The sequence below is a fragment of the Podarcis gaigeae genome, assembly GCF_964106915.1.
Source record: "Podarcis gaigeae genome assembly, chromosome: 1".
Lineage (NCBI taxonomy): Eukaryota > Metazoa > Chordata > Lepidosauria > Squamata > Lacertidae > Podarcis > Podarcis gaigeae.
This window is the reverse complement of record NC_139678.1, coordinates 116512482-116580372: the sequence shown is the minus strand read 5'-3', so window position 1 is coordinate 116580372 and position 67891 is coordinate 116512482. Positions and strand designations below refer to the sequence as shown.

At 44.1% G+C, this 67891-nt stretch overlaps 1 protein-coding gene and 1 long non-coding RNA gene across 3 annotated transcripts; one reads left to right on the top strand and one right to left on the bottom strand.

The window, feature by feature from the left end:
- Nucleotides 1-30599: 30599 nt before the first annotated feature.
- On the bottom strand, nucleotides 30600-56044 carry SP3 (Sp3 transcription factor; the record flags this gene model as incomplete). 2 transcript variants are annotated; one of them, XM_083707507.1, is made up of 7 exons in its annotated part: nucleotides 30600-32330; nucleotides 33186-33382; nucleotides 33711-33903; nucleotides 43028-44381; nucleotides 54600-54704; nucleotides 54930-55096; nucleotides 55602-56044. In XM_083707507.1, the coding sequence occupies 7 exons, from the start codon at nucleotides 55606-55608 to the stop codon at nucleotides 32014-32016; spliced, it is 2340 nt and encodes a 779-aa protein (XP_083563633.1). In that variant the 3' UTR covers nucleotides 30600-32013. The 2 variants fall into 2 exon arrangements, with proteins under 2 accessions (XP_083563633.1, XP_083563632.1); XM_083707506.1 differs by lacking the exon at nucleotides 55602-56044 and having other exon boundaries at nucleotides 54930-55106.
- On the top strand, nucleotides 55120-62338 carry LOC310833238. The gene is made up of 2 exons (XR_014558601.1): nucleotides 55120-55593; nucleotides 61145-62338. It is a non-coding gene; the product is annotated as an uncharacterized lncRNA (long non-coding RNA).
- Nucleotides 62339-67891: the final 5553 nt, after the last annotated feature.

Genomic DNA, 67891 nt, shown 5'->3' with positions numbered 1-67891 from the left:
AAATGAAAATTATTTTTAAAGCTGTATTTTGAAATCTTCATCTAACATGAGATTTCAGCCAATTGCAGTATTATACTGCTGGGACAATTCTCCAGCCTCCTTTTAACCCCAAGACACAAGGGCAGATTCTGGTGGACCAGAATTATTTATCATTCTATTTCAGTAATGATTATGGCGATGCTTTTTTGTGACTAAAAGTCACCAAAGGAAATGTGCAAGGATGCAATTAAATGCTCCCCCTCCCAAATTAGTCACTTCACTTGTTTCATTTTCTTCACTGTTCACTTGTTTTCTCTGCCGTCATTGTCATAAATAATTTGGAAGTAACCCGTTCATTTTCATTATTCACATCCATTTTCATTTTCTGTTTATTTCAATGGGAGATGCAGAGTCTTCTGCTGCCTGTAATCTTGGTGTTTTCCATCCAAATGGCATGATATCTGCAGATATTATACTACTTCTCCAAAACATCAGACCTGCCAAATTTCACCTTGATAGGGTAAAGGTTTCCCATTTACAAGGTTACACTTTTTAATGAGCTTCCTGTTGCTTTCAGTGGGAAATCCAGCTGCTCTTCCGCTTCTGTATTTCATATCCTATTTGTATGAGAATCTTAGGCATTCTGCTACCTTCTAGACCAGTCATGGGAAACATGTTGCTAGACTACAACTCCTGGTGGCCCAGCTGCCCCAATGTCAGGACAGGGATAGTCTAACTTATGTGGTCTATGTTCTGCAGACCTCTAGGTTACATTGCTACACCACCTTATACATGGGGCTGCCTCTCAAGATGGTTCAGAAACTTCAGCTGGTGAAGAATTTGGTGGCCTGGTTGCTCACCGTGGCAAGACAGTTTAAACATATAACCCCAATCCTAGTCTGACTGTACTGGCTGCCTATAGTTTCTGGGCCCAATTCAAAGTGCTGGTTTCGACCTGTAAAGTCTTAAACTGCTCAGGACCACAATAGCTCAAGGACAGCCTCTCCCCCCAAAAAACCGCCCCAAACTCTGCAATCATCACCTGAGAAGCTTCTTCATGTGCCTCCTCCACGAAAGGTTTGGAGGCAGGCAAGCCAAGTGCAGGCCTTTTCTGTGGTGGCTCCCCACTTGTGGAATGCTCCCCCCAAGGAAACTCGCCTGACACCTTCATTGCGTATCTTTAGGCACCAAGGAAAAACATTCCTCTTCTTCCAAGCCTTTGGTTAATTAAACAGTCTATGGCCTTTCAAACTGCGGGGAGGGGGGACTTATTGGCTTTTGTTTGTTTTATGGTATGTATTTTTGCATTTTTATATTGTAAGCCACTCTGTGGTCTTTGGATGAAGGGCAGTATAGAATTTTAATGACTAATAATAACAATAGCTGTCAATTTTATAATTTTATAATATTTTAATGATTTTATTACCTACTGCCATGACTTTTCTTGTGAGTTGTTGTTTACAGATAGTTTCATAAGTAAAAAGTAAGCTAAATCACACTGCGTTCCTCCCTCCCAGTAACCTTTTGGTGAACTGTACAGCCTTTTCCAGGATATTTTCAGGGTGTGTGTGTGGTTTTTTTTAAATTATGATTCCATTGGAAAAGTATGTGAAAATAACAAAACAAGTAAGAAACAAATTAATTTTTCATTTGAATTCCTGTTCATTTTCACTGCTAAAACAAACAAATGGGGTCATTTGTTTCATTTTTCAATTATTTAAGAAGTGAGTGTGTATGTCTAATTATTGTGCAATAATCAACTAGTCTGGCCAGAATTTCATTATCCCAGTTGATTGCCTTGTATTTGCATATGATAGGACCTCTTTTGACTAGAGCTGTCAGCTGATTAAATAAATCTTAGTTGACTCATTGTATGAGTTTCAGTCAATCAATCAATCAATCAATCAAATTTGCATGAGTAAAAACAATAGTTCTGAAGCAAAGAGAGTCAATTGGCTTGGATCCAAAGGAGGATGAGCAGAATTCCATTTGCACAGTCCTCCCCTCTCTCCCACCCATGCAGCTTCTCATTTATTTAAATGACTGAACCTGTACTGCGAGTGAAAAACAGGACATGCAACCCTGGGGCCTATCCCTTGTATGCTACTCCAAGCGATGGAGGTCCCACAGCTGGGACCAGTTCACAATGAATCATAGCAGGACCCACACAAGCAAGTTACTTGGGAGCACACAGGGCTATTGATAGGCTTGCAACCTCCAGAGGCACACTCAAGACAGAGCCAAAATTCATCCGGAGAGATGCTGCCAATGATGACAAGTTAAGAGTCGGTATATTTGTGGTTTCTTCCATTTACATGATCCTGGGGGCTCCAGTTTATACAAATTACGGTGACGCCAAGTAAAGGCACTAATTGAAACGAATGGGGATTTTTGCAGGAGTACAGGAATGTGAACCAGACCCCGGTCTCTTTGATCTAGTGGTGTGCTATAGGAAGAGTGGCTCCAGTGCATGCTCTGAGCTCCGCTGCCTTTAAAGCAGTTTCCAGTCATTTCAATACAGAATCTGCTAATTCAGCGCTCCCATTCATTGGAGCAGGAGCTCCATCTGGGTGTTGGCACATTGATGTCAGATGATGGCCTTCAAAGATGAATGCAAGATTTCTAGCCATTTCTATTTTTGCAGTAGAATAGAAATTTTTGTCTCCAGTCTTCCCAATAGCTGTTGTTGTCGGCATCCATCTTTCTTAAGTGACAATGGAGTGCGCCTCCAGGGGTGAGCTGTGTAAGCAGCACCAAAGGAACTTCTCCGGGACACAAGCTTGGACAGTGTGTATGGAGGTCCTGGGAAGCCCAGATTGTCATGCCCCTCTGGGGGAGGAAACTTATCCAATACATTCAGGATTGGCACAGTCAATAAAAATCCAGTTGCAGCACTTACAATAAAACTTACAATGACTTATAATAAAACTAAACCTTAACGCTATAGCATAGAGAAAAGTAAGTTCAGGCTCCTTCTGGCCTTACTATTATAATCAGCATGATCTTGACAGAAAGATAACAGAACCAGTTTAAACCAGCTGTACTCAGCTTCTCAGGAGAAATAACCCAAACAAGAACCTTCTGCCTGTTTCTTTCACATAGAAAGAAAACTTTCCAGAACACTCTTGAATTCAGCAATAGGAAAGATCAGATCATTACTTTCTGTATACACATCAGATCAATACTTTCTGTACTAAGAAATGCAAAGTGACACGGACAACTCCCCCATCTCAGCCTTGCTCATATGGTCCAAAGGACAGCAGACCAATATGTTTGGCATCAGCTTGGCTGCAGGAGTTGCCAGAAGGAGGAGTACAAGGCAGCGAAGGTTTAGAGTTGGAGTTTTCCCTTCTCCTTAGATGGGTTACCATCCCAGGTTGATGAGCCCCATCTGCCCCTCACTCCCCGCTGCAGCATATGCAGAAACTGCCTTCTTGACCACAGGACCCACTGTTGGTCTTGTCCACTCAACCCACCTGCCTTGGCATGCAGCTCGCTATGGGTTTGAGACCCATCAGCTACCCTCACCTGGTTTATTCAGCCAGCTGAAGCAGTTTCCAGGGATGCGGTGGCTGTTGCATGCTGACAGCTTCCAGGAGCCACAGGTGAGAGCTAAGAGCAGGGTGAGCACCAAAGGTGGACAGACTACCCCAGAAGGAGCACACTGTGTCCCCCAAGAGAGGCACTACCCCTCCCCTAACACCCCATAGCAGTTAACTCTATACAGCAGAAGTGAGTGGCACCAGGCCCCACCCTCCCTCCAGATACTGCTGGCCGCTAGTTCCCATCATCCCGGGCCATTGCCCATAGTGGCTGAGGATGATGGGAATTGGAGTCCAATGACTGCTTGAGGGCAAGTTAAAAGTAAAAGGTAAAGGACCCCTGGACAGTTAAGTCCAGTCAAAGGCAACTATGGGGGTTGTGGCGCTCATCTCGCCTTTCAGGCCAAGGGAGCCAGCGTTTGTCCACAGACAGCTTTCCGGGTCATGTGGCCAGCATGACTAAACCACTTCTGGCACAACGGAACACCGTGACGGAAACCAGAGCACACAGAAACGCCGTTTACCTTCCCACCGCCACAGTACCTATTTATCTACTTGCACTGGCATGCTTTCAAACTGCTAGGTTGGCGGGAGTTGGCAACGGGAGCTCTGTCGGAATCAGGGGACGAAAAGCCAGCTGGCTCGGCCCCAGTTGAAGCGTCTCCCTCTCAGCCTTGCCGCTGCGGAGATCCATCAACCTCTGCTCCTCCGACATGCATCTGTGACTCAAGCTGAGCAGGCTTGAGCACACATTACTCAGCAGTGTAAATTGCGCAACAGATGAGGCTTGAGGTGTAGACACATACTAAACTACGCATTTATTATACATAAATTAGGACAAAGAAAACACAGCATCTCACCTTGCTGTCTTCTCGGAGAGAGACTAAAAACAAAAACAATACAGAGCAGAAGTTCTGCTCACCGACTCCAGCAATCTGTGCTGGAATGTAAACAGACATGTGACATGCAATAATCCCACACATCTGCAGCTCGGTAGGAGTGTAATCCCAACAAGCTTACCCTATTGCAGAGATTCAAACCACCTGACCTTCTGATCGGCAAGCCCAAGAGGTTCAGTGGTTTAGACCACAGCGCCACCCATGTCCCTTTTATTGAGGGCAAAAGGGCACAGAGCTAATATTGCCTTAGCTACATTCGGACGTCCACCCATGACACCATTCATCAGTTTGTTTCAAACCAATTGCTATGCCTGTCATCTTCTTAGCATAGATGTTCACACACATACATTCACTTCATAACAAAAATTGTCTCTGAAACAGAATGGCTGCAAAATGTTAGCAGTTTCCTCCGGGAATACCCTTGCTTAAAGTTTTATTATTGTACAGGATGTTCACGACACACCCTCTTTATTTACTTATTTCTCCTCTGTCAAGAACTTTCATGGCATTGATCTGCTACCAAGAATAGCAAAGGAGCTAAATTGTTTCCCTAAAAAGAGGGGAGAAACACAGCAATCAGCAACAATTCTAATGCTGAATGCCATTTGATGCAAGTCTCAGCTGCTTGGCATCAACAACACTATGCAGGCAGTCGAGGGTTAAATTTGAATGGCTCTTCTCTGGTTCTGCAATGCCAAGATACAGCAGGGATTCTGAACACTGGATAATTTTGCATTCCATATGTGCTGCATTTCCTGTGCACGCAGGGACTTAAGAGCAGTTTCAGACTCGCAGCTAGCTTGGCTTCCCTGCTTTCTGTCAGTTTAAGCCTGCCCTCTCCTGTTGTTCATTAGTTTTAAGAAGTTTGCAGTTTCGTATGCAATCACACAGAAGACAAAGCCAACCCAAAAGGCAATGGAGGGAAGAAATGAGGATAGTTTTACAAGTTCCCTTCCCCACTCCCTATTTTATTTTCCCCTCTGCATGGTGCCTCCAATTGCAAAGAGAGGTTCCTAAGAGACCGTATCTATTTTTTAAAAAATAACACCTGGCTTTTACCTGGCTTTTATAGAAGCGCTCTCTGTTGCTCATTTTTATTGCATGTGTATATATGTGTATTTGTGTGTGTATGTATAGAATTCAAAGTATTGGTGCTAACTTCTAAAGCCCTAAATGGCCTTGGCCCTGTATACCCGAAGGACCCTCATTGTTCAGCCCGGACACTGAGGTCCACCTCTGAGCCTTCTGGCGGTTCCCTCAATGCGAGAAGTGAAGCTAAAGGGAACTACATAGAGAGCCTTCTCAGTAGTGGCACCCACCATGTGGAATGTCCTCCCATTGGATCTCAAGGAGATGAGTTAACTATTTAACCATTAGAAGACATCTGAAGGCATTCCTGTACAGTCATACCTCGGGTTGAAGTTGCCTCAGGTTGAGCATTTTCGGGTTGCGCTCCACGGCGACCCAGAAGTAACGGAACACATTACTTCCGGGTTTCACCGCTCACACAGACGCTCAAAATGACGTCACATCCATGCACAGAAGCGGCAAATCGCGACCCACACACGCGCAGACGCGGGTTGCATTCACTTCATGATGCGAACGGGGCTCCGGAACGGCTCCTGTTCATATCCAGAGGCACCACTGTATAGGGAAGCCTTTCAAAGTGTATTTTTTTATTATTACGTTTTCATATGCATTGGAAACCACCCAGAGTGGCTGGGGCAACCCAGTCAGATGGGTGGGGTAAAAATAATAAAATAATAAAATTATTTTTATTATTTTAATTAATTAATTAATTACCACCACAAACTGCTTGTATTTGTATTTTAATATTTTGTTGGAAGGTGCCCAGAGTTGCTGGGGAAACCCAGCCAGATGGGCGGGGTATAAATTTATTATTATTATTATTATTATTATTACTACTACTACTACTACTTTGAATGGTTGCCTATGCCTTACAAATGGTATATAAATGTAATATTACATATCAGGTTGATGGGGAAATGGGTTGCTTGCCATTGATTGGAAGGCAAACTTCTACCGTTGCTGTTGGCTTTTTCGCACCTGCTCACCTCACTTGTGGGTCTTGAACACCTCTGATATAATATCATAACAATGTTAACTATATGAAATTCTGATCCAAAGATATCTTTGCAATTGAAGAGTCCAGTGTTGCTCTGTGCATTTATTAAGTGATGGTGCACATGAAACGGATGGTTCAGAACAGCCTGGAAACAAGTGTGTGTGTGTGTGTGTGTGTGTGTGTGTGTGTGTGTTTTTAAGAAAGAGAAAGATGGGAGCACACATGGAGGCATACACATAAACTTCTCCATTTTTTAAAAAAAGGATCGGTATTGGACTCCACATAAAACATAATGAATTTATAAATGACCCTCCAAATCATATACCGTTTATCACTGCTTTATTTGTGGATCTCATAATAATGTGTGTCCCCACCCCCACCCCAATGTTATGTAGTTTGCATTTACATTATTTACTGTGGATCACATAATGAACTCAATGAAGGCACTAGGCATAAATCAATATATTGGATAACCATCTCTTTAAAACTCTCTGGTTATTGTGGTTCCGTATACTTGAATCTGTGCATTTCTTACAAGAGCTTGATGCAGCCAGGTACATGGCAAGATATGCTCATATTATCCGCAACTGTACAATTATTTATGGGACACGGGTGGCGCTGTGGGTTAAACCACAGAGCCTACGACTTGCCAATCAGAAGGTCATCAGTTCAAATCCCCGCAACGGGGTGAATTCCCGTTGCTCGGTCCCTGCTCCTGCCAACCTAGCCGTTCGAAAGCATGTCAGAGTGCAAGTAGATAAATAGGTACTGCTCTGGTGGGAAGGTAAATAGCATTTCCGTGCGCTGCTCTGGTTCACCAGAAGCGGTTTAGTCATGCTGGCCACATGACCCGGAAGCTGTACGCCGGCTCCCTTGGCCAATAAAGCGAGATGAGTGCCGCAACCCCAGAGTCGGCCACAACTGAACCTAATGGTCAGGGATCCCTTTACCTTTACCTTACAATTATTTATAACTTCAGAAATTTGTTTTCTTTGCTCTATGCTACATTCTTCTGGGATCCTTGACTTTTTAGACGATAGCTAGAGATACAAACACTCAGAGATATAAATATATATCAGGGTAGTCATAGATCAGGTGAGGGAAACCTTTGGCTCTCCAGATGTTGCCTTACTCTACAATTCTATGGTTCCATAACTACAACTCCCAGCTACCCCAGAAAACATGAGCAGCTGTGAGGGATGATGGGAGATGCAGTCCAACAGCATCTTTAGGGCATCATTTGGTCAATCTCTGGTCTGCACATACTCACTACCAACTTCAGTTGGTTTGCCAACCATGACTGCTCCTGAACAAAAATAGCCTTGCCAAAACGGTCCATACACTGGTAACTTCACAGCGATAGCACCCATCCTCTGGAATGCATCCATCCCACAGGTAATTTGTGAGGCGGAGACAGTAATGGCCTTTCCAGAACCCTTAATTTTTATTTCGCTGTTTTGATCACTGCTGAGTTTTATTTGAAATATATCATTTTTGCTTTGTTCTCCCCACCCCTTATATTTGATTTGTCCCCTATCTTATTTTATGTAAGGGACATAGGTGGTGTTGTGGTCTAAACCACTGAGCCTCTTGGGCTTGCTGATCGAAAGGTAAGCAGTTTGAATCTGCATGACAAGGTGAGCTCCCGTTGCTCTTTTCTAGCTCCTGCCAACCTAGACATTCGAAAGCACATCAGTGCAAGTAGGTAAATAGGTACCACTGAGGTGGGAAGGTAAACGGCATTTCCGTGCGCTGCTCTGGTACTTGTCACGGTGTCCCATTGTGCCAGAAGCAGTTTAGTCATTCTGGCCACATGACCCGGAAAGCTGTCTGTGGACAAGTGTTGGCTGCCTCGGTCTGAAAGCGAGATGAGTGCCACACCCCATAGTCGCCACAACTGTCCAGGGGTCCTTTACCTTTACCTTTTTTATCCCCCCCCCCCAATTTTATGTCATTTTTAGGAAATTTTACTCAATGTTATTGTTGCATTCTTAATGTTATTATGTAAGCCTAGAGGTTTGTTTCTGTTAAGTGGTATAAACCCAGTCAGCTGGGCAGCATATAAATTAATAAATTGATAATAAAATTGTGTGCGGGTATATATACACAGAGGGAAGTGAGAAAAGGATGCCAGATGAGATGCACCTTTGTCTTGATCCATTCTTATTTTTCAATAAAAAATATACGATACACGCAGATACACACACACCAAACTGTGTATATGGATGCATACTCTGAGGTCTCTCTGCATTAAGCAAAGTGAAAAGATCTACCGTATTTTTTGCTCTATAAGACTCACTTTTTCCCTCCTAAAAAGTAGGGGGAAATGTGTGTGCGTCTTATGGAGCGAATGGAGGCTGCGCAGCTATCCCAGAAGCCAGAACAGCAAGAGGGATTGCTGCTTTCACCACGCAGCGATCCCTCTTGCTGTTCTGGCTTCTGAGATTCAGAATATTTTTTTGTTTTTGTTTTCCTCCTCCAAAAACTAGGTGCGTCTTGTGGTCTGAATGCAACCAGTTCAATGGCTTGGCTGTCCAGTTCAATGACTAACACCATCCACATTGGCTGCATGTATGGGAGCCACACATATATTTTTTTTCTTAAAGCACAGCAGGAGAAGACATCTAATAATAGAAAACCCAAAAGACCACTTATAACCTAGAGTGAGAGAATGGCACTCAACTTTCAAACTCCAATTTTATAATGTAAAATTGGTATTCCAAAAAGAGCAGAGGTTAAATATATTGGCTTTTGCTCATTGCAGGCAGTTGGCAAGTTGACTTGGTAGGACCCTATTGTATTTTATCCATCAAAGTTACCCAAAATCATTTGTCACACTTGAAAATCTTGATTGTAAATCTCTCTATGGAGTTTAACATTTTTACACCTGTGCATTTATCTTGTTATTTATCTTTTATTATCACGAACTTCTTTAAAAAAAAAAAAATTCAGGTCAGATTACTAGATTTCCAACCACCTGTGCCGCAAGAATAGACAAGCTACTTTAATGAAAGCATTCCAATACTAAACGCACAAAAGTGATATATTGGCAGGCGATACAAGCATTCTTTTAAAAAAGCAGTGTTGGCTTTTCAGCGAGGCAAAGCACAACTTGGACCAGCAAAGAGAATATGATTAAATAGTTTGTGCACACTAACTGGGACCCATAAAGTGCAACTTAATATGGCAGATGTCAGTATTTAAATCCTTTATCAAAGAAACATATAACTTGCTAACTGAAACGTGTAAAGTACATTTTCCTTACCCTGTCAATTAGAAGATTGCAAAACTCCTGTAGCAGGACAACAATTCTGTTGGCGAAGCAGTAGTATTTGGAATGAGTCCAGATCAGACAGATGGTATGGGAAAGGGGAGCAATGAGACGTTCAATATTGGAGAAGCTGGATTCTTCCAAGTAGGCAATATAGCATTTCAAAGGGCCCAGATACAGGCAAATATCTTGAGCTTCAGAAACCGCTGAAAATAGTTTAAAATACTTTCAACATCATCATTGTCATTTTATAGCCACTTATCATCAACAGTTTGCATTTTAAGACATCATCCAGGTACATAAATATAGAATAAACACAATTTTAACCGTTTTTATAGAGAAAAGAAAAGTCAAGAACATAGATACACAATACTACACAGTATCAACAGATGTAACAATAATAATCACAATATAAAATTCTAAGACAGGCATAGGCAAACTCGGCCCTCCAGGTGTTTTGGGACTACAAATCCCTTCATCCCTAGCTAACAGGACCAGTGGTCAGGGATGATGGGAGTTGTAGTCTCAAAACTTCTGGAGGGCCGAGTTTGCCTATGCCTATTCTAAAGTATAGAGCATGGGTAGGCAAACTAAGGCCTGGGGGCAGGATTCGGCCCAATCGCCTTCTAAATCCGGCCTGCGGACGGTCCAGGAATCAGCATGTTTTTACAAGAGTAGAATGTGCCATTTTATTTAAAATGCATCTCTGCGCTATTTGTGGGGCCTGCCTGGTATTTTTACATGAGTAGAATGTGTGATTTTATTTAAAATGCATCTCCGCGTTATTTGTGGGGCATAGGAATTCGTTCATTTTTTCTTCTTCAAAATATAGTCCGGCCCCCCACAAGGTCTGAGGGACAGGGGACCGGCCCCCTACTGAAAAAGTTTGCTGACCCCTGGGTTAGAGAGATTGGGATGGGGGAGATACAGAAACCCAGAGGTACACACACCTTAATAGACATAAATCAAGTTCTCAAAAACCTACACCCTCCAGGCAACTACAGTATTTTAACAGTCTTTCACTTTCATCAACCACCCACACAACCGTTACAGCTTCAGCAGGGTTTACTTGTGCTCCTTACACACAACAGCCAGTGATCATCGAACACACCAATTGCAAGAACAGCAGTCAACAACCAATAATAATCAAGCTCACCGCACTCCAATACACCCGGTCCACCCCTCCTGAACAGGTCTCTCCTGCCACTTCTCCCCGGCTCTCTTCTCTCCCCTCAGGATCACAGGTGAAGCAAGTTCCTATCTACTTCCAGCAGTAAGTTTGTCCAGGGAATGGGGGGGAATCACTTCCACCTGTGTGAACCTTCGCTAGATCTTAAGCTCTTCTACAAAGCAAAGCTTGCCAGATCCAACCCAAGTCTGTGTGCACTATGCTTGTCATCACCCTGTTACTGTTTGAGGTAGTGTGTTAAACTAAACACATTTATTGCCTGATTAATCAAAGCAAAATTAATAGTAATATTCCCATCAGATGTCAAGCAGATAAGTAACTTAAGAAGACATCTGAAGGCAGCCCTGTATAGGGAAGTTTCTACTGTTTTATTAAAGGTAAAGGTAAAGGTACCCCTGCCCGTACGGGCCAGTCTTGCCAGACTCTGGGGTTGTGCGCCCATCTCACTCAAGAGGCCAGGGGCCAGCGCTGTCCGAAGACACTTCCGGGTCACGTGGCCAGCGTGACATCGCTGCTCTGGCGAGCCAGAGCTGCACACGGAAACGCCGTTTACCTTCCCGCCAGTAAGCGGTCCCTATTTATCTACTTGCACCCGAGGGTGCTTTCGAACTGCTAGGTTGGCAGGCGCTGGGACCGAGCAACCGGAGCGCACCCCGCTGCGGGGATTCGAACTGCCGACCTTTCGATCGGCAAGCCCTAGGAGCTGAGGCTTTAACCCACAGCTTTTTCTAAATGCTGGAAGGCACCCAGAGTGGCTGGGGCAAACCACTCAGATGGGCAGGGTAGAAATGATGACGATGTAGTAACCTCAGTGGCTCAGAGTACTTTTGACCAGCTTTGACTGGTAAGATGACGATGGCCATTACTGCACTGGGATAACCGGACAACTGTTGTCCACGAGCCAGCAGCAGCGGAGTACAGTGGTACCTCAGGTTACATACGCTTCAGGTTACATATGCTTCAAGTTACAGACTCCTCTAACCCAGAAATAGTGCTTCAGGTTAAGAACTTTGCCTCAGGATGAGAACAGAAATCGTGCTCCGGCAGCGCAGCAGCAGCAGGAGGCCCCATTAGCTAAAGTGGTGCTTCAGGTTAAGAACAGTTTCAGGTTAAGTACGGACCTCCAGAACGAATTAAATACTTAACCTGAGGTACCACTGTAAGCTGATTGGCGCCTGGGGCGGTGCGCGTGCCCGGGGCCTGCCACCCACGGGGCAGGGTCAGCTGGGGCAGGCCGCTCCGTGGGGCCTCCGAGAAGTCAGCCTGCCTCCTCCCTCTAAGCCGCCCTACAGCTGAGAGGGAGGCAGCAGGTGGACCATTTGGGCAGCATGGAGCCTGTGCACGCCCAAGCCACTGTGTCTCTCCCAGGAGAGACGCGTGGCTCGGGCGCACTGCAGGCCCCACAGTGAGTGCCACCCGGCATTTTGTCACCCCCCTCAGAGGTGACACCCAGGGTGGCCCGCCCCACCGTACCCCCCTTCTTCCACCCCTGCAAGGTAGTAAACCTCCAGATGGGATAACTGCAATGCACTCTTTGTCCTTGAGAGGCTGTCCTTGAGGTTTAGTCCAGAAGATGCAGCTGGTATAAAATGTGCCGGCTCAACTGCTCTCTGGAGCAGCGTATCACCAATATGTTAGTCCACTCACTGTTGAAAGAATTGCACTTGCTGCCAATTTGCTAACAAGCTAAATTGAAAGTGCTGGTTTTGATGTTCAGCACTGTACAATGTTACAGGTAACTAGGTTACCTGGAAGATTGCCTCATGCCTTAGGTAAGGTAAGGGTAAAGGACCCCTGGACTGTTAAGTCCAGTCAAAGGCGACTCATCTTGCTTTCAGGCCGAGGGAGCTGGCGTTTGTCCACTGACAGCTTTCCAGGTCATGTGGCCAGTAGGACTAAACCACTTCTCGCACAACAGAACAGCATGGTGGAAGCCAGAGCACATGGAAACGCCATTTACCTTCCTACCACAGCGGTACCTATTTATCTACTTGCACTGGCGTGCTTTCAAACTGCTAGGTTGGCAGGAGCTGGTACAAAGCAACAGGAGCTCATCCCATCACAGGGATTTGAACCGTCAACTTCCTGATCAGCAAGCCCAAGAGGCTCAGTGGTTTGGACTACAGCACCACCTGCATCCCAGGTGGTCTGCAGGCAGATACCATCTTATTAGGGATCCAGTCAGTACTTATGCACATTCAGCTGCCTAACAGCGCTCAGATCACCAAGGACATCACAGCTGCAGAGATAGGAAAAGAAGAGTCTCCAGCTGATACTCCTATAGTGTGTGGGATGGGTGCCCTAATAAGATGGTATCTGCATTCTTTGTCCTTGAGAGGCTGTCCTTGAGGAGACTGTCCTTGAGAAGATGCAGCTGGTATAAATGTGGAGGCTCAACTGCTCCAGAGAGCAATTGAGCTGCCACATTTGACATTTGGGCATGGATATTTGTTGTAACTACAGTTTATTTGTTCTTATTCTCCTCAAGGACAGCCTCTCAAGGACAAAGAATGCAGATACCATCTTATTAGGGCACCCATCCCACACACTATAGGAGTTGGGCCTTAAGTGTTGTGGCTCCCACCCTTTGGCATTCCCTCCCCTTTAATTTTTAAGGTGCCCTCCAAGTACCGTAGGTTAGAAATATTGAAGAGATTTACATGCATATAAAGCCTCATACCTTCTTCAACTTTTAAGGTGAGCTGCTTAAAGCCAGGATAATAGCTGCTTCTTTTCCTCTTTAGAATCTCCGTTACTTTGTGAACCTTTGGGTTTTGCAGCTGCAAAGAGACAGCAGATAACACTCAATATAGATCCTGACTGCTCTGCTTAATTCTTTTCATAAGGAACATCTGGATATTTCAGAACCATAGAATGCAGCTGCTTCAAGTTCCTCTCTGAAGATTCCCTGGCCCAACACTGTGCTGAAGTTACTTTAGTTCTCAGAGCAAGTACTGGCTGAAGTGATGGCTGTCAAGTTTCAGATCACTTTTTTATGAAGGCTTGCTAGGAAGTTGGACCCATAGCAGCTGGGATCTTCATATATATATAATATTTATTAAGATTTTCAATAATAATACAATGAAAAAGAAAAAGAAAAAATACCAAAAATACCAAAATAAAAATAATTAAAAAGATCACAGAGTTTCCATTACTTATTTTCCTTTAACTTATTTCCCGGACCTCCTCATACCTCCCTTATTTGTATTCCAATTCAGATTGTTAGTTCAGCAAATCCTTACCATTAAATTTTTACCTATTTCTGAACCTTTTTTTCATATTCTCTTAAGCATTACAGCTAGAAGCCACTTAATTTCTATCCAACATCATTCTAACATTCATTAATTTTACAATATTTCTGTAGATAGTCTTTAAATTTCTTCCAATCTTCTTCCGCCGACTCTTCTCCCTGGTCTCGGATCTTCCTTTTTATAAGAGGAAGGTCCAAGCAGGGTGAGATCCAGTTTTGATGTAATGAACCACTTGGGATGGGTGAAATTAAAGAGTCCTCCTGATAACCATTTGTCTCTTTATACCAGGGTTTCCCAAACTTGGGTCTCCTGCTGCTTTTGGACTACAGCTCCCATCATCCCTGACCATTGGTCCTGCTAGCTAGGGATGATGGAAGTTGTAGTCCAAAAACAGCTGGAGACTCTTCTTTTCCTATCTCTGCAGCTGTGATGTCCTTGGTGATCTGGGCACTGTTAGGCAGCTGAATGTGCATAAGTACTGGATCCATTTTCCTCTCTTGAACCAACCCCCTCCATGTGGCCCCGGGCACTGGCAACCTACACTATGTCACTGAGAGGAGCAACACCTGAGCAGTCTGACTTGGTCAGCGGCAGCTTCCTACTTACCATACCATGCACATGCCTGTAGTTACTGATTGGTTTCAGTGTTTTAACATCTCCTGCTATATCTGTCTTAAAGTAAAGGTAAAGGTACCCCTGACCATTAGGTCCAGTCGTGACCAACTCTGGGTTGCGGCGCTCATCTTGCTTTATTGGCCGAGGGAGCCGGCGTACAGCTTCCGGGTCATGTGGCCAGCATGACTAAGCCGCTTCTGGAGAACCAGAGCAGCACACGGAAATGCAGTTTACCTTCCCGCAGGAGCGGTACCTATTTATCTACTTGCACTTTGACGTGCTTTCAAACTGCTAGGTTGGCAGGAGCAGGGACTGAGCAACGGGAGCTCACCGCGTTGCAGGGATTCAAACCGCCAACCTTCTGATTAGCAAGTCCTAGGCTCTGTGGTTTAACCCGCGTCCCTATATCTGTCTTACCTGCTCATAAATTCCCAGCAGATTTTCCTTTTGCTGCTGCCAAAATTGAATTTCTGCAGAAGGCCCGGGGTTTTCTCCCTGTAAAATCAGCTGAGCTGAATCCAATCTTAGCACATCAGATATGAGATGGGTCCACTGAACTACCATGGTTTCAACTGTATACAGCAAAGCTGTTTCTGTGTAATGTGTCCTATGGTTTAAAAAAAAAGAAAAGGAAAGAAGAAATAGAAATTCAACACTGATCCTGGAAACGTGTAGCCGTTTAATTTTATCTTCTATTATTTATACTTGGTGACAGTTCAGATTTCATTCCTCCGGTTACATGGGCATGAAAGTGAGACTTTGTATTAACCATTAACAGGGTAAATGCACACAATAGCAAATAATAAATTAGATAGATAGAGCCTCGATCTTATATCCACTAACCAATTGAACTTAATAGGACTTATGAGTGGGCATGTATAGCCAGCAAGCAAGACATGTATAGGATTGCTCTATAAACTGCACTTCTTACTTATTGCATCTTGAAAGTGTGCTATTATAGTTTGAATTGCTCAAAGCAAGCCAAAGCCTAGGGCTGGGTGTAGCATTGGAATGCAACTGTCATCCACCCACACTGCAATAATTTCAAAGGCTTGAGCATAAAGGCATGCATGCATTTGAATGCAGTTGTTCATTTACATTTGGCCCAACCAGTCGTGCCTAAGTACAAACTGAATTGGGACCAATGTTGTGCCATTCTGAGGCTCCTTTTTTTAATGGCTCACTGCTGAAGGACACAAATTGGACTAATAAAACCCAATAACAGCCCATCAATAGAAGCTGGAATAATATGAGTAAGTAATCTGTCCTTGCCTGCAAGACAGAGTTGACAGCTATGTGTAGAAATAGTACAGGGTTCACATGAAAGCAACAACAATGCATTGAAAGCATGTGTGGGGAGATTGTGGGGCTATACCTCAGCGCAGTATACCTGAAGGAGCATCTCCACCCCCCTCGTTCAGCCCAGACACTGAGGTCCAGCTCTGAGGGCCTTCTGATGGTTCCCTCACTGTGAGAAGTGAGGTTACAGGGAACCAGGCAGAGGGCCTTCTCAGTATTGGCACCTGCCCTGTGGCACGCCCTCCCATCAGGTGTCAAGTAAATAAACAACCATCTGGCTTTTAGAAGACATCTGAAGGCAGCCCTGTTTAGGAAAGTTTTTTAATGTTTAATGTTTTATCACTTTATTGATGATGATGATGATATGTTGGGAGCCACCCAGAGCGGTTGGGGTATAAATAATAAGTTGTTGTTGTTGTTGTTGTTGTTGTTGTTGTTGCTGTTGTTATATCCCAGCAACAACCCAGATGCTGACCATTCTCACAGGTAGCAACCATGTAAAGATTCTCCCTCACTAGGGGAACATAGGTACCTCTATAGATCACCTCACACAGCTGCCCAAGGTCCAGCTGTTGGGGAGACATGACTAAAATGTGTATTACTGATATGGTTGCAGAGCTAGCCACCATGACCCCACAACCCCCTCAACGTGTGCTTTCAATATATGAAGACTATGGCAGTGTACATGAGTTTGACCAAACTGCGGGAGGCAGTGGAAGACAAGAGTGCCTGGCGTGTTCTGGTCCATGGGGTCACAAAGAGTCAGTCACGACTAAACAACAACAACAACAACAACAACAACATGGCAGTGGACACACTATACCTTTTAAAGCACATTTAAAGCACATTCTTTCCCTCAAAGAATTCTGGGCACATGTAGTTTATCCCTCACAGAGTTACAATGCCCAGCGACCCTTAACACAACTACAGCACCCAGAATTCTTTGAGGGATGTGCTTTGAAAGTATGTTAAGGATACATACGCTTCCTAAATGTGAACCCAACACGAATACTTACATTGCCACGTCATCAAAATTTTCTGTCAGTGTGGGGAGGGGTAGGTATGTCCTCCTTGCCACGTGCCCTTGCAGAACGTACACTGTGTTTTTGAGCATCTCAACATGTTTCCTTGCATCCTCCAGCACTACTCCGGGCCAGCCGCAGAAATTTTCCGGGTTGGAAAGAATGACCAACAGAACCTGTCACCAAGTATAGAAGTAAATATGTCTGAGGTGTGGTCAGGGCCAGATTTTGGTTTGATGAGGCCCTATGCTACGGAAGGTAATGGGGCCCTTTATATGTCCAGCTGTCCTTTGTCAACAACAAATTGTCACTGTTTTTTTGCATTGAATATATGCTATATGGTAATTTATGGACCTAATAGGTATCCAAAGCCATTTGCACATAACAAAATATGTAGGCTAGCAGGCCTCCATTACTTACATCAGGGGTAGGCAACCTAAGGCCCAGGGATCGGATGCAGCCCAATCGCTTTCTCAATCCAGCCCGTGGACGGTCCAGGAATCAGCGTGTTTTTACATGAGTAGAATGTGTGCTTTTATTTAAAATGCATCTCTGGGTTATTTGTGGGGCATAGGGATTCGTTCAATTCCCCCCCCCAAAAAAAAATATATATATAGTCCGGTCCACTACATGGTCTGAGGGACGGTGGACCGGCCCATGGCTGAAAAAGGTTGCTGATCCCTGACTTACATCATAGGAGCCTACACAACACAAAACACAGTTGCTGTACATAGGCTTTATTTTATTTGTTTTTTATATTTTATTTTGGAAATGTACATCCTGAGAGTTTTTTCCCCTTTTATTTTTTTTTTGGGGGGGGGGTCAAGAGAGTGGGGCCCTAAGCTTTAGCTTGTTTAGTTTATAAATCTGGCACTGGGTGTGGTCAGAAACCTGAAACCTGAGAGAGATGTTTTCATTGATGCGAAGTCCTACCAAATAATGTGCTGCTGCGGTTTTTGTTTTTCCGTAAGAGAACGATAACTGCAAACCATTTCCCCCTTCAGCTTTCTTTCTTTTTGCAAATAAGCATTAAATTTGCTGAGCCACTTAATCAAACAAATCTTATTTTAACTATTCAGCAAAATATTTGCTAGCTGATGACCTATATTTGCAGGTATAGCTAATTTTGGCAAGGTAGCCTGAAAGATGAGATGGCCCTCTCAGCATTCTTTATAATGAGCTCCTCTTATTTCACCAAAGACACCTCGAAAGAATTTAAGGAACATTAAGTAGATAATGTAAGTTCCAGTGGACCCAATAGTTAGCCACTCACCTTCCAAGCCTGCTACCCAATTAAATGCGGGTATGTAGAATATGGAAACACAGGGAAACAAAAGTCATGTTGAAATTTTTGAATATAATCAGTGGCAGGCAGTCACATCTTTTAGATTACCTGGCTGATGAGAATGGGAACTTGGTCAAGAAGTCGAGATGAGACCTCTCCCAATTCTATCTCCTGCTTGTAGCCAAACTGGGATACTTTGGTTACTGTCCTTTTCCTCAAAACATAGAGAAGCTTTGTTTTCCAAGAAATCGGTGTCTGGGGGACAAATAAAACAAGAAATACCAGCCCTTAAAACAATTTAAAACATTCTGTACACATTTAAGAAAGCTGCACTGTTAAGTCTGCCCGTGTTGTCATAATCATGAGAAAGTGGAGCAATCTATCCAAAGCTGGGAAAACCCAGATTGTTGTTGTTGTTGTTGTTGTTGTTGTTGTTGTTGTTGTTGTTGTTGTTTCAGATTTCCTAGAGTTGTGCAGAGCATCAGATGAATTATGGGGATCTTACTTCAGCAGGATAATAACACAAACACAAACACTAACTTGATTTAATAACCCTCCAACAAACAGCAGAAATAATGTGTATGCATTGTTCATGCACAACAATTTGGTATAAGAAAGTAGGAATACACAAATGGACATTTCCCAGTCCCCAGTTTTGCTGTATTTAGTTGGTGGATTAATACATACATTTGTCAAAAGCTGCTGTATATATCAGTCTCATCAGCTTTTTTATGTCAGTGTATTTTCTTGACACCCAACTCCTACAGGACCTATATGACCACCATAGTCTTTCAGATCAATGGAACAGGAATGTGTTTGCTCGCTCAGACATGTGCATAGGCAGAGGGCCTTCTCGGTAGTGGCGCCCACCCTGTGGAACACCCTCCCATCAGATGTCAAGGAGATAACTAACTATACAACTTTCAGAAGATATCTGAAGGCAGCCCTGTAAAGGGAAGTTTTTAATGTTTGCTGTCTTACTATGCCTATATATTTGTTGGAAGCTGCCCAGAGTGGCTGGGGTAACCAAGTGAGATGGTCGGGGGGTATTATTATTATTATTATTATTATTATTATTATTATTATTATTAGATACACACCCTTTGTGTATAGCAGCATAGTGAAGGAAACTATTTACCTTCCTGCTGAGATATGAAAAATGTTATAAAATAGCAGAACAATCCTAACCATGTCTACTCAGAAGTAATTCAATGGGACTTACTCCTCAGTAAATGGAGTTAGGATTCCAGCATGATTTTATAGGGCCCAAATTCATTTTTTCAGTATTTGGCACCATGCCATTCATCTTTTTGTAGTTCAGTTAGGGCATCAGAATCACACACACACAAATAAAGGTTTGGAAAGGAATCTTCATAATATTTCTCCTCTATATCCTGGCCAACATTTCAGCAAAAAGCTCACTTTATTCTTGAGAGCTGCCTCCTCATAACCACCACATACCACAAAGGGGTATGAATTATTCCTATCCTCCTCTCTGAGCTTCGCACATCTGGAAACAACAGCACCACCACATCCTTTAATAATTGACTCCTAAAGTGAATGACCTGTCCTTAGCTCCCCAAACCCACAGGTCTTTCCACTTCTGAACACGCCAACACTTTATGTATTTTGCTCCTACCTGCCCATCACCTGCATACAGATTGCCCCCAGGGCCGGTGAAAAGGACCAGCGAAGGGTGTTGACCTTCATCCAAGAAATCCAATAAAAGTCTTTGGTTCTCCTCTGTCAAGACGAAGCGATTCCACTTTTCAGCCTTCAGCTTAAAGGACTTGAAAGCCTGCTCCTTGATGAGATCGATGCGCTCATCTTTGGTCAAAGTAGAATTCAAGTTGAGGGGAAGGTTTAGGGCAGTGTTGGGGAAGGAATCAGAGCTGCTGTGGGCTGCCGATCCCAACATGCTGGACCTTTCTAGCCGACGGCTGTGGCTAAGGGGAGAAGGAAACATTGTGCAATGGAGGCGCAGCTAGGAATCGTTCTCTCTCTGCAGGACAAATCCGAAAAACCGGCACCTCAGTAGCTTCCGTGACAAGGTCTACTGGTAGGGGTTATAAATGCCATGCTGTTCTCAGTGGCTTCCAGACAGCAGAAGCAAGCAAATGGGTGCAATAGCTTTCAAACTCCTAAAAAACCAAGAACGATCCTCCTTTGCCCACCTATGCAGTGTAACCTACTCCAAGAAAGGCACAGCAGTAAATGGATCTTCCTTGTGCGTGAGAGAGAGTGACAGCTGAAATGCAAAAGGCCTTTTGGTAACTGCAACCTGAGCAAAACAGCCGCCTTGGGTTGCACTGTTTCTTTTATAAGTATGGGGTCATTTGTTCATGAAAACAATGGAGAGGCCTTCTGCTCACCAATGGGTAATTATTGCAGGATCCTCCTGCAAACAGAAAGCCAGGACCACATTGAACCCATCGCTCAGAGAGCTCAATAAAAGTTTGAAAAACCGTCCTGTAATTAGGTGAATCGGATGCACAATGCGGCAGCTAGACTGGTGACTGGGAGCGGCTGCCAAGACCACATAACAGCGGTCCTGAAAGACCTACATTGGCTCCCAGTACATTTCCAAGCACATTTGAAAGTGTTGGTGCTGCCCTTTAAAGCCCTAAACGGCCTCAGCCCAGTATACCTGAAGGAGCGTCTTCACCCCCATTGTTCAGCCCAGACACTGAGGTCCAGTAGCAAGGGCCTTCTGGCAGTTCCCTCACTGAGAGAAGTGAGGTTACAGTGAACTAGGCAGAGGGCCTTCTTGGTAGTGGCGCCTGTCCTGTGGGACACCCTCTCTTGAGATGTCAAAGAGATAAACAACTATCTGATTTTCAGAAGACATCTGAAGACAGCCCTGTTTCGGGATGATTTTTATGTTTGATGTTTTATCGCACTTTCAATATTCTGTTGGGAGCTGCCCAGAGTGGCTAGGGAAACCCAGCCAGATGGGCAGGGTATAAGTAATAAATTATTATTATTATTATTATTATTACACATTTAAAATGGGGTGGAGAAAGGTTTGGGAGGCAAACAGGGCTCTTCTAATGAGGGATGCATGCAGCTCAGGTCATGCAGCTCTTAATCTTGGCTATTAAGCCATCAAGCATAACTGGAAACCAACACAGACATGAATATTTGCACAGGGGGCAGAAATTCCAGGACCCATTTCAAAACCATTATTTGTCACATGCGTATCAGTCTTTGCATTTTCATGAGCAAAAATGCCTTTCATCAGCAAGAACTCACACATGTCCAACAGAAAAATATGCATCCCCATTCAATAGTCAAGTTACAGATCCCAGAACAAATTTAGGCCGCGATCCTATACCACTTCCCTGAGAGTAAGCTCCACTGAACTCAACAAGACTTCCTTTTGAACTGACTTGCACCATAAACCAGGCATTGTTCTCTTCTCAGTATATTGTTCTCTTCTCCCCAGCCCTGGCCTGAATGCTTTTCCTGAACCTACAACCTAAGTGCTTTCTCTTTTGAAATTTCACACAAACAAAATTCCACACAGAATTAGGTGTTTTGTGTCAAATTATAGGTTCCTCAAGGACGCGAGTGGCGCTGTGGGTTAAACCACAGAGCCTAGGGCTTGCTGATCAGAAGGTCGGCGGTTCAAATCCCTGCGACCGGGTGAGCTCCCATTGCTCAGTCCCTGCTCCTGCCAACCTAGCAGTTCGAAAGCACGTCAAAGTGCAAGTAGATAAATAGGTACCGCTCCAGCGGGAAGGTAAACAGTGTTTCCGTGCGCTGCTCTGGTTCGCCAGAAGCGGCTTAGTCATGCTGGCCACATGACCTGGAAGCTGTAGGCCGGCTCCCTCGGCCAATAAAGCGAGATGAGCGCCGCAACCCCAGAGTCGGCCACGACTGGACCTAATGGTCAGGGGTCCCCTTTACCTTCACATAGGTTTCTCAGCAAACATCTTACCTCTTTTTTTAAAAAAGCCAATTAATTTTTTATTAGTTTTTCAAATTTTAAACAAATTAACAACAAATTAATTTGAACTGAACGCCAATTTAAAAATTGACTTTCCGCCCCGCCTCAAAAATTGCTTCTTTCCTCTCCCTCCTTTGCTGCTCACAGTAAAATACCTTTTCCTAATTTCTAATACTTTTCCATCCATTCCTGTTTCCATCAACTGTGCATGTTCAATTCCTGTTGAGACGTTTAGCTGACCATTTCTCCAATTAATCATATAGACTTAATCTTCCTTCATTGATCCATCTAAATCATTATTCATAATTTTAAATCATATCTCCTCTAGTGCAGCTTAAGTAACTTGATTAAGTAAGTGTCTTATCTCAATGGTTGCAATCATGTGAATACAATTGTCACAGAACAGGTGTACATGATTGTATAAAGGTAAAAGTGCTCCCTGCACTTAAACGCTTATTCCTACTTAGTAAGGCACAGACCTTTTGGAAAGATACTTACATGGGGTAACATCTTGGGGACCCTTCAAACTAGTATTTTGTGTGAGGGGGTATATTCTGTAACATGTCCTTAAAAAAAGAAATTAATTGATTTTTCAAATATTATCATATATTAAATGTATGTCACATTTATGCCACAGCAACTCAAAACTTAACAATATTTTAAGCAAAAATCAACCATTTAACAATAACAAATAACCTTTGTTGATTTTCAGATTTTAGAAAAGAAAATGAAAAAACTTGTAAAATACAAAACATAATGTAATGAAACAAGAGGAGGTCATAAGCATATTGTACACCTTTCATATTTTTCAAGGGCACCAGTAAACGCCAAATAAATATTGTTCCCAAATGTTATTTGTTTGCTGTTGTTGTTTAGATCAGAACCATATATTCCAAATGTCCAACAAAGATTGTTGTAATTGTTCCAAAGTGGTCTATGAAATAAAGTCTCACCATGTTGCTTGAAATTAAACTGCTTTTGCTGTGTCACATAAGAGTTTGAAGAAGAAGAGTTTGGATTTGATATCCCGCTTTATCACTATCCAAAGGAGTCTCAAAGCGACTAACAATCTCCTTTCCCTTCCTCCCTCACAACAAACACTCTGTGAGGTGAGTGCGGCTGAGAGACTTCAGAGAAGTGTGACTGGCCCAAGGTCACCCAGCAGCTGCATGTGGAGGAGCGGAGACGCGAACCCAGTTCCCCAGATTACGAGTCTACCGATCTTAACCACTACACCACACTGGCTCCACATAAGGCTCTCGCATGCGGTGTTACTTTTTCTAGTGTCCTGAACTGCTGGCCTACCTGGCAAATAGTCAGTATGTCAGTCCAGTATGTCAGTTCACTCAGTCCAGGGTCAATCCATGTTTCCAAAGCCCAAGCCACACCACAGTCCCACAGAGATGCTGGAAAATCCAAGCTGAGGCCTATCAATGTGAGCAGTTGAGGAGACACAGCCCTCAGCTCTGCTTCCCTGTTGGACTTTGCAGGCTGATTGCAGCACCTGGGCCTGATGAGGCAGGTGACCCTCACCTGCTCCAAGGGAGGAAACACACCCCTCCTGCCAGAGCTAGCGAGCCCCACCTGGCCAGCTAGGGGGCTGGGCTGTGGGCCCTTGCCTACCTCAGCCTCTTGGAGCACCCCTCCCACTGCTCCCTACGCCCCTCTGGCTCTGGTGATGGGTCCTGATGCTCTGGTTCCTGTGCACTGACCCCCAAAGCAGAACTGAAACCAACAACGACCCAGAACATTTATGGTATAAAGTTACAAGGTTTCAGCAAGAAGCTACAGGATTGGCACTGACTGGAGCTTATACAACACAAAACACTGTTGCTGTATGTAGGTTTTATTTTTTTATTTTATTTTTTTTATCTTATACAGTGGTACCTCAGGTTAAGTACTTAATTTGTTCTGGAGGTCCGTACTTAATCTGAAACTGTTCTTAACCTGAAGCACCACTTTAGCTAATGGGGCCTCCCGCTGCCGCCGCACCGCTGGAGCACGATTTCTGTTCTCATCCTGATGCAAAGTTCTTAACCTGAAGCACTATTTCTGGGTTACCGGAGTCTGTAACCTGAAGCGTATGTAACCTGAAGCGTATGTAACTTGAGGTACCACTGTATTTTGGAACTGTACTTCCAGTTTTTTCCCCTTTAATTTTTTGAGGGGCCCCCAAGAGAGTGGGGTCTTAAGCTATAGCTTGTTTAGCTTATATGTAAATCCGGCACTGTACTGTTTAACTGAAATGGATCCCGAATTGGTTTTGTTGCATGGGATAGAATCCAGTCATCCCCTAACCCTGCACAAAGCCCTGTTGCGCTGTTTATTTCTGAGAGCTTGGCAAGCAGCCGGAAGCAACAGGAAACTCTGAGTCACAAAGAAAGGATGTCTGAAGTATGAGATGCTATGATCATGCACAAAGTGACTTGCCATGTCTGTGACGCTAAAATTCAGAGAGGAACTACTCTTTTCTAGAATCCTTGTACTGATTATTGGGGATGATTCCCTAAGGTTGTTTGATTGCAAATCCATGTAATATTTTGCCTTTTCTTTCTCCATATTTCTGTCAATTATATATTTTTTTGGCCTTCTGGGATCTTTATTAAGCTGAATATTTTGTGAGTTGATCTAATTACCAGCCTGATTACCAAACTGCTGAATTTCAGTGTGTATATTTTGTTGTTGTTGTTGTTTAGTCATTTAGTCGTGTCCGACTCTTCGTGACCCCATGGACCAGAGCACGCCAGGCACTCCTGTCTTCCACTGCCTCCCGCAGTTTGGTCAGACTCATGTTTGTAGCTTCGAGAACACTGTCTAACCATCTCATCCTCTGTCGTCCCCTTCTTCTTGTGCCCTCAATCTTTCCCAACATCAGGGTCTTTTCCATGGAGTCTTCTCTTCTCATGAGGTGGCCAAAGTATTGGAGCCTCAGCTTCTGGATCTGTCCTTCCAGTGAGTACTCAGGGCTGATTTCCTTAAGAATGGATACGTTTGATCTTCACTAACTTGCTGCAGAAAATTGGAACAAAGATAATTTTAACAGTTTGCCTTATAACAATACAGTATCTGTCCAACAAGTTTTTCCACTTCAGCTCAGCATTTTGAACTATGTACGTTTGTGGGTCAGTCTGCATGTTCCTCCCTCAAAAACAAACCTAATAGAAAAAGAGTTAAATTTGCTGCATAACAATGCTCAGAACTGGAAAACTTAGTTGGAAGAAAATATTTAACATATTCCATTCTGAAGCCATCTTCAGGGCAAGGAGATCTTACTTATCGTGGTGGCTTTCAATCAAAGCATGTTGTTTGTTTGGTTTAAAAAAAAAACAGAATGAGGGACTGGCATTGCAAAATGTTCAAAACAGATACGGGGTTTTACATTATTATACATAGTTCAATCCAACAACAATAACGAAAACTAAAGAAAGGAAAAGGAAAATTATGCATATTAATCTTCAGAGTTCTTTTTCAGCTGTTTCATCTTTTTCACAAGGTTCAGAAACTGTTTCAAGGGGAGATGGACCAACATAGTGACTGTAAGTCTGTGTTCTCTGGAAATCACTCGTTCACAGGCCTAGCAGTCTGCCAGAGCATTCATTTTGCACAACCGATCAACTTCCTGTCCAAAGTGTTGCATAATAATATGAAAAAGCAGCGCATGTCGATCTGTTCCCTTTGCACAGCTGCCACTATGTCTTCACCCTGCTGATGACACAATATGTTTGGTGAATTCCCCAGAGACACAGGCAATTTTATCCTAGCTTTTTAAAAAAACAAAACAATCAGGCGCTTTTTTCTTCTTCTGTTTTCCATTATTCTGTGTCCCAAAAGCATTTTCTGAAAATGGCCGTATAATAAGTAATACTATATGTAATATGTTGTATGAGATCTCCTACAAATATCACATTCCCACAGTAATACAGAAGCAGCACTCCGGTGTGCAAATCCGTCTTAAATCGCCATATTGATGTTTGCAAGTGTAAACATCAGCTATTCTGCCACTTAGGAAACTCACGACTTGCAGAGTGCATAGCTATTTGGCTGGGTATTGCAGACTCCATGAATAGCCAATGTTTACACAGTACTTACAGTGCATAAAAAACAGCCATGCACCAAGACCCGTGACCTACCCTCTTCAAATAATTTCTCCTTTTATAAACATATGGCTCAGCCTAATGCCACATCAGAATGTGTATTGCAAGCTACCTCTGTGACTTCTACATTACATTTGCTCGGCATCTTCTAAACTTGGCTCAGAACTTATTTCAAAAGGTTAGCTTAATTCTCAAGGGTGATGTTGCAAAATGGCAGCCCAACCTCCTTTCAAAGCTTCTCACAGTTATCAGCAACTCTTTATAAGGAATTAGCACAGTATGGTGTTGTAGACTAAAAACTAGCCCAAATAAACCAAACTGAGAGCTGCATAGGGAATTAGCCTTCCGATCAGTAGATCTGATAGGCTGTTGAAATTGCACTATGTTTGTTTTTAAATCAGAGAACGTTACAATCAAAAAAGGCCTTAAAGGGCATCTCGTCAAACCCTCTTCTCAATGCAGGATCTCCAACGGATGATGAAAATACAGCATCCCTCATGGGGGGCTGCCCAGTTCCTGCTGAATTGCTCCCAGCGAAAGAGAGTGCACTGCTGAACAGCTCTTATCATTTGGATGTTTCTCCTAAGGCAGAGATGAGGAAACTGTGGTCCTTCGGGTGCTATGGGACTTCCTATCAGCCTCAGGCAGCATCAGTGATGGCCGGGGTAATAGAAACTCTGGAAGGCCACAGATTCTCCACCGCTGCATCAGGTTTTGCATCTGCATCTGGGTGTCCACTGCTAACCATTCTTACTGTACCATTTCCAGGAGTTCAAAACTGAGTGCAAAATAAAATAATAAAAAAAGGAAAAGCCAGCTCCCCTAGTGCAAGTTATTGATTGAATGGCTCTGAGATTTTAACATTTAAAATTAAACCTATATAATAATGTCATGGACTCAGTCTGAGTAAGTACATAATAACGTGTCTAATTAAAAAATTAGAATTAATTAACCTTTTCAAAAAAGTAGCCCATTTCAGTGCCCCAGGTAAATATTCAACTAATTAAAGTAAAAATAGGGCAAGAAACAAAGCTATTATTTGCAAATGCATGTTTTGTGCAATGGGGGCTCCTTCAGTGCCATTCCAAGCTGTTAAATAATTATATATTTAGGACACACTGCCTACATCAAAATTGGTATGAAAACATATGGAAAATCTGACAACGTACCACAGTGCAGTTAATTATTAATCACAGCACCTCAGCTATTTCACTCCTTTACCTTTTTTCAAAAAAGGAGGGAGGGAAAGAACAATCGTATTAAGGACTAATCATCAGCCCTGTTTTTCTTCGTTTTTTGTGGAAACCAGGATCACATTAACACATTTTAAAATTGTTAGCACCATTCAGCGACGCAAATTCCACACCCCTGGGGCTGTCACAAGTCCCCAGTTCCTCTCTCGAGATCACAGGCTGCTCAGCAGTCTAAGTGCTATAGAATCCTAATGCACAACATGGCAGAGAGGGATTGTACACCAAAGGGACAAAATGTACCTTCCCTTTGCACTGTGTGTTTTGTGCTTCCGCCTGACTCACAAAGTTCTGCTTGCCACCAGCGCCGCCATTTTGTCTTCCTGTAGAGCACTCTTCTTTATTTCCCCATTGATAGCAACTCACGCACTTTAGTGGCCTTCTGATTTTGGGAGGTGAGAGTCCATTTTGCCTCCTCTCCCCTTGCTGCCTAAAGCTCATTTTAAAAGGACCTCTGACCATTAGGTCCAGCCGTGGCCGACTCTGGGGTAGCGGTGCTCATCTCGCTTTATTGGCCAAGGGAGCCGTACAGCTTCTAGGTCATGTGGCCAGCAGCGCACAGCAACGCCGTTTACCTTCCCACCAGAGCGGTACCTATTTATCTACTTGCACTTTGACGTGCTTTCGAACTGCTAGGTTGGCAGGAGAAGGGGCCGAGCAACGGGAGCTCACCCCGTCACGGGGATTCGAACCACTGACTTTCTGATCAGCAAGTCCTAGGCTTTGTGCTAGCGCCACCCGAATCCAAAGCTCATTTACTTCATCTTATAAAACTTGATGGGAGATATTAACAACTGTATCTGCTCCCAATTGCAGTCGGCTTTGATTTCTTTATCCCATTAGAATACAAGGCAGGAGTGTGACCTACGTGGAGCTAAAGAACAAATCTTATTATGGCGGATGGTTGGGTGCATGGAAGTAGGACAGACGTTATCTGTTCACATGCATACTTCCCAACCTTCTGGGATGCCTGTTGGCCGACACTATTCCATCTATGGTTGGGAGTATTGTTTCTTGCCCCTGCAAGCACTTTTAACAGCAATACACTAGCTCATGTTCTTAAAAGGTAAAGGTAAAGGTACCCCTGCCCATACGGGCCAGTCTTGACAGACTCTGGGGTTGTGCGCCCATCTCACTCTATAGGCCGGGGGCCAGCGCTGTCCGGAGACACTTCCGGGTCACGTGGCCAGCGTGACATCGCTGCTCTGGCGAGCCAGAGCCATACACGGAAACGCCGTTTACCTTCCCGCTGGTAAGCGGTCCCTATTTATCTACTTGCACCCGGAGGTGCTTTCAAACTGCTAGGTTGGCAGGCGCTGGGACCGAGCAGCGGGAGCGCACCCCACCGCAGGGATTCGAACCGCCGACCTTTCGATCGTCAAGTCCTAGGCTCATGTTCTTACACAGAGCCTAATTTTCTTACTGTAAGCACCTCAGAACTGGTAGTGATTTCTGCTTAAATATAACAACCTCCTGAGCATTTCAGCTTCCAATCAGGCATGGAACCTGGACAAACGATGCAGATACCTTGATGAAATTAAGGGTTCAGATCTAGCCAGTGCATCAGTATGAGGCCATCTGACAGAAGGTGGCATAATAATAATAATAATAATAATAATAATAATAATAATAGAGACATCACTTTCCCAACAAAGCTCTGTATAGTTAAAGCTATGGTTTTCCCATTAGTGATGTATGGAAGTGACAGCTGGTAAAGAAGGCTGATCACCTAAGAATTGATGCTTTTGAATTATGGTGCTGGAGGAGACTCTTGAGAGTCCATGGACTGCAAGAAAATCAACCTAGCCATTCTAAGGAAATCAGCCCTGAGTGCTCACTGGAAGGACAGATCCTGAAGCTGAGGCTCCAATACTTTGGCCACCTCATGAGAAGAGAAGACTCCCTGGAAAGGACCCTGATGTTGGGAAAGATGGAGGGCACAAGGAGAAGGGGACGACAGAGGACGAGATGGTTGGACAGTGTTCTCGAAGCCAGTGTTTCCCAACCTTGTGCCTCCAGATGTTTTTGGCCTACAACTCCCATCATCCCTGACCACTGGTCTTGCTAGCTAGGGATGATGGGAGTTGTAGGCCAAAAACATCTGGAGGCACAAGGTTGGGAAACACTGCTCTAAGCTACCAACATGAGCTTGACCAAACTGCGGGAGGCAGTGGATGACAGGAGTGCCTGGCATGCTCTGGTCCATGGGGTCACGAAGAGTTGGACACGACTAAAACGACTAAACAACAACAACAATAATCTTAAATTATTTTAACTTCCTAGAGATTTATTGCTCAACAACCAACTTGACTTGGGAAATTGTGGAGTCATCCTGATTGGACAGGCCCAAGTGGGAAAGGTCCTAGATCAGAATGTAGACACAATCAATGGAGATAATGTGCAACACCCTGGAGAAAGCAGCCAACTAGAAAACCTCTCTTAGTGTATCTCAAAAGGTTTTCAACCTTTTTGTGTCCACGGCTCCCTTGACCAATTGTATTATTTCTGTGGCACCCCTGTGGGGCTCAGGAGCCCAGTTATGCCACTGTTTGCCTACAGAGCTGGCAGCCTCTCACTTTTCCAAACACCCACCCTTGTGGAGTATTCCCTCAGCCTCCTCTCCTCTCTCATTGGGAGTCCTCAGGGCAGCCGCAGCTGTCACCTCTGGTCTCTGAGCTGTCCCACAGGGTCTTGGGAAGCATCCCATCGTCAGCCCACGGGTACCATTCATCTTGGGGAGTTTGAAGCCAGGGCTGCTGCAACAGACAGCTGTTTGGGAGGCAGAAAGCATCAGAGAAGTGCATATAAACCGCAACAGGTCATTTTTCATTCTTACGCAATAGGCCAAGAAAAACCAGAAATCCCAAGTCAAAAGGAAAAAAAAATAGTGTTTTATTAACTACCACACTGTTATAATACATTTTAAACGTACAATAAGGTAGCCTTTAAATTTGAGGTGGTTTGAACAAATAAACAGATTCCCAAATGTTTGTAAATAGTGAACAGGTGTTAATTATTGTTCTTTTCCTTTTCCTTGTAAAATGGGTAGCGCACTTACAGACCGGCTATGCAAATTATGTGTGTACATTTTTTTTCTATTATTGAAAATATAAACAGTAATTAAAAAATAAAAAAGAATTCAGCGTAATAAAAAACATATATGTTTATCACTTAAATGTACTGGATACATACAATTTAAGGAAGAAGCATAAAGGAAAGATGTGGACATTTAAATGTAGAGCTAACCAAAAGCTTGGCAGAAGAAAGCGTTGTAAAAACCCTTATTTCACTATTGACTAATATTAATATAGTTTGGAGTACTGTCCCTGTAGGACTGATTTCTATTATTTGCATATGTTTGTTTTTTAACTGGAAATTTACATGATGGCTTTTAAGGCCCTGGCAGACAGATGTTTTTAGAGACAAGATTAGATAAAAACCAATGTTGAAACGGACACCCCTTAGTTTTTGGTCCTCCAATATTCAAGAAAAGGGCACCTTTAATTTTTGCTTCACCACCCAAAATGCTGCAACCTATTCTCTTTTAAGCCTTTGAATAATTTTAAATATTGGTTATATTGTCCAAATTAGTTACTGAAAAAATATTAACAATACATTATTTTGGCAAAATTAAACCTTTAAACATGGCTTTTCAACAGGATTTAAAAGGTAACTATCCCTAGAGTTCCATGTTAAAATGTACTTCTCAAAATCTTACGAGAGTTATGCTTAAAATATTGTACATAGTTAACCTAATTAAAATAATTAGCTTCAAAATGACAACTTGATGAGCTAAGTAAAGCCTATACAATGAAACATTTGCTTGGAAACTTGATTTGTCAGTTATGCATAATAAAAATTCCAGTCGTCAAGAAAATTACAAAATTTCTTTCTTTATCATAACATGATTTCTTTCACCAATCAACTTTTATCTTACAATAGATAAATACCAACATGTTCTCATTTTTACACTAAACCACAAAGGATTGATGCATTTGATTAGACTACCATTTCCATCGTTAAATTTTTTTTTTTATACAAGTTGGTAAAATTTAATCTCTTCTAGATTCCAAAAGTACCTACAAAACCCATGCAATTTTACCATTTTAATATACTATGGAATATCATACAAAGTAAGGCATTTCAGTGTCATGTATAACCAAGTTACTGTCAATCCAAAAATTTTTGCACATCAATAAAAAGATATCTAAGAACTTAGGAACAATATTCTTCTCACTACTGTATAAAAATAACCACAATTAATAGGTATCTTGTGTAATATTTATTCCATTGTCTCGTTTCCAGAAACAGTAACAAGCTGTAAAGGTATTTCAGCGTTGGTAAGAATATCTTGATTGCTGGTGCCAGAAGTATTAACAGTCCCTATCCCTGAAACAGAACCTTGTTGAATATTAGCAAGGATAAGCGTTGTTCCGCCTGCAGTAATCAAAGTATCCTCCGGCGTCGCTTCTACCGAGGCCAGCACTGTACTGCTAGCGTGAATAGCCTTTTTATTTTGATGCGTTTTAATATGTTTGGCAAGATGGTCACTTCTCATGAAGCGCTTTGAACATTCTGGGCAGACGAACTTCTTTTCACCTGTTGAAAACATAAAAGTCAGAAGCTCTCACACAAAATACCGTCGGGCACATTGTAGCCAAAAGCTTCAGCTTATCTTGGGTTGAAAACTGTGCAGCGATTTAAATGCACTGTTGCGAAAAGGAAGCGACGGCAGGCTAAATTTTGACAGGCAGTCAGATGTTAGCAGCAGTGCTTGCAAGCCATATTTTAACCCGGATTGGTGTTTTGCTCTCCCTCCCCATCCCTGCTGACAGGTGCGAGTCACACAGAGTAAGTGAAGTGAACTCTATTAGAAAAACAGGATCTGCACAGGGGTGCCAGGTCTCGCCCCATGAGGCAGTTTTGTAGACTGAAGGTCCCTGCCTTCCCACATCTTCCTGGGTTCCCTCCTCTCCAGGGTTTTCCCTAAGCAATCTGAGATGGTGCTTGCATGACGCTAATTTATCCTCCGCCCTCTTCATACCTCTCCTGGTTCTGGGGCACTAGCAGGGACGGGAGCTGGTCACAGCCGCAGGAGGAGCTACCTGTGCCTCTTCACCAGCCAGACTCATCTCTGCCTCTTGACCTCCCTCATCCCACTTTCCTGTTTCAGCTTCTGCCTCTGATTCTGGACTGCTCTCTGCCACAGAATCCCCCTGCTCACTAAGCCCTGTTACCACTTCAGCTTCCGACACCTCCTCCTCCCAGACTTCTCCATCTGACCACTTACGGTCATCCCACCACCAATCCCCTGAGGCTCTGAGCCGTCTTCCCATGGGGGTTCCCTAAAGGGTTCCTCCACACCATTCCTCTGCATCCAACCAGTCCACGATATCCGCGCCCTCACAAGGAGTGCGCAAACAAACAATTGTAAAGACGCCAAACGTTGGTAACCTGTATGTGTCCTCCTGTGCCGCTGTAGCTCATCGCTGCGGGTGAACCTTTTCCCACAGAACATCCAAGTACAAATGAATGGACGCTCTCCAGAATGCCAGCGGAGGTGAGCTCTCAGGTGCGATGTCTTCCCGTACACCTTCCCGCAACCAGGTATGTGACAGATGTGCTGTTTCTTCTTCCCCAGATTGGTGCCTCTGTTAAAATACGAACCAACACAAAAGTTCCTCAGCACAGACAGAAACATAGGGACAGTTTGCTGAACTGTAAAGAGGCACATTCCAAACATCTTGGTACACACATTTACAAGGATCAATGGCTCAGAAGCCGCAGGAGCTGTCGCCGCTGAAACCGAGAATCGTAACACAAGCCACACCCCTCAGTCAGTCATTTGTCCGCTCGCACTGAAAAGTACCAGAAGCATGCATTCCCCACAGCTACAGGTGCTGAAATTAATGAGCTCCCTCACTTTTGCCTCATTTATTTTAAAGACATTTACCACGCGGGATGTCAAGGAGTGCGTACCTTCCACCCCCTTCTTTACAATTAGGACAGGTGCAAGCGACTCTTCGCAATCTTTTCCCTTCTTGATGTGGCTGGTCCCCTTCCTCGTCCACCACCTGCACTCTCAAATGTGTCAGATCATTGGTATTCAGTGTAGAATCACCACCAAGCTGCCATTCTTCTGGATCAGGCTCCTCTTCTTTAATCCTGATATCTAAGGAGAAGAAACACAGGGATTAGTTATCTGGCCTATTAAAAACCGAAAGAAGCAACACATAATGATCTCATCCTTTAACCTACTTAGCACTATGTGCATGCCAGTTAAAAAGTCAGGTGCTTTTACTACCTGCCATTGTTATGGCTATCTATACCCCTGTTGCCCAGTCTGCATTTAAGAGTCACGATGATGAGCCACAGGTTTCAGATCACCAATATGGAGAAGTTTCACAGCACCATTAAAAGTTCTTTCTGATGGGGGGAGGAAATACATGCTATATATGCACACCATATTTGACCTGCTATAAAGGTTATTAAGCCACCCAATATGAAATTATCAGGAAAAAAACTGTTAATTGTTTGCACATAAATGCCTTTTGTTGAAAGCAGAATGGAAATTCAAAAAGGCCGAAAGAAAGTTTCAAGAATGCTTGTTTAAAACAACCCTGAAAATTGCTCTTTGCAACATCTATGGGATGTGAACACCACTGAAGTGGAACTGTCTCTGCTGCCCAAACAGTTGTTTTATACAACACGGCATTTCAAAAGTACACCATTTCAAATTGACTGACGTTATGCAAGCAAAATCACAAACTGCAGATATCCTGAAATTAGATCGAATAAGTCGTCTTGAACCAGTACTTGCAGCAGTAAGGATTTCTGGGTTCCAGGGAGCAGGGTTAGAAACTCAAATATATAAGCTAGGCGCCAAATGGCTCCTTAAACCAAGGTTACCATCACCAAAACAGTATAACTAGTTAACATTTTTGGGGAAGACGGCAAATACTTTTCAATGGCTGTGATTGGTTATCAGTTAAACATCTGGCTAGTTCAGATGACAATCTTCAGCTAGGTTAAGAACTTAAAGAACTTAAAGAAGAAAAGTCACTTGATCCAGGGGCAGTCTACATATATATTGGCCTATTCCGACCTCTTTTTCTTAATGGTGACATGGATCATACATAACGTAAGAATATTCACAACGGGGGGGGGGGGGAGCACCAGTAAGTGAAGACAAGCTACAACAATCACCGTATTTTTCGCTCTATAAGACACACTTTTCCCTCCTAAAAAGTATGGGGAAATGTGTGTGCATCTTATGGAGTGGATGCAGGCTGCATTGCTTTTGCTGAAGCCAGAACAGCAAGAGGGATTGCTGTTGATTCAGAATCAACCGCCCCTTTTTTCCCCTCTAAAAACTAGGTGCATCTCATGGTTGGGTGTGTCTTATAGAGCGAAAAATACGGTAGCTACAACGCTCACTGCTCCTGCTCAGGCTGCACAGAAAAAGCATTTTGGTCCCTGAAATTCATTCCAATTGTGCAGATAAAATACAACTGATAGAATTCTATAGGAATGGGGTATTAGCGTGTGAAAACAAGTCAAGATCCAATGAACCCCCCCAGGCATGCACCTCCAGTTGGTGGTGCCCATCTTCACTTGGTTGCAAGTGGCAGACAGTCAGGTGCAAAATGCTCCTGGCGCCTGGCTAATTTCTAACACTGCTAGGGAGAGCAGGGGAATGCCAGAAGCCAAGCTGGCTAAATATGAAATCACTACTTCCTGGGAAGATACAGCCAAAGCAAAGCTGCCTCTATGGTTGTGGCACTCGCACTGGTAAAAGAAAGGGCAATTCGCATGCATGCAAAGTTTGCTCCTTGCTTCCTATATACTTCTTCTGCCTGGCATTTTCTGTTTAGCACCTGTTCGATTCTTCGCTGCTAACAGAAGATTCAGAACCACGTTAAACCCCAGCTTAAGGCTTTATCAGTGATGATTGTGGGGTTGAGCTCTACTTCTTTCATGACTCTGCACTGTGGAGTTGGGGAAAAAGTGAAGATTGAACCAATGCCCATCCAATCCACGGGAAAGCCAAACACAGGAAAGATATGCTGTTGTTACTCCTAACGAAGAACAATAATGTAGATGCCAGTAGCAGGTTTTCGGCTGCTACGATGGTGCCTGGATTTTTCCACCCAAAAGGCTTTTTAAAATCTCATTGAGAAACCCAGACTGTTCCCCTTACTTGCATTTATAAGTAGTAAGATAGCCGTGAGACTCTATTTTTTTGTCTATTACCAATCATATTTACCACTAGCCTCAGATGCAGCTTCCTTGATAATGCACTCTCTGCCCTTAAATGTCAGTTGCTTAATAAGTTACTTTCTGCAACTCAAAGCTGCTGAAAGTTTGAAAAGCACTCAGAAATAAAAATCATCCTAAGAGTACTGCTAATTTATGGTACCATTTGCTAGCAAATGGCCTGCAAATGGAATTCCAAGAAGAAAAATTACAAACTGACAAGAAACCAAGTCCAAGAAATATAGCAGCAATAATTTTGGGGAGGGGTGAGAGATAATATAATTGTTACAGGCATTTGTTTGGTTAACATATGGCAAACGGGTTCAGCTCAATCACTTACCTAGAGAGGCAACCAGTGCTAATAATCTTCCTGTTTGTATGTTTGGTTTTGAAACCAAAACTTCCAGATATGGTTCAAAAATCATACTTGGGCTGTTTCTTCTGCAGTGCAATTCTATATACTGAGAAGGAAGTTCCATTTTATTCAATGGGGCTTAACTAAATTGCAGTCTTAGATGTGCCAAAAGAAGTCTCATGTAGGCACCTAAAGTGTGCTAGTTTCTGATTTTCTCTTCGTGGGACAGTTCCTCACAAGATATTGCATTTCGAACATGGCCAAAGAAAGCAAAGAATGGTTGCTCTATCTCCTGAATTTGCCTTAACACCAGGTACAAACTACTGATATGGCTGCCCCCCATAACCCCGTAAATAAAGGGACAGTCGTAATATGTCTTGTTCCATTTATCGTTTGAAATATAAGAGTGATTCAGATAAGCCGTAGCTCAATAAAAGTTAAAAAGTATTGATCAGGGGAAGAGACAAAGCAGGTTTCAAACTAGAGCAATTAGGTAAAATTGCGGTTTGCTCCTATGCAAGTGGGTGCAGAAATACTCTTCTAGAGGCAAAAATTCACTTTCCTTCCTCAATTTGTTAAATAGTATTAAGAAAATTCTGGACATGCACTATTGGTGCGGGCAAACATCTGGGACCCAAAATATAGCAATCCTAGGCACACACCAGGCTTTTGAAACTTATCTTCTGACTGCAGCTGTTTTGTTTGTGCTGATTCAAATAACGAGAAGGAAGACCTGAAGTTTCAGGGGTGGTTTTTCAGATGCCGCGGAAGTGTAAAGAGAGGCTCATCTTGTGCGGCTCGAAATCCGCTTGCACAACAAACATCTGTACATTTATCACATACTACGGCCACACTCATTTATTTCGCAGTTTATACCTTGGGGGGGGGGGTCAAGGCAAATCCAGGAGATAAGAGCAGCCATTCTTTAAAACTTCATTGCTTTATTTGGCCAGGGTCCCAAAGTATGCATGCACTGAAGTTTCCCATGGGACCAGAACAGAATGTTGGGAGGGGCTATAGAGGCAAAGGAAAAACCAGCATCTACTCTGGAAGCATCTTGGAGGCATATATGAACCTTGCCATTTATTTCACCTTCTGAGCTGTCCATTTTTATTTTTATTTTTTAAAAGGCTAGATCTTTCAATCACTAGTAAAAGTTGTCCTTCTCGGAAGGAAGAACTTGCAAGTGATGTAGACGGAAACAGGCAACGCGTAGCCTAGTGCTGCTTCTTGTGCCTATTAAGCCGTTTTCTTGCCTGGAGAGCCTGCGCAGACTTCTGAGTCGCTCCTTTGCTTTACAGGCAATTCTTCTGGTAAAATTTAGCCTCACTGCTGTTATCTCGTGGCCTTATGATGTCCAGGCTCAGATTTTTCAAAAGATTAAACTGAAAGGAGACTTTCACTAGGTGTTGCTTATTTTCATAGTGCTGCAGAGATCCTGTCCAACGATTCCCTCCATACCTTACTCTTAAAGGTACTGGTACTCTCTTAAGATTTGGACCCGGCAATGCTGCACATCTTGGGCTCCCTGTTCATTCTGCTCTCTTGCCTATGCACTACAGTACCTAGAAATAGCTCAAAGCCACAGCAGTACCTAGGCCCTGTATAAGCCCAACTTTGAATATAGCCTTTTTTCCCAGCCTTATGTCTCTACTAATTATTGTAGCCCTTTAGCACTATTTTTTTATAATTAAAAGGTAAAGGTAAAGGTACCCCTGCCCGTACGGGCCAGTCTTGACAGACTCTGGGGTTGTGCGCCCATCTCACTCAAGAGGCCAGGGGCCAGCGCTGTCCGGAGACACTTCCGGGTCACGTGGCCAGTGTGACATCGCTGCTCTGGCGAGCCAGAGCCGCACACGGAAACGCCGTTTACCTTCCCGCTGGTAAGCGGTCCCTATTTATCTACTTGCACCTGGAGGTGCTTTCGAACTGCTAGGTTGGCAGGCGCTGGGACCGAGCAGCGGGAGCGCACCCCGCCGCAGGGATTCGAACCGCCGACCTTTCGATCGGCAAGTCCTAGGCGCTGAGGCTTTAACCCACAGCGCCACCTGCGTCCCTTATAATAATCACTTCCTACCATGCCAAATGGGCTCTTCACATTTTGCTTTCTGCATTTGAGGGCAATTCCTAAGAAATTTAGGGCTGTATTCACTTACAAATCCTAAATAGATGTAAGACAGAGGAGTTTAGTGAATAGGTGGGTGTAGAAGGTTCAGACCTATAGGTACATCTACAGCATAACCGATAGAATTGTGTTTGTTTTGAGAAAATAAAGACAATTTGAAATTAAACAAAACACTGTATATTTTTAAACAGTCCCTATTCCATGGAAGTAGGATCCATACTTGTGAGGTTCTAAATCACAGAAATTTCCAAATCCAGAACTGGGAAACAGATGGCAAATCAGTGAAACCCATGCAAAGATAAATGTCAAATGTCCATGCAAGTGACTACTGATTTGAATTAAGCATTGAACTGAACATTTATACCTTTCCAGGGTTAGTTTGGTCAACAACTGAGCAAGTACTTTAGATAATTAACTATGATTGTATAACCCTTAACTGGGCAGGATGGGAAGGAAGGAAGCTACGGTTGGTGACAATGTTTACCCTCGTCAATGGACATTATGTAAAGCTGACCAAGCCTTGACAATAATGGATGATTTAAGCCAGGCTGATCACTAGACCACCAACAATTCAGTACAGTAATGCTTCCTTTGATTGGCTAAAGGCAGCCAAGAACTCTTTCCTATCCATAATACAGTGTCTCCTGATAGCCCGTTATCTCAGCTCATTTCTGGAAAAAGACTTCACACCAATAGCTTATGGTGTTTGATCCAAGACTGGCACAGAAGCACCCACAGTTGCTACTGGAGGAGCTGTTAGCATAAGGGGAGAAAAGTGCCCCACTTATGCTAGCATTAGGGGATGCACAGTATTACAGTCTTGATCAAAGGATTCATTTCAATGAGTCTGATCTGCTACAGAGGATTTTCGACTATTCCCCCCCCCCCTCTGCCCCGTGCAACCTAAAGGGTTGGAGGACTCTTAAGAGCAACATGGGAGGTGATGCTCAATGAAAATTATTTCCTCCAACTTCCTCAAGTGCGAGCCTACTCTGGTTTGGAGATCCTTCTGCGACTGGAATAAGGCCTTCCATTTTTTTCGAACGGGCACATCTTGATCCAACCCAATATGCACATTTCATTCTTAGATAAATCAAAGAGTGAGACAATTTGCAATTCTTTCCACTTGTTTTAGCCCTGATTAGAGTTCTCGTTAGAGGGACGCGGGTGGCGCTGTGGGTTAAACCACAGAGCCTAGGACTTGCCGATCAGAAGGTTGGTGGCGGGGTGAGCTCCCGTTGCTCGGTCCCTGCTCCTGCCCACCTAGTAGTTTGAAAGCATGTCAAAGTGCAAGTAGATAAATAGGTACCGCTCCGGCGGGAAGGTAAACAGCATTTCCGTGAGCTGCTCTGGTTCGCCAGAAGCGGCTTAGTCATGCTGGCCACATGACCCAGAAGTTGTACTCCGGCTCCCTCGGCCAATAAAACGAGATGAGCGCCGCAACCCCAGAGTCGGCCACGACTGGACCTAACGGTCAGGGGTCCCTTTACCTTTACCTAGAGTTCTCGTTTCAATATTCCACCCAGAAACAGCTCTATTATTGCCTGTTATTGCTCCAGGAATGCATACTTACACAGGCAATAACCAAGCAAACAGCAATGTGCAAAGGTGTGGGGAAGAGATTAACATTTCATTTGTAGAAAAAATATTTACACCACTAATAATTTCGGGTTAGCTTAGTTCTTATCTCTATACTAGTGCTGAGGGACATCAACATGGCACGGGGGGGGGGGGCACACTAACCAAGGCCTTTCCCTGTGCCCACAGCATCCCTTTCTTGTGCCCCTTGAAATCTCCTGGCTTAGTCACAGGTAAGCTTTTGCTCCTCACCTGTGATGTCCCCTCCCCTCCAAAACATCCCTTATGCCACAATACAATTAGGCTTGAAAGGAGCCCTCTTTCCCTAGCTTTCTCTTGCACACACCTCTGTCCAAAACTCCCCCCAAAGCCAAAAAAATCACTTGAAATAAGCATTTTTATTGGTTGCAATGGGCTTTATAAAAACCTAATTGTTGCAGTGGGGCATCTTCCTGGAGTTTACAAATGAGGATGGGGAGTTACACCCCGCCCTCCGCAAGTTGCGCTCTGCAGGACATTCACTTCCCATTAGGCCTGAAAAAAGCTAAAATACTTTGTTCAAATCTAACTGCCAGGAGTTTGGGGGAGAGAGAAAGAGCATGTGGCGCGCATGCCAGCATTACCGCGGGGTAGGCATGTCTGTACCACTGCAGTGCGTATGCATGTGTGTGTTTTTTGCCCATGGCAGTTTCTTAGATTTCCTGCTACATCGCACCAGGGAGATTATCCTTATTCTTTATTTTCGTTTTCAAAGTAGTTAATGCAATATGGAAAGGAATGACCACATTTCCCAACTACCACTTAATGAGGCTCTTTGTTTTCACTATCCAAAAAAAGAGGTGGCTCTGACATAAAACACTACTAAATCTAGTACAGTTGTTAAAGAAAACACTATGGACTATCCTTGTAACTGCAGCTGGTTTATATGGCAAAGGGATATCCAACATTAACTCAGCACTGAACTTCCATCCGTAAATGATCTAAGTGTTTTACCGATATATGTTTGCTGGGGCACCTGCAGAGAATTCCAAATTCTACCTATCTGTGCATATCCAGACCAATAGCTATGCTGTTAGGTGGCATTCAGAAGAAACGGCTTTAACTTAAGTGCATGCAAGGGCTGGAATATGCCCAGTGGTTAGCTTGTTCTTTATATAAATGAATGGCTTTGTAACATTCTGCAGAGTTTCTAAAGTGGTTTGCCATTTGGCATTGGGGGTGGGCAGGGGCTGATAATCTAGAAACACAAGCCTGGGTTCCACTGAACATGTCTTTCTCTTTGGATCCTGGCTACTATTTACATATGCAAGGTAAAACAAGAGCCACAAATCAAGTAGGGGTTCATTTCTTCGTATTTAACGATCTTCAGCCTCTAAATAAATTCTCAAGGGGGTGTGGGTTATGTAAGCCACTCATTAGGCCTCTCGGTTCATAAGGTTACTGAGAATTTGTACAGTATTAATTTCTTTGGGTTGTATCTAATTGTGTCGTGGAAGGAGTAAGAGTCTTTGACCTAGCAGAGACCCCAGTGAACAGAAGGGGGTGGCAAAATTTCCCCTTTAGTCTCCCATATCACCTTCCTCTAATCCCCCCAAAGCAAATTGGGGTGGAGGGCAGAGAAGCTGAAGGGAAGAGGAAAAGAGAACTGGTAAATAAATCCCTTCCTTCTATTAGCACAGGGCTTCTCAAACTTGGGTCTGCAGCTGTTTTTGGACTACAACTCCCAGCATGCCTAGTTACCAGGAGCAGTGGTTATGGATGATGGGAGTTGTAGTCCAACAACAGCTGCAGACCCACGTTTGAGAAACAAGGCAATTAGCAGAAACATTCACTGGATTAAAAGCCCTTCCATGGATGGAGAGGAATGAATAGATTCCACTCTTCAACTGCAAGAAAATTTTCTCTCTGCCTTTCAAATTGGAATGTCAATGTTACTGGCAAGAGTAATTGATTTGCTCCCACTCTTAACCCAAATTATTTTGCCACTGTACTGAAAACCAAGAAACTGAATTGTACTTTTGTCAAAACTCAAGCCTTCGATCAGTAAATGAACCCATTAACCATCAGTATTTCCTTCTGGATTTAACACCTTCCTCCTTGTACAATATTGCACATTCTTTGGATTCAAAATTTACACTACAATTTGCACTGCTCTTGCTTAATGTAGTACTGTCGACGGAAAAAACTGCAGTCTGAACCCACGCTTCAAAATTTGCATATAGGCTCTGGTACAAGTTTTGGCCGAAGTGTTCTGTAAAAGCCAGCAACAAGTATTGCAAAGTTTGAGTCTCAGCAACTCTTCTGATATCGGGCTCATTTTCAAAACACGTCAAAGTTGCTCCACAAATCAGTAGAGCAGCTAAGTTATATGGCAGGTGCTAAACTGGATACCATATAGCATCATTTGTATTGTTTAGCCCAATTGATCTTCATCCGTCAAAACTTGTCCAAGGTTTTTTGAAAACCTCTGCACTACAAGCCAATGAACAACTAACCTTATCCGTGTTGTCTTGCCATTGTTATAGATCTAGTACTTCATACAATTAGATTTATAAAGGAAATTACTAAACCATGGGAGGCATCCAATGATATTCACTGGTGGGCAAAATGGTACTTGCAGTTTCTCTTCTTCCCCCTCCAGCCCCCATTGGTCCCCCCATAACTTCTTATAGAGGGTCCCTCCACTCCTCTGGAGAAACCCTGGTGCATCAGAAGCAGCCCACTCACATTCATGTTGCATCTCATCTCTGACATTTATAATCATTTGAAACATAAAGTTCAGAAAAATGAATTTCAGACATCGCAGATATAACCAGTTTAAGGAGGGCAAACTAAACTTGACATTTCAGAATTTCTTAGGAGAATAGCAGCACAAAGTCTTGTATTCTTCCATGAACCCCCAAAAATATTGTGAACGTTTATGAATGTTAAAAGCATAAAAGGGACTAATTTCACAAAGACGCATTATAATGATATAAATACCTGCAGGACTGTCGGCATTTTCTCCTGAGTGCAGCTGAATGCCACCAGAATCTATGGAATTTATTGTAACTGTCTGTAGATTTGGCAACTGAGCAGTACTTAGGCTAACAGGAGTCGAAGTCAAGCCCCCGCTTGCTGCAACTTGACCCAGAGTGAGCGTCTGCACAGGGGTCAACGTTATTTGTTGGCCAGGGGCATTCTGCAGCTGCAAGTTCTGCAAGTTCTGCACTCCTTGCACTTGAAACGTCTGCCAGGTTATCTGCCCAGATGGGGTCACTGTCTGCGCCTGGATTAAAAACGTCCCAGGGTTCAACTGAAGCTGAAGATTCTGCAAAGCCTGTTGCGATATACCTTGGCCAGCTTGCACCCCGTGGATTGTCTGCTGCGCGATACCTTGTACAATTTGGGCTTGACTGGTTGTTTGCTGAGACTCCTGAAGCTGTATGTGCTGCACAATAGGCTGTGCTGTGGAGACCTGAATATTCTGAGCCTGTGTCTCTTCCGAGACAGATGTTTGGATATAATTTCCCTGAAGATCAGAACTGTGTACTTGCCCAGTATTAGTAGACAGGCTGTTTGCATTCTGCTCCAATATACTGGTACTGTCTATAGTTACAGGCAGTTGTGATGAAGAAGATGTTGGCACAAATAAGTCTGTATCGGTGGTGGTTTCCGTCATTTCAGGAGAAACCTGCTCAGCAGTCCTATCAGAAGTGTCCGAACTATCCATCGCCTGTGAAGTACTTATCAAATGCCCATCGGCATTAATGCCTGCAGTCATGGTTTGAGAACCACTTAGTCCCAGAGAATCTAGATCAACACTATTGATGGGAACAAAAGCAATATTTCCCGGCAGTCCAAGAGGAACGTTAGCAACTACCTGTGCTTGCCCAGGGAAAGACGAACTGCCAATGGTAACCCCTTGGACTTGGCCAGTCTGTGACAATATATTCTGAATATTACTAGAAGATGTTCCAGAGGCAATGATGGTTTGATTGGAGCCAGGAATGATTTGAATTTGACCGGTTTCTTGATTTACACTACCGTTGTCAGAAGAGGCTGCAAAACCAAGCTGAACTTGTTGGCCATCAGCTGTCTGAATCTGGGGTATTACTTGATACTGGACATTGGGCACTGCGCCGTTTGACGAATCCGATCCAGATGCAACAGAAAATATCTGTTGATTCTGCAAACTCTGTAGGGGAAGAACATATTGCCCACTTGAAGTTACTGTGGCGGTCCCCGGGATCTGTACTATATTGCCAGCTTCATCTTTGATAGTTGTTGGCGTAGCAGACAGCACCTCCCATCTATTTGGAGTTCCTGCTAACTGTACAGATGACAAATCCCCTGCCTGAACAGAAGCAAAAAGAACAGAAAATCAAGACATGTAGATTTTACAAGTTAGATTACATACAAACTGTAAATCAATACATTGCAAACATACATGCGATTTACAACTTCCATGCAACCTGGACTCAAATGCACTTAGAACTAATTTACCTCAGTAGGCCTGAACGCACACAGCTCTGTGCTGCATTGTGGCCTTTACCTACCATTTCAACATACTGTTACATTACTCTAGTACGCTGAAGGTTAATCGCCGGACAATCAACGGTTGAAAAACATCAAGAAACCCACATCAAGTATTTTATCTTTTCGACACCGGATCTTCCAATGCTAATTCATTATGCTGATCTTTGATAAAACCATTCTAACCATTCTAACAATTTAAGTCCCCTCCGTAAATGTGTCACTCATGAATTTTAGGTTGGCTGCTATGAGTTACACGAATATACATACATACACACAGAGAGAGAATTCAGTTCTCATGGTCAAAAGAATATTTTGCATGTATACAATATTTCCCCTTTTCTGTCCTCCAGCCCCACCTCTTTGAACTGAGCTGGATGCCCCTCTACAGAGCCCTTAGAGTCAAGGGCTACACAAGAAAGAACTAATATATATAATTGATCCAAATAGGGAAATTTATAATATACTTGACTAAGAAACAATGAGTAAGCGTTGAAATTTTGATATATAACCTTATTTTCACATTGTAAACAGCTGCTAATTCCTAGATACTTTACGGGAACAATTCTATCCTTTGCATCCCATGGACTTCCCTCTCCACGAGGGCCTCCTTGTCACAGTGGCAGAAAGCTCAGCTGCCATTGTTCCTCTGCCAGCTGTACTGTGACTGCAGTTAGGGAGCTGGGGAAGATTCATGTCAGGGACACTATAGATTCAGAGGCCTGTCCATTTCCAACAGGTTGATTAGAGAAGAAAACCTATATACCATTTAATATACAGTCGGACCTTGGAAGTCGAACGGAATCCGTTTCGGAAGTCCGACTTCCAAAATGTTCAGAAACCAAGGTGTGGCTTCTGATTGGCTGCAGGAAGCTCCTGCAGCCAATCAGAACCCGCATCGGACATTCAGGTTCCAAAGAAAGTTTGCAAACCGGAACTCTCACTTCCGGGTTTGCAGCATTCGGGAGCCAAAGCGTTTGACTTCCAAGGTACAACTGTATACGTTTACAATTTACTATATACATTTCTGGATGAAATGTAGTTCTATTTTTAGAAAGCAAAATGCGGAGCCTTCTGTGCCCTGGCTGGCCCAAGCCCAGCGAGGCTTAGGAAGTGGCAGTTTTTCTGTCACAGACTCTTCCCTTCCACCCAACCACACCACTGACCAGGTTTGCTCTGCCCAATGTTTCATGAAGAACATGTGCTGATCAGCACTAGAAGGTGGTACTAATTCATTTTGGAGATTATGGAAAAAGAGTACTAAATTAATTCGTGACAGACAGAAAGCATTTACCACGTGCTATCATTTCGGCTTGAAAGATACTTAACCTTCTCTACTTATACAGCAGCAGTGAGACTACAACATAACACTTTTCCAAGTATCCCCGCGGCATTGTGGAATGTTGTCCTGACTTGGATCCTAGCTGATCAGATGTCTTAAATCATCTTAGCCACTTTTCTTGTCTTCCCAATGCGCGCTTTAGAAGTTAAGGAGGTTTCGAGATAATACAATCAAAACTGTTTGATTGCAAAATCAAAAAAAGTTTAGGCAAAGTAATAGCGAAGGAAAAAACAAACAAGTTTAGCACAATAGATCTAAAGCTTTGTTAAATTGCTACAGCATCCTAATAAATAGCTGCTGTATTCATTAGAATGCAAAGTACTCCAAGAGCAGACTCAGAAGCAGCAGCAGCTGCAGCTCAACCACTAAAGTGCTTCGAAGGACAGGGGTTTTTTTCCAGTTGCGGCACCTACCCTAAAGCCTTGCAGAGTGAGGTCCATCAGGCTCTACTGCGGCACTGCTTCAAAAGGAGAATGAAGACTGACATTTTTTTAAGGCCTCTGGTTAATTGTGAACTTTCTGATGGCTCAGTTATTTTTGTGCTGTTAAGATTCGTTAGTTTGCACACTGTTAATATTAATTTCAGTGAATATGGAAGGAAGGTTAGGTTTCATTTTGTTTTTACTGGAGAAATAGGTGAGATAGAATTGTTTAAAAGGATGTCGTAGAAAGCAGACGATGCTAAATTTTCAAAGGCCCAAGTCTCCACTGTAATGAACTACTGAAGTTCACATTACAACCGATCCATTTCAGATCATTTTCCGAAAAGGATTGGCAATGACAAGACTGGAAATAATAACAAACCATTTCTGGTCTTAGCCATCTGCCACATACTTATTTCTTTAAATTCAGTGTGCTTCTCTTTCTCAGCCCCCAGTCAGAAGGCGGGCCTCTCCTTTATACGGGCCTCTTCCTGCCCATTAGGTTGTGCATATTAGGTTGCCCTTTTTTATACTTCATGCACCAACAACAAAAGTCAAGAAAAGGACATGTGCTTGAACAGGGAATCTGCTCTCTCTCTCGTGCTCCTTGCAAGATTTCAAACATCCCAGGGACACCCTGTGCTCCAAGGAGCAGAATGGCACTTCCTTGCACTTAGCAGCAGCCATAATGCAATGGTTTCATCATAAAGGTAAAAGTAAAGGTACCCCCGCCCGTACGGGCCAGTCTTGACAGACTCTAGGGTTGTGAGCTCATCTCACTCTAGAGGCCGGGAGCCAGCGCTGTCCGCAGACACTTCTGGGTCACGTTGCCAGCGTGACGAAGCTGCTCTGGTCAACCGGCACCAGAGCAGCACACGGAAACGCCGTTTACCTTCCCGCCAGTAAGCGGTCCCTATTTATCTACTTGCACCCGGGGGTGCTTTCGAACTGCTAGGTTGGCAGGCGCTGGGACCGAGCAACGGGAGCGCACCCCGCCGTGGGGATTCGAACCGCCGACCATGCGATCGGCAAGTCCTAGGCGCTGAGGTTTTACCCACAGCGCCACCCGCGTCCCTGGTTTCATCATAGCTAAGCAGAAAAAAAGCAAAGCTGTAGAGTGCTGTGATATCAGAACACTCCAGCTAGTCACACATCTTCCAATACTCCTTGGATCTTCTCAAGTGTCTTTAATGCCACATCAAACATCAGATATGGCTACCAATCCACTGTATCTTCAGACTCTTAAGATACAGTGGATTGGTAGCCATATCCAATGTTTGATTTTTCAGCAGATGAATAAACAAGGAATCAGTTCTCACACAGATGAGATACAAGTCCCAAGGACTTCCTGTCACGACGGATCTGGTCGCATGCCTCTTACCCAGGCATAGGCAAACTAGGCCCTCCAGATGTTTTGGGACTACAACTCCCATCATCCCTAGCTAACAGGACCAGTGGTCAGGGATGATGGGAATTGTAGTCTCAAAACTTCTGGAGGGCCAAATTTTCCTATGCCTGCTCTTACCAGTCTCAACGTTCTGATGAATTATTTTCCAAAAGTCAAAGTATAAATAACAGAAAAGAACCCGTCGGTCAGGGACAGGTATCTACAGCAAAGCATTTTGCTGCCACTTCTGAACACAAAGAATTGTCCTTCGTTCCAACTACAGTTAAACAAACTAGGATGAATCCACGCCTTGACATCCTGGTTTTCTTTCAACTAACTAGTCCTCAAAGATCGGAACCTGCTGTGGTCAAAGGTGAATCTGAAAGCTTTCATTCTTCTCCACTTCTTATGTGAAGGAAGACAGAGGCGTGTGTGAATCTGGGAGTCACCATAGCATGTTCAGGCAAACATCTGAACCAGGCCAGTAAAAGTAATTTATGTTAAGCTCAGTTAATTTGGAGCGCAATTGGACTTTGTTTGTGCATCTTTTTAAGTGGTGGAGCGATAAGAAAAAATAACTTCAAAAAGAAAAGTGAGAAGCTATTCTTTTTGGAAATTAAGTTTTGAAAACTTATGATCACGTGTAAATAGGTTGATCACGTGTAAATAGGTTGTTGCCTGTACTCTGATTTCTGATTCCTAAGTCTACCAGAGATACCAGCAGTCAGATTTAAGTTACCTACAGCTCCTTATGACAATACGTAATTAAAATGCCTACATATTGCCACTATATAATTCGGATGTGTACAAAGTATTGCATTATTACAGTGCGCTGTAAACATCATTAGATTTAACCTCAATACTGAATATATTTAATTAGAAGTAAATCCCACCAAGTTAAACAGAACTTAACTTCCCAGTTAAGTGTTCTTCAAATCACAAGCACAGGGAGCTATTTATATAAACACATTAGTTTCTCTTATAGCTATGGTATACAAATGCTGTACCAGGACACTTATAATATTTCCAGTTCATAAAAATATTGTCTTTCCCCCTAACATCAACAAGTCCTACTTCTGAAGATTATTCAGTTTCAGAAACATAATATTGATTTCTAAAACTTCGCTGATGTTATTATTGCTACCATCGCTCAAACGTTTGCTTACATTTTCAGTGGAACATTATCTATTCAAACAAACAGGAGGGCAGCCTACGCAATTACAGCAAAAAGCTTATCGCGGGTTTCAAGAAAGGCTATGCACCTATGTAAAAGTTGGCATTTATTACACAGTGAAGCAGTTCTGTATCAATATAAGATCTGCATTAAATCTTCTATAATTTGGGATCCTGCAAGGCATTTCGAGAATCAATTATTGGGAAATCCCCTGCTCCCGATTGTACAATAGCGCAAGACAGCTAGGCTCCAGGGCAGCAGGAATACTCTTGTGCAAAACCTTATACAGCATTATTACTGACACTCAGGGCCAAGTGAGCAGGAGGCACAATGTTCATCAAGTCCTAAAACACGAGCAGAAAGTGCCCTCCCTTCGCCACATGAGCTTTTTTCTCCCTCATTCCAGATACTTCAAGCCGCAGAGCCTCAAGCAACTTAGAACATTGATCATTATGACCAAGAAATTGTTCCCCCCCCTTGTCTTAGTTAACCCACCCACCCCGACACAAGATAATCCTTTTAGCTTATTGCATCCTAGGAGACGGGGGAAGTGAAGCTGCAAGATTCACACCTCACAGCAAGCCTTTCCTGACCGCAATTCCTTTCCCCTCATACTAACCTTTTTTCTTTTGGGAAGTCCCCCCAGAGCATGTAGAAACTCTTACCTTGTCTCTTTATGGATCCTTCTTCTGTACCCTACTTGGTGCCCTGGGGCACCCAGTTTGCTCTTAGGAGGAATAAGGTGGGGCCAAGATGATGAATTTGGAAATCCCCTTTCAGCTTTCATCTAGCCCTGCAGTTTACCACCACAGTACAATGCAATTTTTCTATTGCACTGACTGCTGAAGCTCAGGGTTAGGTGAGCAGGAAACTATGCTGCATGGCAAATACATGCCACGAGGAACATGTTCCCTGTCTCCAACTGCCTCCTCCAATTAAAGTTTTTTTAATGTTTGATGTCTCACTGTGTTTTAATTTGTTGAAAGCTGCCAAGAGTGGCTTGGGTATCCCAGTCAGATGCATGGCCTATACATTTTTTATTATTTATTTGTTCTAGATTCAGGTAGTTGGTCTGACGCAGTCGAAATATATTTTTAAAAAATTAAAAAATTGTCCAATAGAGACCAGCTAAGTTTTTTCTTGGTATAAGCTTCCGTGTGCATGCATCTGAAGAAGCGTGCATGCACACAAAAGCTTGTACCAAGAACAAACTTAGTTGGTCTCTAAGGTGCTACTGGACATTTTTTAAAAAAATTATATATTTATTTTTTGTTGTTGTTACACTATTCTATATTCTGTCCCCTCCTTCCTATCACCCCTACCCCAATTCAGCTGACACCCACAGCACAATTTTAGCCCTGGTTATCTGGCTGTTTTGTTTCCATCTCTCCTTTAAATGTACAAAATCATTTGGTTCAGCACATCTGGAAAGTCCAGCAAATATGCACAAGCCAGAACACTGTTTGTGGATATTGCCATTTCACTGCCAATCTGATAGGAATGGGACCACTAAATTCACCATTAAAAAAAAAAAGTAGAACTACAGTCAGGAACACCTAAGAGTGCTGTTTGGTGATCAGTTCTGTTATTTACGCACATTCTGAAAGCTCCTCTTGCTGTGTTATGTACTACTCAGGAACAAGGATGGCGGTCAGCCTCAGCCTCTTAACACGGGAGGTGAGTTGGTTTCTGGAGAAAGACTCATTTCTTCCTTACTCAATGCTATGTCTCCACGTAGCACAGAAGGAACATTTACAACATAGGGCACATACACCCCAGCCATTATCCCTACCCACTTCTGAGATGCCATATGTTGTTCCAGACTCAGATAGCTTCTGCTCTCCCAGTTACCACCCTCAGCATGGCCAACCATGTTTTGGGGGGTTTGTTTACAACCTTGTATTGTTGTGAATAGCCAAGGAAACCCCTAAGCATATGGATGCCCACACTATGCGTGTGAATTGCTGCCAAATATTTAGATGCAGGACCACAAAGTTCAGTATTCGGAAGGATGGTAGTGATGCAATCCCAGGGGAATCAGTAGAGACCCTGGAGGTTCAAAAAGGTTGTACTCTTTTGCAGAACTGGCAGAGAGACCTACGTGGAGATAATGTTTAGAATGGGGCGATAATTTGGGCATGCTATATTCAGCACAAACTTCCAATTTGCTATTGCTTGACCAATTCAGATACAGCAACTGGCCTTGTTCGCATGCCACATTAAACCACCACTTAAAACAAAGTGCAGTTAATAGCAATACTCTCTCATTCCTGATGCCATGCCAGAGATAAGCCAGTCTTAGGCTGACATGTCATGTAAACCACTAGAAACAAACAAGGTTTGTCCTTGGTTCTGGGAAAACAAACCATAAAAGAAATTTCAGATGATGCAACCAATCAGACTTGGCTTGTTTTGACTGTGGTGCAGATTCAGCTCCAGGAAAGAAATACCATGGGAACTTTTGAGTAGCAGGCAGCAACACATTTCCCTTTCACATTAAATCATAACTTGTTTTCAACTATTGTGATGTGTGAACTAGGAACCAGAAGTGATCACATGAGGAGGGAGACCATTTCAAATCCTGTTCACAATGGCCGACCTGCTGCGATACCTGAACTAGACTTTAGTGTAAAGCACACTCTACAAAATTAGTCCTAATTCAATGGCCCAGTAAGTCAGGGAAGGAAATATTGGCATTATATCTGTGGCAAAATTCTAAATTCCGGAAGACAATTCTCATAATTTAACTTCCTGTGAAATATCTGAAGTATGGCTAGACTAATCCAGAAATCAATTTTGCAAGTTACTAGGGTGAAGTCTAAAGAAAACTGAATTTGGGGGTGCAAATATTGTGACTTGATCCTCGCTGCATTGGAAAGTTTGATAAGAAGTTGGACGTGCATAATTTAAATCTTAAACTTAAAAGGCTTGGGGGGGGAACCCAGTTCCTTTTTCCAATTATTATAAATGCTGACAATTACTTTTAGCGACATCTCATTGTGGATGAGAGATTTGTGGCAGGTGGCTTGCTTTCTTACCCAAGTGTGTAAGAATGTGTTTGCAGTTTCCCTTCCCGTTCCCACAGGAGAATTCATTGATGCCAGAGACGAGACACAAAGATGAGTTCGCTTTGTTGCTATTTAGTTAGCACTTTCACTTGCAATGATTCATTTCGTTAAGGAACATTCCATTAAATACCATTAAGGAAGTATCTACTCTAGAAGATTCCTTTCAGGAAAATTCATGCCAATGCCTCCCTTCTCCAACTATTTTCATCTACTGCCATTATTTATATATTTGATATGTAGAAATACCATCAGAGGTCTCAGAATTACTAGTATTATGAAAAGCGCAAGAGAACGCCATGTGTGATCAGTTACATCCTGGATTAGCTATAGTTGGAGAATGGCACACTGAGGGAAATGGTTAGAAAAAGGGGTGGGAACCATAATTCTAGTCTGGATCTGAGGCCTCTCCTCTTTGGCCCTGCCTACTCCCCAGATGGAAATTAGGCTAAGAAAAAAGCTCCTATTGGTGTCAAACTACCATTCAGAGAGGACCTATTGAGTAAAAAGAGGTATTCCTTACCCATTTTTGGCTTTGGCCACGACATACAGTCAATAAAAGGTACCAAACCAATTACCACCAAGAGAATGTGGCACTCAACATAAAAAGGACGCCCACCTCTGATTTAAACAATTTATCCAAACATATAAATATTTGCAGGGAACCATAACATTTTGTGGAAAGGTCTTTTTCATTTGTGCTCTTTTCCACTCTCCTTTTTTTCTCTCTCCGTCTCACATGCCTGCTTCTTGCCTGCCCATATTTCCTGTAGCCAATTCCCAATTACCTTTTAAAATCTCATCCCATTTATAAGGCTAAACCATTATCAAAATAAGTGTTTTAATGTTACCTGAGTGCCATTTTAGATCCTATTTTAATAAATTTATTATAGGATGGAGAATCTCACCAATGTGAAAACCTTGCTTCAGGCTCTCTGAGAACCAGAGACTACATTGCTGCATTATTTTTCCTTTGCGTCACACATTTGGAAGGACACAGATGAGCAAGTTAAAATTTGGCTCTATTCCAGGCTCTGACACTAACTCACTGAGGCTGTGGACAAGTGATTAGCTTCAACTACATCTTAGCTTCCTGGTGTGCAATGAAGATAATAAATACTTTTCGTTCTGCTGTGTGAGGCAACATTCCTTAATCCACTCACATGGCTTTTAAATGCCACTGAAATTGACAGGGCTCATAAGCACTCAAAGGGGCCACAGAAGTATACATTAAAATTAAGAAGGGACCATCAAATGCCAAATAACCTGGTACAAGTTATCTAAGATGACACTGGAACAGTGTATGACTGCGAGTGTTTACTCAATAGTCCCGCTGAATTCAAAGGGACTTATGCACATGTATGCAAAGGACTGAATTCAGTCACTTAAGCTAATGAAGCTTCTCCCATGCTATCCACATACAGCTTACCTAATCATTCTATTCCTCTCCACCGCAATACTCATTTCCTATTCACACCATAAACACTATCTAGAGAACAACCAGGAAGCCACAGAAAAGGTGAAGATTTTCATTCGGCATCGAACATACAGTTCCCTATATCACCCACGTACAGACAGGTTCGAAAATTAAAGAGAGTACCCATTTCCGGCAAACCCATGGAATCAAATCTGAATGGTTAACATAAAATGCCAAATCATCCCACCGCTTAAAACTTGCATTTCAATTAACACACACACACACACACACACACCCCGCCCGCTTCAAACCTGCTCCTTTTTAACAGCAAAGCACTGACATGTTGTTTTCCGTCACATCCTATTTCTACCAGGCTCCTCTGAAAACTAGTCAGGATATTTACCGGGCAGATAACACACAAGGAAAGAAAGCAGAGTGGTGGTGGAGTGTCAAAACTTCCCTTTTTTACACACACACACACACACACTGATCTGCAGTGCACTGTAAACTGCGCCCAGAAACAGCGTTCAAAATAGCTCGCTTCCGCTAGGGAGTACAAGCTGCCTTTTCTTTTCTCCTTTCCCCCCCTTCCCTCCAACCAGCCATTTTGCCCTTAAAGTGTCTTCTCGTTTCCTCCTCTCCTTCAACCCAGTCTACATTTTGTGTTGCTGCGGGGTTTGGGGTGACAGCTGACATTCAGGAGCAGGAAGAGGGGTGGGGTGGATGATGGTTCACTTTTTTGAAAGGTGGGGTGGGGGTGGAAAGCCCAGATAGACCTCCCTTTGCCTTGGGGTGGGGAGGAGGAGGAGGGGTGAGCGGGAGAAACCAAAGCTTCCCGCCTCTCTGCCTTCCCCCCCCCCCCACCTCCCCAAACCTGCGCCGCCGCCCCGTCAAGCCCCGTTTGAAGATGCAACAAGAGGCGCCGCGGCATTCAGAGGCTCGAGGGGATGTCCCGGTGCCGCCTCCTCCTCCTCCTCCTCTCTCCCCCCACCCACCCCAGGGAGCCCGCCCGCCCGCCCGGCTCCTCCCGGAGAGGCAGGGGAGCTCGGGGACCCCCTCTCCCCGGCAGGTCGGCCTTGCGATCGTCCCTCCCCCGGGCGGGCGGGCAGTGCTCTGCGGTGTCTCTCCGCGTCCCTCCCCCCGGGCGGGCGGTCGGTCTGCGGCGTCTCTGCCTCTCTCCCCCCCCCCCCTTCTCCGGCAGGCCGTGCGAGCGCGGCGGGGCGGGCACTTACCGCTCCGGCAGGCGGAGAAGCGTCGTCGTCGTCGTCCTCCGGCGACGGCGGCCCGATCTTGCTGCAGGTAGCCGCCAAGAGCGCCAGCGGCGACGGCTGGGTGTCCTGGGGTGGGGTGAGGGGGGGGGAGCGGGAGACAGGCGGCGGGAGAGGTGGGTTAGCGCGGGGCGCGTCTCCGTCGGTCCCTTTCCCTCCACCCGCGCAGCGGCGTCGCCGCAGCCACCGAAACCCCGCGCTCGCGACGTGTCACCGCCGGGGGGTGGGGAGGAGGGGGCAAAGAAGGGCTCCGGGCCCGAAGCCTGCTGCTTCACCCGCCCTCCCGCCTCTCACCTGCGGGGTGCCCGACTCGTCCGAGGCGTCGGCCGAAGCCGCTGCAGAGCCGCCGTTCCCGTGCTGCAGATATTCGCCGTGGGGGCCGCCGCCGCCGCTGTTGCTGCCGCCGCTGCTGTCCACGTCCAAGGCAGCCATTTCCTCTTGTTTCACGGGCTTCTCCGGAGCTGCGCGCATAACCGGGGGGGGGGGGAGTAGTTGGAGAAGGGGGGGGTTAGGAAAAAAAAGATAGGCCGGGTTGTTTGGTGGTGCGGGGGGGTTGGAAGGAGAAGTTGGGCAGTGGGGGGGGGAGGCGGAGAGAATCGGTCGGAGGGGGGAGGGGAGGAGAGTCACTGGCGGGCGCGCTCGCCCCCTCCCTTCCCCATCACCCCGGCGCTTGCTCGCTCGCTGGCTCGCTCCCTCCCGCGCAAGGCGAGCCCGCCCTGCTTTCCCTCCGCTCCCCTCCCTCTGTTCCCTCCTCCTCCTCCTCCCTCCCTCCCTCCCTCCGCGCCGCTGCCGCCGTCCCTGCTGCCCCTGCCCCTCTTTTCTCCCTCCTCCCCCTGGCTCTGCTCCTCCTGCTCAGCCAGTGCCGCTCCAGCCACACTCGCAGGCAGACACGCGCGGCGGCGGAGGAGGACGAGCAGCAACCGAGGCGGCGGCGGCGGTTCCCCAACAACAAGGCCCCGTACGTACCGGTCATGGCGGGAGGACGAGCGAGCGACTTGGCAGGCGAGGAGGGAAGGGAGGAAGGAAGGAAAAGCGCTGGCTTGAACCCCGCTGGTCTCTGGCGCGCAGGCCCCGCTGGCGGCCGCTGCCGCTGCTACGGCTAGGCAGCCGCCGCTGCTGCTGCTACTGTCGCCACCGCCGGGGACATGCTTATTGTGCGCGCGGGGTTGAAGCGGCGGCGGAGGTGGTTCTGCTGGTGGTGGTGGTGGTGGAGGAGGAGGAGGCGGCGGCCTGGCTCCCACTCCGGGGTCCCCCCCCCCACTTGTTTTGATTGACGGTGCGAGGAAGCCGAAAGGTGGAGCTTGGAGCAAAAGGGAAGAGGGGGCCCGGCCGACACCGCCAGCACCACCACTACTACCGCCGCCTTGCGCGCGCGCGCCCGCCCGCCCTGAGAGCTGGCCCGGAACTCCCGCCTTCCCCCCCTCCACTTTGCTCTCGCGGCGTTCCAGGCAGCTCATTGGCTGCGACGCCGCGCGGCCCGCGCTCTCACTGGCCCTCGCCTCCTGTCGCTCAGCCCGCTTGCGGGAGCGGCCCCCGCTCCCCTCCTCCCCCCTCCCTTGCCGAGGTGGCTTCCTGTTTGCCAGGGTTTGTGTGAGAGACAATGAGCGAGGCCTTGCTCGGGTGGGCTCGGGCTGAGGGGGGGGGGAGCGCCAGGCCGCGGCGGCCGCCTAAACCATCGGTTGGAAGGGAGAGAGAGGCCCTGAGGCAGCCGCGTCAGGGCTGTTGGCCTTTACCCTCATGAGAGAGCTTTATAAAGCGCTTGAGGCCTGCTCCCCTCAGAGCGGTTCCCTGCTCGATTTCCGTGGGAGACTCGGCGGGGTTTGAATTCTCCCTCGTTCCGGCTGCCACTCAGCGTTTTGTGACAGCGGCTCTAGGGAGGAGGAGGGAAAGTTGGAGGCTGCGCTTATGGACCGAAAACAAAACCACCCCCTCCCCAAAAAAAATAAAAAAATTCTCTAGTTAAAATGTCGGCGCGCTGCGGGCCAATCAGGCCTCGCTTGCGAATGTTTTGAAGGCCCTGAAGTACCAGACCCGGGCCTTGTGCCTACGTGTTAATGTCATCTGTTAACTTTTTTCCAGAAGCGGGTTTCTTTTAAAAAAATATTTCAGGCCTTAGTTCCCACGAGCTAAAAGGACATTGATTTCCAGTATTTAGTCTCTGGTGAAGAGAGTTTTGAAATATGAATGGGGCTTCGTCTTGGTGAATGATGAGTTTAGTAAAACACTTGAGTTTTAAAATTATAAACAGTTGAGCACCTCTAATTTCTCTCTCCATGGTTTTAAATAATCAGCTTTTACATTGCTTACTGTGAGTTCATAGAGCAACATAAAAAAAAATACTGCTTAAAGCACAAAAGCAGTAAATCCACATTTCTCGGTGGCAAAACTGCCGTGATTATAGTGAAATTCCTTCCAGTAGCACCTTAGAGACCAACTAGGTTTGTTATTGGTATGAGGTTTTGTGTGCATGCACACTTCTTTAGATACCTTTGTTTTTATTTTGATTAGGCAGACCAACACAGCTACCTACCTGCAACTGTGATTATAATGGTTCTGAATTGTTCCTGAAGAAAGCAATTCCATCTCCCACTGAGATCAATGGCGAAATATCCATTGATTTAATTCTAATGGATCGGGCGCTAATCCTCAAGCATTTCTTGAATTAGGATCTGTATAAATTTGTCAAAATTACATGGATGGTTTTTTTTAGATGTGTTTTGGATTTTTGTTATTGATATGTGTCACACCAAAATGCACTAAAACTATAAATAGCATAGGGATTGTTTTATATTTTTTTGCGTAGATCCCTTGTTGAGTTTGAGGTTGGCTTGAAGGCAGTGTTGAACTCTTGAAGACATGCGTTCTGATACTGACCATGTTTGCTAAGAATTAACTGATACTGTTAAGTGGTGCTTACTTTCTAGTAAGTGTACTCACAGGATTCCAGCAGCTATTTTACTTTGGGGTGGGGGACTTCAGCATACAATTTGTGGTTAGTTCAGGACTTTTTGACATCTTAGTGAAAAGCATTTAGTGAGCATAATAACTGTGACACAGCACATGATGGGAATAAGTTGGATTAAGTACGTCTGTTCATCAGACGTAGAAATTGCCAGGATTTGGTCATTATGTTCTAAGTGTAGGTACAATAGACCAATATACATGAGACTTCCTTCTATGTCTATTTGTGGCTGGCCAAGAATGGGTGATGTTCATGTTATCAGATGGTGTGCAGCTATAAAACTGATCAAAGCAAAATAATTTTTCTGTTTCAGTTTTGGATTACTTTCAGTTAAGGCAAGGGAATAGTCATGAATTCATCCATATTTAAAATATTGCATTTTTTCATTTTAAAGCACAAGCGAGTTTCCCCCTTATTTTGGTTGTGGGCGCAAGAAAGCTGAAAGGAGGCTTGCAGCAGAAGAGGGAGATCTGGCTTGACAGCACCGTCACCACAACTACCTCCACCTCGCCTATCAGCTCAGACTCCGCCCCCCCTTAGTGCTCCTAGCGACTCATTGGCTGCAGTGCTATGTGGCCTAGACACTTTCTGCCTCAAGCCAACAGGAAACCATGTAAATGAATAAGAATGTAAACATGAAAAATAATACTGATTTATGAGACATTTGGGGCAGCTAATGTGAAAGTAGCTGTTGTCCACTGTTCACTGAACCCCAGTTCATCGGTGAAAGGGAACCGTGGACACACACAGATTCAGAGGTTAGATGTAGTTACTCTCAGCAGAGGGAATACAGAAATCAAAAGCTTGCAACCAATTCAAAACACTGAAAATCTTTCCTAAAAAGGGTTGTCTTGGTAATATGGCGAACTGCCATTAGGGAAGAAGCAAGGCCGGCCTTGGGAGGGATCAGTTCAGGCCGCAGTAGCGAGAAAGGCCTTTTCTCTTATCCCAACCAGATGTATTTTCAGGAGACGGAAGAGGGCTTCCATTGGTAGTTCTTAATATGTGGGAAAGGTTGTGTGGGAGAAGATGGTCCTTCAGATAGCATGTTCACAAACAGTAACGGTTAATGAATGCTTTTAAAATCTTTGAAACTGCCAAGAAAAATATTGTCCCTGAAATATATAAATAACTGTAAGCAAACAGTGTCATGTTTGCCCCAGTTCTTTTAGATAGAACTTCAAGTTTGATAAAAGGTCATGGATTCAGTTTTAATGAAGAGAGAGTAGATTTGAATGTGTCTTCGTATTATATTTTCTAGGGGACACAATATATATACAGTGGACCCTCTGGATACGAATTAAATTTGTTCCAGGGGTCCGCACTTAATCTGAAAAGTCTGTAACTGGAGGCACCGCTTCTGCGCACACACGTGGCATCATAGAGCACTTCTGCGCATGCGCGCGCGGTGAAACCCGGAAGTATACACTTCGGGGTTTGCCACATTTGCAACGCGAAAGTTACATATCCAGAGGAGTATGTAACTTGAGGGTTCACTCTGTGTGTGTGTGTGTGTGTGTGTGTGTGTGTGTGTGGTGTTTAGTTGTTTAGTCATGTCCAACTTCGTGACCCCATGGACCAGAGCACGCCAGGCACTCCTGTCTTCCACTGCCTCCCGCAGTTTGGTCAAACTCATGTTGGTAGCTTCGAGAACACTGTCCAACCATCTCGTCCTCTGTCGTCCCCTTCTCCTTGTGCCCTCCATCTTTCCCAACATCAGGGTCTTTTCCAGGGAGTCTTCTCTTCTCATGAGGTGGCCAAAATATTGGAGCCTCAGCTTCAGGATCTGTCTTTCCAGTGAGCACTCAGGGCTGATTTCCTTAAGAAACATTATTTTATTCTATTCTATTCTATTCTATTCTATTCTATTCTATTCTATTAATTATATTAGTGTCCCCCAGAAAACATAATACGTACAAAGAGACATATTCAAATATATATACACACACACACACAAAATATCTGATTAAATGAAAAATGGCTTTTTAAAAAAATTGCCTTTGATCTATCCTGTTAAAGTTTTTAGTATAGTGCCTGTCTGACTGCAAATCTGTCTATGCTACTGTGCAATGGTATTGTGTTACACACCACATAGATAAAGCTGTCAAACTTGTGTTTTGAATACATTTTCAGGATTTGATGAGTAGGGCTTTTCAAATGGGGTTGAGACTCTGCATGTCTGGTGCATGCATACTCTTTCAACACAGGAGCAACAGTTTTCAAAGGTTGCTTACAGTGATACACACTCTATACATGTATAATCTTGAGAACCACAGTCAATTGCAGATATCAAACAAACACCAAAGAACAAATTAAACTCCAGATCAGAGAAAAGGTCCAACAATGACATGAAAGCGGAGTTCAATTTTTATTTAACCAACTGAACCCTAGGCCTAGCCTGTGCTGTGGTATAGAATAACATGGAGCCATTAAAACACTTGAGCTTTGAGAGCAGCTTTCAGTACAGTGATAGATGTCACTGGCAATTCATGGTATCTGTTTCATATGTATTTTTACAGCCATCCCAATAGCAAAGTTTCATTGTGGTTTACATGAAAAGAGCCTGCTACATCAGGCCTGTGGCTCACTTAGTCCAGCATCCTGTTTTCACAGTGGCAAACCAGAGGCATGTGGAAAACATGCACGCAGGGCGTGAACACAGCAGCACTTTGCCCACTTAGGACTAAAGGCAATGAGTATTCAGAAGTGGAACACAGCTATTGTGACTACTAGCCAATGATGAGCTTTCTCCTCCATGAATTTGTCTAATCCTCTTTTAAAGCCATCCGAGTTGGTGGCCCCCCATTTATAGAATGCTCTCCCCAGGGAAATTCTGCTAGTGCCTTTATCGTACACCTTTAGGTGCCAGGCTAAAACGTTCCTCTTCAGCCTGGCTGATTAATACCCAATGCCCTTCTAAATGTGTTTGGGGAGGGGAGGGGCATTCATTGGTTTATGTTTTTAAGGTTCTTGTTTTTATTATGTATTTCGTATTTTCATGTTATGAACCGTCCTGAGATGAAGGCGGGTATACAGATTTAATAAATGAAATAAAAATAACTGCTTTGGTAGTATTTGTAAATCTATATAAAGATTGTATGTTTATGTCAATTGTGGCAGAATAACAAAAGAATTTGATTATTTTAAAATAGGAATGGTTTGGTAGTATGTTAGGTGACAATGAAAGCTGAATAGTAAAACCATGCCACCAGTTAAATGGGACAAAGGTCTGAAACCTAGTCCTTAGAGTGGAAAATTCATCAGCCAGGCTGAAACGCCCCTCCCCCTGGAAAAAAAAAGGAAAATTAGCTAGGTGGAAAATGTAAGATAGCAGACATTACCACATTTCCCTTATCAAAGGCCCAGTAAGGTGTTTTTGATACCTGAAGTAGAAGTATTTGTGATAAAGGAACCCATATTGTTTGACATTAAGCATAAGTTGGCACTGCTAGATCCCCCAACATATTTTTTTAAAAAAGCTTTTATGGGTTATTGTGAAGATCTTTTATTTGAAACGTTTGTAATTTTTTACTTTTTTTTTTTACAGTGGCATGTGTAATGTATGCAAATCTCCCAGCAGCCAAACAATACCAACCCCTGTACTCAAAGTAGTTCCAGGGGCTCAGCCAGAAAGAGGAGACTGGAAGACTTGATGCATGGCCTGGTGGTGAAGAGTATAAGGATACCAGAAGTGCCTTTCACATAGACTTGTGGAATAAAATGAATGAAGAGTCAAGCACTGGAGCGCACAGTATAAATACGGAATTAGTATGAGAACGTGGATTGGGATAGTAGTCCAGAAGGTAATGTATTTTCACAAAATACCCAAGGCTGCCTTTGCATCTAGAAGGAAGCTGCGGCAAGCTGTACAAAAAAGAAGACAAAATGGTAGTGCCGTGTGCTGCGCGATGCAACAAAATTGTCGTAGTCCATCACCACTGACTCTGTATCAAGAACCAGATGTGATGCCCTTCATAATAAAAATGTATGTTTATTTAAGGCGCAAGGAACCCCAAGCCATGGCAGTATTGTCTATATATCACCAAGTGATTAACTCCAGATGACAGCAATTCCAGAGGTTCTGCAAATGTTTTTCAAACATATTCATTATGGTGCATTTGGTTGAAAGACCCAATAAGATTAGAGGGCTTTCTAAAATACTCTCAGGTTTCTTACAGGCTTTATTCATGGAACAAAATTAGCCACAAAAAGGGAGGTGTTTCCAAACAAGCAACAAGTGGACAGTGAATAATTCAAAAGAACCCAAGGGCCTATGCAAACATATAACATAGCTCAGAAATACTGCTGTTAAAGGCTTTTGAAATGACTGTGATGATCCAAACAGATTATAACATGGACATCACTGGTGTTTTCCATCATTACTGGGAAGCAAATATCATTTCAGGCTCAAGTTTAAAACACTATTTTAGAGGTCTGGTAAGAATGTTATTATCTTGACAAATGGATTAGTTGACTCAGATACCCCTATATTGAGAGATCAGAAATAACAAAGGAAAACATATTTTTCACCTAGCAAAATTTTCCTCAAGTTTTGGGGTGAGTCATCTTGGCCCAATATACTCTCCACCCATTTAAGGTACTAAAACAACCTTCAAAAACTCATTTTCCTTTTGCTCAAAACAAGTACAAGCTGAAAGCTGTTTCAATGTTGGAGATCCTTACCACTTTGTATTGATACTATTGATGATACATTCTACTCAATAAAATTATATTTTTATACCTGCACATTGTTTTCGCTGTAATATGCTTACCTGTTTCCATTCCTCCGCTTATTAGTTCATGGCCTAGATCAGTGTTTCCCAACCTTTTTCCGATCGTGGCCCCCTTCCAACCTTGTTTCCTTCCTGTGGTCCCCCCCCCATGGGCGTAGTCAAATAAGTAAAAAACAATACAAATATGAGGTTCTGTCCCCACCCCTAACAAAAATCCTGGCTATGCCCATGGCCCCTCCCCACCGTCTTACTGGTAGAAAGGTAGCTTTTTAAAAGTTTTGTTCGTAAATGGCACATGTTTTCTTTGTAATTCATACAAAATACAATCACATAAAACGATAGGAACATAATGAAACATTGAAGCAGAAAACCATAGAATCATGGAAGGGACCCCATGGGTCATCTTTCCTAGTGCATGAGGGCGATCCATCTTCCATGTATTAAAAAAAGTGGGAGAATTTTAAAAAGCAAGTGGTCCTCACTGATCTACTGCAAAAATATCTTGCCATCCAGAATAGCCCTGGCTGCCTAGATATAGCCCCACACACCCTTACTTGGGAGTAAGTCCCACTGAAAGTGTGGCTTCTGAGTAGACAGCTATTAGATGCACGTCAGCAGCACCAGACTTGGCTAGGCGCTGGGGTGAATTTCGCCCCACGCCTTGCAGAGCCTGGCTGACACTGCTGATGGTCCCTTTGCCCCTCTGCAACATCCAAAGGCCCTGATCCACTAAGCGCAGGGGTGGATGGCGCCCTGCGCCTTGCAGTCAGGCCCAGGCTGCCACTGGGCCCAGCACTAGTGGGAGCAACAAGCAGCTCTGGTTTGCCCAGCCCTACCCATACCCCAGCACCGAACTTACCTGACCTGGGGGCTCTGGATTATGGGATGCACTGGTCATAAGGGGAGCCTCAGTGGTGGCCCTTTCCCACCGGAAACAAACCAGGACTGTGGCAAAAAGGAGACCACACCCTGGTGCCCCCCTCCCTTACCCACTTATGATTGACCAAGCGGAGAGCCAGCCAATCAGGACTTCTTAAAAAAAATTTTTTTTTGCATTTTTTTTCACCTGTGGCCCTGACTTCCTCTTCTAGAAGAAGGTAGGGCAATTCCAAGAAGGCGATGGCTTAGCAAACGGGCTTCGGATCTCTGCTGATAACAGGACTGTAATTAGTGTTATTTGCTACCCAGGGAGGTAATTTTTCCTCTTTTTTTACTTCTCTACTTTTAAACTTGTGGGACGCAGGTGGTGCTGTGGGTTAAACCACAGAGCCTAGGACTTGCCGATCAGAAGGTTGGCGGTTTGAATCCCTGCAACGGGGTGAGCTCCCATTGCTCAGTCCCTGCTCCTACCAACCTAGCAGTTCGGAAGCATGTCAAAGTGCAAGTAGATAAATAGGTACCGCTCCGGCAGGAAGGTAAAGGGCGTTTCCGTGCGCTGCTCTGGTTCGCCAGAAGTGGCTTAGTCATGCTGGCCACATGACCCGGAAGCTGTACGCCAGCTCCCTCGGCCAATAAAGCGAGATGAGCGCCGCAACCCAAGTCGGCCACGACTGGACCTAAGGGTCTGGGGTCCCTTTAGCTTTACCTTTACTTTTAAACTTACCAACCTACTGAGATTCTATCAGCACCTTCATATCTATGCTATAAGGAACACCTTGGGCAAGTTCTGTGAAGCATTGTGGGCAGGCTGCCAACTATTAACCGCCAGCTCCCTTTTATACATTGTTCCTGGAACTCCTGGCGGTCACCTGTGGCCCTCTTGGAATATCCTGGGGACCGCAAGGAGGCCACATGGCCTCCAGTTGGGAAACGAGTGCTCTAGATCCTTTGTCATGGAGTATTCCTTGGATGGCCATTTCGTCACTTGAAATAGCCTTCTGGCAAACCAAACTGCCACTCCCCTTCATCTGGAATGAGAAGGTGGGATGCAGCAATTAAGGAGAAATACGAGTATTGCAGCCCAGTCTTCCTTCTGGCGTGACTTCCCTGAAAGAAGGTGACGGGGAGAATAATTGGAGCGCACCAGTTAAAACGAGAAGTCCTCCTCTTGCTCGCAGACTCAGATCTATGTCTTCCTCCTTTTGAGCTGTTTCACGGCTCAGATAGGAAGGAGAAAAGAGATAGGGGCTGGACAATGCTGCTTTGAAGACTGGATCCAATCTGAGGGCTACCAGTTGCCAATCCCTTTACATTCACGTTTTTCATCAGGGAGGGCGATGATATGCTATGGGAGACGAAAGGCAATGAAAACCTAGAGTTGAAATAGGCGTCAACGTGAGCTAAGAAGCTATAATTGGTGTAGGGTTGTAAGGATGCCGCAATGGGCAAGGAGGAAATCCGTTATTTGAACTTCATTTCTTAGTTTCAAAAACAACCAACTTCAACTTTAAAAAAAGATTCCCTATGAACATCATAAGCGGAATAGGACTGTTGCTGTTTCCTCTGGCCTGACCAATTTAGAAATCGGGGCGATACAAAGAGATGTCTAATTCCCAATGAATGCAATGGACCAATTTCAAGTTCAGTTCTCGTTATACTCTTACCTTGGGAAAGAAATATAGAAAAAGAAATCTGTTTTTAAAACATCTCGTGTGCTTATCTTCTGCTTCAAAAGCACCGAAAAACAAACAAAGCATAATATGGAGGGGTGCCTCATAAAACTTGCCCCAAATTTACTGCCTTTAAAAAGAAAAAGTTTTGTTTTAATCTTTCGCTGGTTGGTTTTAATCTTTCACTGGTTGGGTGGCTTCCAGCAAATACAAAAGCAGAAACATCAAGCATTTTAAAAAAATTCCCTATACAGGGCTGCCTTCAGAAGTCTAAAAGTTGTATAGTCACCAGGTGCGTGCAACAGACTCACTATATTTGCTTTGTGTAGCAGCTCATATTGGTCCATGAAATAGGGAAACCTTTTGGCTCGCTAAGAAAAAAAAAAGTATATTATAAATAATGATGTAACAGCGCTCTATGCAGTGTTCACTAGTTGCTGAAAAGAAAGGTGTAAGGAAAGGAAAACAAGGGATAACATACCCTCCAACATTTGTCTGATGAACATTGGAGAAAGGCAGAGAGCCTTCTCGGTAGTGGCCCCCACCCTGTTGAATGCCCTCCCATCAGATGTCAAGGAAATAAACAACTATCTGACTATTAAAAGACATCTGAAGGCAGCCCTGTTTAGGGAAATTTTTGATGTTTGATGTTTTGTTGCTTATTATTATTATTATTATTATTATTAATAATATTCTCTTGGGAGCCGCCCAGTGCGGCTGGAGAAACCCAGCCAGATGGGCAGGGTATAAATTGTTGTTGTTGTTGTTATACGTCCTAAGAAAAAGCGGGGCATTTCAGGATCACATCAGAAACCGAGACGGCTTCTGTAAATCTGGGACTGTCCTTGTAAAATAGGGGCACTTGGTGGTCCTGGTATAAAGTAGGGTAATTGTTTCTCAATAAACTTTACTATTCACATTTAGTAGGCACAAGTTATCAGGCTTCTCAAGACTGTCTGGCAGTTTATCCTTTTTAGCCTTGCAGCTCTTTAAGTAACAATCAGGAATTTCAAGGTCCCCTTCACAGAATTTGTAACTCTTTCTTTCTGGGGTAGCGCTTTGCTCTCAAATAGCCTTCCTACAGTTTCAGTGCTAGCCACCCATCTAAGTTCTTTCTCTCACCTTTTCCTTCCTTCCTCTTTAAGAGACAGAAGAAGAAGAAGAAGAAGAAGAAGAAGAAGAAGAAGAAGAAGAAGAAGAAGAAGAAGAAGAAGAAGAGGAGGAGGAGGAGGAGGAGTAGTTTGGATTTGATTTCCCACCTTTCACTCCCTTTAAGGAGTCTCAAAGCGGCTAACATTCTCCTTTCCCTTCCTCCCCCACAACAAACACTCTGTGAGGTGAGTGGGGCTGAGAGACTCCAAAGAAGTGTGACTGGCCCAAGGTCACCCAGCAGCTGCACGTGGAGGAGTGGGGAAGCGAACCCGGTTCCCCAGATTACGAGTCTACCGCTCTTAACCACTGCACCACACTAGGCATGTGGAAGGGTTTGCATCGTGCAGAATCTCAAGCAGTCCTCAAATTGATTCATCACAGCAAAAGGGCAGCACATCTCAGGGGCAGAACACAACTGTGTTTGTTAAGGTGCCTTGTAAGCCAGGGGCATGTTGTTGGAAACATTTCCCTTGCATGTGCGCGGACACACACACACCAGACATATTCTTGACTCATAATTGCTAAATATAGAACTGGCACTTTCAAAAGCATTTAATGTCCCCCATCTGAAACTGCCAGGAAGAATGGTGACGAAACAGTCTTCTTCCTTGGCGATCACTCGTAGCCGAGTAAGATTGTCTTCCTTGAACACGGTTTTAACAGTGAGACCGTAAGTGACTGTGGAGGCCAATTCTGGATCCACGCGTCCTTCCACAGTAAGGACATAGGTTTCCAGGTGGGAGTTGATCAAGGTGAGGGTTTGCCAAACATGCCTTTCTCTTAGCTCGTTTCTCCCTTTCGTCCTGAGTTCAAGCGTCTTCAAACACCTTTGGTAAAGGCTGTTCTCCAATTGAAGCACTCAGAGGCCAGTGTTTCCCAGTTGTTGGTGTTTATACTACAACAGTACATCAGCTTTTGCCAACCCAGTGTCCTCCAGGTGTTTTGGACTACAAGTACTTAATTCGTTCCAGAGGTCCGTTCTTAACCTGAAATTGTTCTTAACCTGAAGCACCACTTTAGCTAATGGGGCCTCCTGCTGCCGCCGCGCCACTGAAGCACGATTTCTGTTCTCATCCTGAAGCAATGTTCTTAACCCGAGGTACTATTTCTGGGTTAGCGGAGTCTGTAACCTGAAGCGTATGTAACCTGAGGTACCACTGTACAGTTCCCATCAGCCCCGGCCATAGTGGCTGGGGCTGATGGGAGTTGTGGTTAAAAACAGCTGGAGGATGCCAACTTCCTGTTCTTACTTGTTAAACTTCTGTCCTACATTTCCTCCCAAGGAACTTCGGGTAGCAAACAACTAAGTAATTTTCTTATTTTTATTTTTAAAGAAAGCATGTTTAAAGCGTTATCTAGAAACACTGCCCCAGGGGGGACAGCTGCCTCCCTAAATCAAGTAAATAAATAAAAAATACTTAACTAAAAGTAGAAATAATCAGAATATTGGAAATTGAAATGCTTGCGGAGGTCACATGGATGCTGCTGCAGTAGATTCTAGCGACACAAGTGGCAACGAGACTGAGCGATAGGCGTGGCTTCCACAAACTGACCAATCGCGTCACAGGTAGCTCAGTTCTGGAACAGGACAGGTGGGTGCCCTGCCCCCTCCCCCATAAATCCTGGCTGCACCTGTGCAAGAATCATACCACTAGGCCACCTTTTAATTATTTTAAGATAAAATAGAACTAGAAACAAACTCATTCTCTCCCCCGTCTCCCCACAAACACAGTTTGTGAGAGATTATGGAGGAAAGTTGGGACGCAGGTGGCGCTGTGGGTTAAACCACAGAGCCTAGGACTTGCCGATCAGAAGGTTGGCAGTTCAAATCCCCGCGACGGGGTGAGCTCCCATTGCTCG